Source organism: Copadichromis virginalis, linkage group LG8 (assembly GCF_057382275.1).
Source record: "Copadichromis virginalis isolate Kocher_CV1m ecotype Utaka linkage group LG8, C_Virginalis_male_GT1.1, whole genome shotgun sequence".
NCBI classification, from domain to species: domain Eukaryota; kingdom Metazoa; phylum Chordata; class Actinopteri; order Cichliformes; family Cichlidae; genus Copadichromis; species Copadichromis virginalis.
Genome location: NC_140625.1, coordinates 29,228,351 through 29,286,608, shown reverse-complemented (window position 1 = coordinate 29,286,608; position 58,258 = coordinate 29,228,351). Strand labels below are relative to the sequence as shown.

At 40.8% G+C, this 58,258-nt stretch overlaps 3 protein-coding genes across 6 annotated transcripts; all 3 read right to left on the bottom strand.

Annotated features, from left to right (window-relative positions):
• Positions 1–2,128: 2,128 nt before the first annotated feature.
• oxld1 (oxidoreductase-like domain containing 1) lies at positions 2,129–5,052 on the bottom strand. Of its 2 annotated transcripts, none has more exons than XM_085467009.1 (2): positions 4,803–5,052; positions 2,129–4,002 (listed from the first exon to the last, which is right to left on the bottom strand). In XM_085467009.1, exons 1-2 carry the CDS (start codon positions 4,851–4,853, stop codon positions 3,655–3,657), a joined length of 399 nt encoding a protein of 132 aa, XP_085323135.1. In that variant the 5' UTR covers positions 4,854–5,052; the 3' UTR covers positions 2,129–3,654. The 2 variants fall into 2 exon arrangements, with proteins under 2 accessions (XP_085323135.1, XP_085323136.1); XM_085467010.1 differs by having other exon boundaries at positions 2,129–3,999; positions 4,803–5,051.
• An 18,436-nt stretch (positions 5,053–23,488) lies between these two features.
• Positions 23,489–33,698, bottom strand: gprc5c (G protein-coupled receptor, class C, group 5, member C). 3 transcript variants are annotated; one of them, XM_085467006.1, is made up of 5 exons: positions 33,510–33,696; positions 29,916–30,923; positions 27,865–27,965; positions 26,050–26,176; positions 23,489–24,201 (listed from the first exon to the last, which is right to left on the bottom strand). In XM_085467006.1, exons 1-4 carry the CDS (start codon positions 33,670–33,672, stop codon positions 26,084–26,086), a joined length of 1,365 nt encoding a protein of 454 aa, XP_085323132.1. In that variant the 5' UTR covers positions 33,673–33,696; the 3' UTR covers positions 23,489–24,201; positions 26,050–26,083. The 3 variants fall into 3 exon arrangements, with proteins under 3 accessions (XP_085323132.1, XP_085323133.1, XP_085323134.1); XM_085467007.1 differs by having other exon boundaries at positions 26,050–26,173; XM_085467008.1 differs by lacking the exon at positions 26,050–26,176 and having other exon boundaries at positions 33,510–33,698.
• A 7,354-nt stretch (positions 33,699–41,052) lies between these two features.
• Positions 41,053–50,728, bottom strand: gpr142 (G protein-coupled receptor 142). Its single transcript, XM_085467005.1, has 3 exons — positions 50,583–50,728; positions 44,424–44,578; positions 41,053–42,533 (listed from the first exon to the last, which is right to left on the bottom strand). The coding sequence occupies exons 2-3, from the start codon at positions 44,560–44,562 to the stop codon at positions 41,575–41,577; spliced, it is 1,098 nt and encodes a 365-aa protein (XP_085323131.1). The 5' UTR covers positions 44,563–44,578; positions 50,583–50,728; the 3' UTR covers positions 41,053–41,574.
• Between the last annotated feature and the right edge of the window lie 7,530 nt (positions 50,729–58,258).

Below are 58,258 nucleotides of genomic sequence, written 5' to 3'. Positions count from 1 at the left end.
TCTCTCCCAGACCACAGACTGTCTGTGGTCTGGGAGAGAGTCTGTAACTCTCTGTCTGGAAAATACAGTATATAATGACCAATGTTGGGCAATTAATTATATAGTTACTTCTTCAAAAAAGTAACTGAGTTTTGCAAAGCCAAGGCGTTTTTTAAATAAACATTTCAAACTATTTACAGAACAATCAGCTGTTCAGCATCAAATTTGATGCCACACAAATTATTTGTGCCGCTCCAAAAAATAATTTCTGTCCACTATGAGATGAAGGACAACAACAGCCTGATACCTGCAGGCCTGACAGCAGCAGATGTGTCACTGCTGTAACACCTGTAACACTCAGCAGTCGCCTCATTGTTCTGACACACACAACAAAACTATTGACTACACTACACACTAACTACACACTATTTGCGCTAAACGTTGCGAATCTCTCACATGTCGGTCACTCCTAAAACTTCCCCCTACCTAAACAACTAAATGCCATGTTGCCATATCAATTTTTGATTGGTCGACATGGTACATTTTTCCACCAATAGAAAAGCAGGCTGGGGGGGGGTTTGCTCACAGGCGGAGAGGTTTTCCTTATTAATCGCCGTTTTTACCGTTTCTTCGCACAGTAAATATGAACAACGACAGTATTCAGGAAGAAAACCAAACATTGCAGATATTTTTATCATAACTCTGGTTTTACGTGGCCGATCAACACAATTTAAAAACTGGTATAAAGTCCACACTTTTCCCGTCAGTTGTTCCGTCTGTCCTGCTCACATCTCCAATGGTTGTACACGTTGTCATTAACGTGGCTTCACTCCACATCAGCCGCTTTGCTAGCTAAAACACCGATGTCGGCACATAAGGACGCTGTCATAGCCTGGCAACCACGTTGATTATATGTGAATCGCATCATTGGCTGGACTATGGGATAAGGCGGCATCGTTCTAATCCCATACGGGAGCAGCCAGTCACTTACTGACTAACACTGCAAAACAGAATTGTTAAAGTTTTAATTTTAATTTCAATTCAGGTTAGAATTTTTTGTGCGCAGCGCAGATTTTCTGTGCGCAGAGACTGTGCCAGCAATGCGCAATTGCGCGCGCGCGCGCAGCTTAGAGGGAACATTGATTTGAAGTCATCTGCAGTTAACATTTAATTCTTTCAAGTTATCAGTTTTATGACTGACAAGTTTAACTAGAATGTTTTCCACCCACACCCGTGAATCTGACTACGTTTGGTGCGTAAATCATTCTCGATGAGTTCTTGAGCTACAGGCAGTCTGCGTTTATTAAACTACAGAAAGGTCCAATTTTATGCCAGTTTGAAAGAAACTGAAACAAGAAAACTGTTTAGCGCTAACTCGTGACTTCTCGCAGCTTACTGTTCACAGAACGTTCCCCACTGCGATGATGCAAAGTGGCATGTTGCAGCCTTGGCATCAGCCAATAATCTGTCTTGAACGTTTTCCATCACGTCAGAGTCATTGCTCTACATATGATCAGTGAAACGTCTCATTCTTAATCCGCTGCATAACCTAGATCAAAGCATAACTCTGCACGCTGTATGGCTGGCTGCAGCACTGAACCTTGAGTAATCAGGACTTATAGTGCATCACTATTACTGGACTAATGCTGACTCAGTCAGATCAGGGTCACCTCAGATACTGGTCCAGAGGGACTGGGAGAAGGCTAACTAAAGACGTCATCAAGGTGGCAGGACCGAACGTGATCGGCTTCTTCTCTGACACAACCAGTCATTATTACCTAAGAAGGGATCTAAATCTCATTAACATCATGAGAACAATGCAGTGTTTTACATACTTACTGTAAATATCAATTAAGAACAAAGTTTAATTTCCTGAAGCCACAAAGATTTTGTGTTTATTAAATATTCGGACTATAATCACATCAGAATATAAACAACACTTGGAGCTGGTTGGATAAAAATATATGATGATGAAATAAACAAGTTAGGTCGTCATACATATCATTTTTGCAGTACAGCAGACAGTTTTATGCATATGTAGCTCCTCCTAGTGGCTACAGAGGCTATTAAAGTTTTTCAGGCTTGAACTTGCACGTGTGCTTGTGTGCACCAATTCTCGGCATAAAAATAAAGCACTCTGAATCTGACAGTAAATAAAAAATATTTATTTAACAAGCATTGGATTAAAACTAATTGCTAATATGATTTAAATAAAGTCAAATACAGAGAGGCAAAGTGTTGTTCGGATGCTTCAAATGTGCAAATGCTGCAAAGACACAATGCAAACCAATCAAACGCCAAACAGCACGTGACAACAATTCAGACATCCCTCAAGTTTAAAGCATTGCTCCTCTTGTCAGCTCATGATGCTGTGCACATTATAACTATTACTTGCAAACATCCACTAGAAAGGGACAAAAACTCATCACACCTTCAAAAAGCTGCAGTTCCAGACCCTGAAAGCTCGAGCTATTTATTTCTTCACTGGACTAGTTTGTTTTATGTTTATTCACAGTAACGATGGTCTTTCATGTAGAGAATCGTTGGACTGTGTTATGATGCAATGTTATGCTTTATAAGCAGACCACTGGCTGGACTGCAGTCTGTGCACAACTTTAACTGTTGGAAACTAAAGTTGTGGCAGCTTTTTATCTGAGTGAGACCTCAATAATCAGACCTCACTGAATTCTCCAAATACTAAGGAAATGTGCTTTAATACTTCATCACCTCCTTTAACAGAAGACACACTTTATTAAAAGAAATAATACCTTCCAACAACTCATATGACCCACATAAGAAAATCTTGCGCTGAGTATGAGTAGACAGCAGAGAGAATAACATTTCCTATTACAAATATTTGGTAATAAAGTGCTATTTTCACTGGATTGTCTTTGGTCAGCCTGCACGACCAGCAAAGAAATCTAAGAGGACCTGTTTGTAGTCCAGGTTCATGATTCTGTAGTTTTGCAACAGAACGCCCCCATCAGTAACATCTGAACTGGACCAACAAACAAGGTTCTAACAGAAAAAGAACATTTCACACTGTGACTTTCATGAACTACTTCCTTAAGAAAAAAAACAAACATGTCAAGATCTAAAAGGGTCCGACTGGCATCTGTTCTCTGCACACTGTGGAGCCTCAGAGGAAGCTGTAACCTTAGATAACTTAAAAACACTCGAAGTTTGGAGAAAGACTTCCTGACTCAACTCTTTTACAATGAGTTGCTTTCATTTTCAAATGAAGTAGTTTGATAATCCTAATAAGCTTCTGCAAATGTAAGTGTTTGTGTTTTTTCTTTCATGGTTGAGATTTCTTGACATCCTGACAGATCTGCACTGTCTAAATGAAATAAAGGCCAAAGCAGGTCTGAACAGATTCCAGTAAAAATCAAAGAGTATTTTTATTCTGAATATTTATGATTTCCAGCAACCTGCCAGATGGCGACTCTTCCCCCCTTGCTTTTTAGAAGCAAATATTAGTGCAACATAACAATGACCACCAAAGACCCAAAGTCTTATCTGTTAACGTCTGCCAGCTTTCTAAAATGAGACATATACTGTGGCCCCCACAGGATGAAGGAGGGGTGAAAATGTGGAGGTACACTGTGTGCTGTAAAACCTCAGCCTGTGAAGGGTTTCTGGCAGCACTGCGGTCAATGCCACTGGCTGCGACGGTCACGTCTTTTTTAAGAGTCTGATCTCCATCTTCAGGTAAGTTTTAAGGTTCTCATCGAGGACGTTCTCCTCAATAGCAGCGAGCGCCCGCTCGCTTCCATCGTTGTAGTACTCCAGCAGCTGCTCTGCGTGTTCGATCCACACGCAGTTATGACAGCCACTCATGCAGCAGTGCGTAGGAGGCGGCGGGGGACCCTGGGCGGGGGTCCAAGTGGAGATGGAGTCACGCTTTTGCTCTGTGTCGGCGGGCTCAGAACAGTCCGTCAGAACAGGAGGAGCAGCAGGCGAATCTGGTCCTGCAGGGAGGTGGTGAACAATCCCGCTGTGAAGATGACTCGTCCATAACTGCTGAGGACAGTGAGAGGACCAGTGAAAATCATGTGAAACATGGTGAGGACACATCAATCTGTCTTTACATTTTAGTCTCTTAAATACTAATGATAATAATAATAATAATAATACTATAAATATTAAGTATTAATAATCTCTTCATATTTCAGGTGTGTGTATGTAAAGATACTTAAATTAGAAATAGGGTTATAAAAGCCCCATCGTCCATTTTCTATAAGACACTGTAAAGATTTTAGTGAAACTGTGCATGGTGGTGGATTCAGTAAGTTAAAATCAAGCTATTCTGTGTACATGTACAGTAAGTACACTTTCATATATGAGTATAATTACTGAAGAAAGGGAAAAAAGCCTGACGATGCAAGCAGGACCAAACATTTGTTCCCGGGGCTGTAACTTCTTGATCCTAGTATGGTCTCAATAATAATGCAATAATATAATAATAATAATAATAATAATAATAATAATAATAAGGATGATGATAATAATAATAGTAGACTGAATTCTCAAGGCTCTCCATTTCCTATCTGCTCTTTACAGGGTTCAAAGGTTTGATCCTGGTCTGTAAATCCCTCCAGCCTCTCTGAATTCCTCTCTCCAGCCTCCCTCCAGTTTGTGTCGCTTATCTCGGTTCGGCAGTCTAAGGAGAGCTCCCTTTCTCAAGTAACGTCCTTCAGCTCTCCTGGGAGGGACACCGGGGCTTTCCCAACCCAAACGAGTGACCGTGTAAAGTTACTCCAGTGTTAAAAACACAACGGACATCATCAGCTGTTAAACGAACCGTTAGCTTAGCCACCAACCTTTCGTAATGACGCCGACGACCTCACGGCTTTAACACCCGCACACAGCATCGCAGAGTCGGGCAGGACGGGCGGTTATGCGTCTGTGTGGTTCATTTTCTAGAGTGAATGTTTAATTAAGCTGTTCCTTCCTGGAGTTTACAACTTCCACCATGTTAGCTGCTGTGACAGCTAAAGCTGCATTGCTTCCCATTTTTCAACTCTGACCTTTTGAGGCTGGTTGTAAACAACAGCGGTGATTGGCCAATATAAAGCATATCACCCAATTAAATGGGGGCTTTGTAAAATTTAAACCAATTGAAAGCATTGATTAGGTTTTTGGGCGGGACATAAAAATATTTCCCTCATCTGGCCAGCAGGTGTCAGTATTCTACAATACAAACAAAGCAGAAACGGCAGTAAAGCCAGACAAATATTAAAGACACACATTAAAAGTCAAAAATAATATTTGTCTTCACTAGACGGAATGATTACTATTAATACTACAGTATTCATTTTATAGTTATAGTGTTTGATCACTTACCGCACTAGAAATGCCATATTTGCCTTGAGAGTGTTGATGGAGAAGTATAAAGAAGGTCAGGAGCTTCACTGCATTTTGGTGAATCAGAGAAAGCCGTGGTACAGCAACTCAAGAGTGGCAGAAAAGTATGTGAGGGTGGGGCAGGACATATAGAGGGACAGTGGTAAGATGTGTGGTAGGAATGACAGATGGGTTCAAGGTGGGGGTGAGATTACATCAGTGATTGGCTATGAGTCTCTTCTTGTTTGCATTGGTGACAGGTTGAGAAATGACATCAGGCAGGAATTTCCGTGGACTGTGATACTTGTAGATGACACTGTGATCTATAGTGAGAGAAGGGACCAGGTGGAAGAGAGCCTGAAGAGGTGGAGGTATACTTTGAAAAGAGAAGCCAGAATACATATGTGTGAATGAGAAGGAGACAGGTGGAAGTGGATGAGTGAACAGTGTGCAAGAGAGGTGAAGAAGACAGTACAGGCAGGATGGAGTGATTGAGTTATGACAGAACAATAGCAACAAAAGTGAAAGTGAAGGTTTACAAGATAGTAGTGAGGCTTGCTATGGTGTACGGTTTGTGGCACTGACCAAACAACAGCTGGGGGCAGCAGAGCTGAAGATGACCAGAATGGATAAGATTAGACATGGATACATCAAAGGGACAGGTCAGGTTGAGCAGTTTGGAAACAAAGCTAGAGAGGCGAGGCTGAGATGGTCGACATCAGCAGAGGAGGGATAGTGGATACACATAGCGTTTCCTTTTTGGATGAATAAAGTTCTTATCTTGGTGAAATTCTGAATGCTGCAGAACATAATTATTTTTAATATATATATTTATCCTTAGTGGTGGAACATTATTATGGACATGCACTGAAATAAAACTAGTAAAAGTTACTGTCTTCAACAGCTACAGTGGTGAAATCACACACATTAATGTCACATATATTAAAATAATCAGTCACAGAGGAGCTTGTTTCTGCGATGAGTACTTCAGGTATACTTACCTTTATTTAAAAAACAAATCAGCTGTTTCTGACAGTAAGAAGAGATTAGATTTAGATTAGGTTTAGAAGTAGTCACTGTAACACTGGTTCATCTTTACTGGCTTTTACTGCCGTGCACCACTTTTACATACAAAGGTAAACACACTGAACCAACTGACCAGAAAGCATGTGGCCAATCAGGCCAGACAGCTTCTATTCAATGCACTGTGCACTTTACCCACACACAGTTATCTCTTTCCTTCTATGGATTAAGAGCGGGCCCATTTAAACAAACAAAGGAGGGGGAGATTTTCCATTTAACTTCACTTCTCCGTTTGGCCTTGTGTTTTAGTGGAGTTTAAGATCAAGGATCAGGAGGTTGAGATCCTCAGGCTAAAAACAGAAATTTGATTAAGAAGAAACTCCTAAAAATAAGAAGTGTGTAACTGGAAACTGGAGTCTAAAAATTTTTGCCTCAGTTGCTCCTGAGACAGACAAAATGATCTCAGTAGCTGGCCGTCTGTTAACTGCTAGGCTATACTGGAAGACATAAAACAATGCAGTATCCAAAATCTCTCCAGGGGATTCATGTGTAGATAAAAAGATTTTCATTTATGTTTAAATGGATAAACATGAGATTTTTCTTGATGTAAAACCCTTTTTGGGACCGTGTAGTGGGACCTCTAGTCCTCTGAAATGTATCCTTACATTTTGCATTATGTCACAGCTGTTGGTGATTTGTCTGGTATTTGATTCAGACTGATTGTATATTTTTCATTCTGAATGAAGTGGAGATGATCCACACTGATTTGTTTTTAACAAAATGCTTTAAGAATAAAGTCAAATGATCCTTTTACTTGAAGACAGGAGCAAAGTGTCTCGGTTGTCTTAAGAGCTTGAAAAAAGAGAACACCTGGACTCGGTGGTCCTGAGGGGTCGCTGACCTACTGCTGATCACATGACTCATATGAGCCAAGGTGTAAAAAAGGGATGGGTTATTTTCATCACAGGGGGTTAAGGGTGAAACCACCGTGGGACTTTACCACACCCTATCATGTGACCTATTGGCTCATCTGGGGCAAGGTGACCCTCAGGACAACCTTCAAAGGGGACAACCCTCACTAGGGGACTACCTGGGACTCTCCACCTTTTGTTTTGAATTGAACTGTGGATGCGAGGCAAAACATCTTTACAAGCTCAACGAAGTCCAGTTGCTTTCTTTTCTCAAGCTCTTAAGACTTCCATGACCTGGATGACTGAGAATCTACACAGACTAAGCACCTCGGTTGCTTTCCAGGGCGATATTTTGAAATCTCTGTTTGTCAAACACTTCATTCAGCTCTCTTACAGCCTTTGTGCTGTGCTCTGCCCTTTTGTGTCACACCTTTGTAGCATTAGCTCATTTGTCATTCCAGTATTTATTCCACCTGAGCAGCACTCTGCAAATATCAAGCTTTTAAACTGTTTTTGTGTTTTCCAGCACAATTCTTCTGTAAGATTTTCCTGTTTGTTGCTCATTTTTAGTTCCTGTTAGATTTTCTCATGCGTGGAAGTGACCCGTTTATGGACACTGCCCTTCGCCTGCCTCTTGTTTGGATTATTGGCCTTACTGACTGACTTTTTTTGTTACTGTACTAAAAGGCTCAAATGCTTTCTCCACAAAGTATTTTCAGTGACCCAGATTTAGGTGAATTATGGCTCAGTGGCCTGAAAGAGCTTTACAGCCACAGTAAAGCAGATTTGGTCGGTGAAACGTCTCCACACGTGAAGACAAACCTTCTGATGTCGTTGTTCTCTGCATGGCTGTGGTTTAACTGTTTGATCAGTTCCCTGATGCATGGAGGACATGTCTGTGTGTGTGTGTAGTGTGAGTGAGGTCCCCACAGACGTCAGTGTTTGCAGTCCACATCCATGGTAACGTGTGTGGAAACACAGCAGCTGCTCAGCCTGGCATGAGATACCAGGTGTGTGGTGGGGCATGTTATCTCAGCAGAAGTCCCCTCTGTGACTTATCCTGAGGAGAGGCTCAATGGTTCAGTTTTAGCATAACGGTTTTATGGTTTTCATAAAAAGAGTCCACCCCACAAAGGTTTTGTTATCAGGAAGTGTGCCCGACAGTTTGTGATCTTCCCAAAATAAAAGAAGATACTAATTAATGCAGTCACATCATAATGCACATAGAAATATGCCTTTTACATTACACGGGGTCATCTGATCAGCTGCTACTGTAATATAGAAATGCAGAAAGATAAGCAAAGAGGCAAAAACGATCACAAAGACAGTGACACACGTGATTACCACAGTGATACACAACAACCAAAAAGAGACAAATGAAACACCAAGACACAAAAAAGTAACAGCGACGGTTACTATGGCCACAGTGGCATAAAAGGTGACAAAAAGTGTAAAACAATCACAAAAAGACCCCAAATGACCACAAACAAACACAATCTCAAAAGAATGACAGACACAGTTCCCACAGTGATATAAAAACACAAGTAAAACACTCAAACTGTTGAAATTGAAACTATCAGACTCACCATAGTGACACAAAGTAACCACAAAGAAACAAAACAATCCCTTAATGACAACATATATAAAAATAGAGGTTACAAATTAATGATACAAAACAAACAAAGAGACACAATCACCAAGACATGGAAAACAACTGAAAATAGATCCAGTCACCAGTCAATTACAGGGCCAGTGCACAGAGTCAGACACCCACACATCCACACCCACAGCTGTATTAGCATCACCGTTTAAACGTGCATGTCTTTGGACTGTGGGGTGAAACAGGGGGACACACACAGGTTGCTAATCACTACACGTGCTGCCACAAAACTAAACACAAAAGCCTTTTAAACTGTGTTGACTGAATGCAGTCTGTGCACAGGAGTATACACACATGATAACAAATACTAATAAATATTACACAAAATGTTGCTTTTACATGAACTTAAACAAAAGTTTGATTCATTTGTGGAATGCAAAGTCATGGTTAAGATGATCAGGGAGCTTTGAGAACCTTTCAAGTATGCCAGGCATTTGAGTGCAGTGGAGGCCATGGGGTCGGTTTTCTCCAAGAGCTCCACCAGCTTCTTTCCTCAGGAGCAGCCTCACCCCTATTTTTGATTTAGGAAAAGTTTCACATGGCCCCAAAGTGCAGTCTCAGCACTCCTCTGGGCTTCCTGGGAATTCCCTGAGGTGCTGCAAAGATGAGTCTTGAGTTATTTTACTACAACAAAGTTTCTCTGTGTGTAGGACGTTTTCATTAGCAGGGATTCGATGTTTAATATCCAAACAGAAACAAAATATGCGTTCAGTTTTTGGATTAGGGGCCCAAAGGACCAAAAAACAAACCAGCAGTAAAACTGGTGTGCACATTTTTTGTTTGGGTTTATTTTATTGGGAGTTTCTTAATTTAACAGCTGACAAGTGTTCAGTGAAATTAAATAGGGTTAAAGGATAAAAGCCTCAAACTTTAGACATCGTTTTGACTTTTTAGAAACTGCTTTGACACAAACAACACGCAGCTTTGCAGTGGCTGCAGGCTTTCTGCAGGATTAGCTTTATCACAGATAATCCCAGTGAAAGCCTGGGTGCACAAAAGGTCTGGGAGTATTTCTAACAACTTGTTGCACATTCACCCGCGCGGTGGGAAATATTTTCCAGGCACACAACAACAACGATAAAAGTGCGAGAAATGTGATAAGACATAAAACAACCACAGACTAACTTCTAAGTGATAGCAAGGAGACGTAAAATAGCCATAAAAAAGCACAAAAACCCACAAAGAAGAATAAAATCAGCACAAGTTGAGTCTCAGAACAAGAACTAAGAGACTCAAAACGAAGGTAAAGGGATCAAAACAAGCACATGTCTTGAGTTTATGAACTTTTAGTTTGGTTTTCTGTAATTATCTTCTGGTATCTTCTTAGATTACGCTGTCTTTAGCTCCATGTTTTCCCTTTCCTCCATTCCTGGTCATAGTTTTTGATATATTTATCTTTATGTATTTTTCTTTTTGTTTACGGTTCACTTCCATTCTCCCATGCCAGCTCCTTTGTTTTGGGTTCTTTTGTGTCTGTTTTCCTGTTGAGTTATCACGTTTCACTTCCTGTATTATTTTGTCAGTTGTCTTTTGTGCCTTGTGTTTGGTTTTCTTCGGCGTCTCTGTTGTTCCCCACAGCTGCGATCACTTTCTTTTGTAGCTCCGTGTGAATAACAAGCTTAAGTTTTCCCATTTCTTTGCCAGTGCATTAGTTAACACTGCCTGTAATGTTTCTGGTTGTTCTGTGTTCCTGCTTCTATGGTTCCTCCTGGATTTTGTCATCTGCTGGATTCTGGATTCTGAAACTCAGACTGGCAGCAAAGTGTTGATTATCATTTCTGTCATGCTGTCTGACCTCAGATATGAGGCATGCATATTTTCCTCTCCTACGGGTTGGTGGTGCAAAATAGGTTTATTTGGTAATGCACCTCTAATAGGGCAGCACTGCATGACTGAGGAAACAGTTTCTTGCTGCTGGTGTGTTAACAGTCTGGGCAAACAGGGAAGAGTGGCACTGATAACTCCCGCTGTTTTGTGAGTCCGCGACGATGAGCTCAGTCTAACAGGTAGCATGGAGGTGTTTTGGTGCTCAGGTGTCCTTCCTCAAGGTCCTGATGGCTGACTCACAGCACCAGCTTTGTCCTGAGCGCACAAAGACCACACTGTTCACTCACTCGTGGAGCCGCTGCTTCCATAAAATCACAAGGAAGTGAACAGTGAATGGCCAGAAGTGGCAGAAAAATATTTGTGTGTGCGAGTCAGTTTACCAGGAAAACAAATAAAGTGTTGAATTGCATTTAAGCATATTTTTGAATAAGAAATCAGTGTAAATTATTTCTGTTGGTGATGGAAAAAACTACATCACAGCACAAACTGGTTGTTGACCTAATCCGATTACATCATCTTTATTGCACATTATCTTTCATTTATGACAAAACTATCTGAAAATGTCTGATAATCAGGATCCAGAATGGAAGTGTACAAATTGCAGTCATGACTACTAACATGTAACAGGCAGTTTAGGGTCATCTGTTATCTGAAATGTAAGCAAGGCTTGGTTTGCAGCACACAGTCCAGTCCAGTGTCTTTTCTTGGGTAGCTTGTATCCATGGCAACATTATTGTTTCTAAGTTATTTTAGAGGTTACTTCTGTGCAGATCAGAAAAGCATGTAAGCTTAACATTTTCCCAAATATTAGAGTTTCAAAGACCTAAACTAGCGTTGACAAGTCCATCCATCCTCCTGCTGCTCTTCATCCCATGAGGGCAACAGGGCAGAGACATCATTTCTCCAGTGCCTTGTGGATCTACCCTGGGCACTCCTTGCAGTAGAACATGCCTGAAACACCTCATCTATCAGGTGTCTGTGTGTTATGTTAGGCAGTAACTTAAAAAAGGTGATCTATGGAAAATATGATTGTAAAAACTGTCTTTGAAATCTGTAAATCAGCTGAAACAATCACATTTGCTTATATTGTTTATCCCCTCACACCACACAAACACACACCACACTGCACTTATGTTGTCTGAACTTTGTAGCACAATGAGGGGTTTTTCCCTCAGAGGACGAGGCAGTAACAAAGTAAACAAGAGCGAGGCGGCGGAGGAAGTGTCTAATTAAGCCCAAATGAGGAAGGAGCTCCTCCAGGTGAAAAGAGCTTTTCAGAAATGCAGTCAGAAGATAAACCTCAAGCATAATGAGCTGTTTTTGCTGCTACAGTTTCAGCAGGTGCACATCAGCTGCATCAACCCGGGTGATCGTATAATTTCATTATTGAAAACTTTGAACATGTGCAGTGCATACATGAGGAAGAGGAGTTTATATGTGTGGTAGAGGGTTGTGCACACTGTGTGTTACAATATAACAAGTGCTTTTTCCAAAAAGAGTCAGCTGCCGTGGTCACATTAATTTTATTACACTGCTGTGCTTTAAAGTGTGTTTACTGTATGCTTTTTGGACAATTGCAGCAGCTAAAAGTTAAAAAAAACCCCAAACCTTATTAATCTTATTCTGGGCCTTTGTGTAGCCCTTTCATTCATCCCCTGTATCCAACTTTAGATTTTGGCTTTTGGCTCATACTCTGACCTCAATATTTTAAACTTTGACCATTTGTAGCAGTTATGCCACTGTAAAACAAATGTATACGTAATCCTTTTAAAGCTTTCGGTATTTTACAATCTATTTCTTTTAAGAGAATATAAGACTGGTGTGTTCTGTGAAAGCCAATAGAGCCACATTAGTGGTGTGAGTTAATTTTTCTATTATGAGCAATCAAATGTTATCAGAAATCACTGTTTTGGTGCATTGACCCTTTAAGTTAGATTTCCTATAAATCACAGTCAAAATCCATTAGTAAAACAAGAAATTAACATCAGGACATGACATCATGTCCTGGTCCAGAGCATCACACAGTCAGTTCAGTGCCAGTCTGATCAGGGAAATCCAGAATCCTGCCTTTTATGAATTAGTTAGAAGAAGAATTTTACTCATTATGACCTCCAATTTTTTGTTTTTTTATTGTTCTATTTTTCTATCGTGTTATTGTAACATTTGTAACCAGGGTTATACATGTTTAATATGAACATACACCACTGTAGCACAATATAAATGCTAAAAAAGCTTCTTTGAAAAGTCTGTAGTTTTCTTTCCCAGGTGAACTTAAATAGTGTCGATGCTCATTCTTTGAATCTGACAGATTGGACTGAACTTCCAACCAGACTGTGGTATAACTCTGTGTTTTCACCTCAGGTGCGCCAGCTGGTAAATCATTCGCTGCCGCTGAGGTCACATGAAGGTCAGTGATGGTTGAGCAAAAGCAAACTGAATTCTTTTAGTGTTTGTCAGGGAAGCACAGGAACACTGACCAACCAGGTGCCTTAAATATTAACACTTGGGCCACCAGCACAGTTCACTGTCGCTAAAGGAGACGGCTATTAGCTCTGCACGTTTCAGCTGGTAGAGATGCCTTTCTTGATGCAACTATCTCGATAGGAACAGCAGTGAAAATGCTCATGAAAGACAGGCTTGGTTTAATCTTTTTTTATTATAGTGTTAACATAACAGTGTATTTGAACGCTGACGTGAGGCCACCAGGTGATGTCCTGCTCGGTTTGGTTTAGTGAGAGGAGCTGGAAGGCAGCAGAGCGGTGGGAGATATTTTGAAGGGACAGAGGTGCTTTGACTGGAGCTGTGAAGTGGCAGAGTATGGGTCTGGCTGCCAAGTACACCGAGCCGAGTCTATCAGTCATTCCTGGAACAAATGAAGGACAAAGTCAAATTACTTTTATGTTACATATTGACTATGTCTGGAAGGAAGCTGACCTTATTGTTGGTGTTTTGCATCATTACAGACATTATTTAATGTTGACAGAGAATTGCCTCATTGCTTTTATTACCAGTGACAGTTTAGCTGACGCAATTTATCAGACTGCACCTAAAACTGATTTTCATCATCTTAATATTACATATAATGGACTCTGGAGACTCTGATCAAGCTGTCCTTTTAAATGTATTAACTTTAACTTTTATTGCAGTCTAATTTTTTTTTTTAATTTAGTTTTATGTATTTGAAGTTGTTAATTAACTTTTGTGTCTACAAAGGTTGGTAAAAAAAGCCTTTATGTTTCAGGCCTGCTCCAGGTGGAATAAGTTCCCTTTAAAATAAGTGTTTCTTGTCATTTTTAATAATACGCTCACTCAAACAAATCCCAAAGATGCTTAGTGCTGCAACTTTTGCCTGTGTGCGAGTATCAGCTCTGGTAAACTGAATTTTGGTAAATGCTTGTTAGGGTGTTTGAATTGGTTATCTGCTAATGCACCCCTTGGAAAGTGTGCCTCACCTCATGACGCTGCCTTTCACACTGTGTACACAGTCCATTACTGTACGTCACATCCATGCCATAAAGTGGCATTTATGGATATTAAAGGCTCAGCTGCAGCGTCGTTTCTTGTTTGCCTCAGTTTATTTCCAGGCTCAATAACAAGCTGTGTTTGTGTTTGACTGATTGGACAGACTGCTCCGTCTCTCACATACCTGGTCTGCCAGTAGCTCACAGTCTGTTTCACTCCTGCCGTAGATGTTCTCACATTGTCGAATATTGTTATGTTTTATGCACCACTTTTTAATAAAAGAAGGAAAGACCAAACATGTCGAGTTGAGAGGGTAAATGATTCCATTACTCTTTAAGTAATCCTTGAAAACAGGTCTCACCCCTGGATGCTCCACAGGTGTTAAGAACTAGCTCTTAACCAGTCCTTAAGTGGTATTTATGCTCTGTCTGAATTGCATGTTGCATGCACCACAACAGTGATTTAATATTCAAGAGCTGCATTTCTGCTTCTAGTCCTTTTTTCCCCACCAAACAAGAAGGAGACTAAAATGATTAGATTAGATTAGATAGAACTTTATTAATCCCTCGGGTGGGTTCCTCTGGGAAATTCGATAAATGCAAACTCGAGCTATAAATAGAATGATTTTAAAACTGATTCAATTTTCAAAAATCCACAAAAAAATAACAAACAGTTTAAATGAGCAAAAATGGGAATGAAAAAACAGACACATTGAAGAAATACACAGAGTAAGGAAGGATGATATAAATATAGTATATAAAAGTGTATCCATTCAACATGAGAGCAGGCAGGCAAGGATTAAGGAGGGAAACAGACAAGGACAGGAAGTAAAACAACAAAGCTAACCAATTACCAAAATAAATCTCCCATTGTGCCAAACCACTGTCCATGTGGACTGAACACGTAACACAGCATTTGTCTTTGTATTTTGAACGTTAAACTGTTCTTCTGTCGTGAACCGAGGTTTGTGCAAGAAAGAATGGGAACAAAACAAGGATAAACAAGAGCGAAGCAGGAGCTGGTGGGAACGGGCACAGCTTATAGGGAAGGCGTCCCGAGAGGCTGCGATCGGGTCCACGGGAGCTCTGCAACAGGGCCAGACTGAGGAGTAACTGGAAAGTAACTGGGTGATGGTTTCCTTAATGAGAGCTGATGACGGAGGTGGAACGAGAAAGCCAGCACTGGAGGAAGCGAACAACAGGCGGTGAATCAAAGGTGAGATGGTGCAGAGACCTGTACACCAGGAAGCAGAGCTGCAGACAAAGACAGGGCGAGGGCAGGCGTGGCCGAGTTACCCCAGTAAGTGACTGAACGAACTGGCGATGAGTAGCAGGCAGCGCTGGCTTAAATAGTCCTCCAGTAATTGACAGCAGATGGGGCTCAGGTGTGATGCAGGAGGCGCCACCTTCAGACAGACACCTTCAGCTGTATAAATTTTGTCTCCAAGGGTTCCGCCCTTGCATGGGATTCTGCATGGGTTTTCTCCCATTTAGGTTAATCTGTGCTTCTAAACTGGTTTTAGGTATGACTGTGAGTGTATATGTTTATTGATACTAGGGTATCTATGTGAATGTTTGGTTTCTCTACCAAATTAAGCTCTCTAACCTGCTGGTGTATTTAAATAAAAACTGTGTTAGTATTACAAACTGCTGAAATCAATTATAAATACAAACTGCCCCCAATCAGCTGATGGGCTCTCGTCTCATTCCATTTTTTGGATTCAAATTTAAAATTTCCCCTTTGGTGACTCATCATGCCAACCTTCATTTTCAGTTTTTCTGTGAGACACAGAAAGTGCTTTTGTTATCAAAAAGAAGTTCATTTAATTCAAATGAAGAACTACACATCCTCTTGTGAGCCTGCAAACCTTGCATAAAATGTAAGTTCTGTTTTTAGTAATAACAAGTTGAGGTCAGCGCTTTATCATTTGACTCTTTCCAGAACATGTTCTCCTGTCCTGTCTTATCTGTTCAGCAGCTTCGACATTTTGAACAGAATTCTTATTACACCTTCCATCATATGGATGTGATAACCTCTGGTGAAAACACACGTGTGTTAGGCGGGACCTTTCAGCCTAAAATAGATCCACAGCGCAGCCTTGCATCACCGCCTCAGGACAGTTAGAGGTTATCAGGCCACAGCAGTTGGCTCGGTTATAAATCACAGCCGACAGCATCAAGTGGCCTGAGCTGGTTTAATAAAGACAAGTGAAATATGAGCAGGGGGGAAGGTAGTCGAGATCTGTGGGGATACAGTCAGTGGGAAGCAGGAAGAGGATCAAATAAAGCATTTAGCCTCTAATTATGTAAAAGCATTGAAAATGTGGTAAAATGTGCCTTTGAACTGTTGTTTTTATTGTACTAAATATGAAAAACTATACGGTTTAATAAATCATGATTCTTGGGTCTTGAGTGTATCCAGTCTGACTTTTTTCAGATCAGTGATGTAGGGAAGAGGTTTTACAGTCCAGGTGCTGCCTGCTGTTACTAACACCTCGATATCAACACTGTATTATTTCCAGCCTGGGTGAAACTCTGGATCTCTAGAAACTTCTGACCACAGTCTGTATATAAATGAGAGACTTACCCAACTGATCAGTAATAATTTAGACCAGGGGTGGGCAATCTCAGTCCACGAGGGCCGGTGTCCCTGCAGGTTTTAGATGTGTCCTTGAACCAACACAGCAGATTTAAATGGCTAAATTAGCTCTTGCAGTTCTCCAGAGGCCTGGTAACGAACTAATCATGTGATTCAGGTGTGTTGACCCAAGGTGAGATCTAAAACCTGCAGGACACCGGCCCTCGGGGCCTGGAATTGCCCACCCCTGCTCTAGATGATTTAGTATTTTTTTTATTTAGTATTTATTTATTTATTGTCATTGTCAAGAACAATGAAATTGCGTTTGGGGCTTCCATACAACCCCAAAAAAAGAAGAAAATAATAAATACCCCTTAAAACCCAAGTGTACATATTTAACCCAGTGTGACTCCAATGCAATAAGACAATCCTTAGCAATAATGTTCGTAGAAATTCAGACAAAGACCTGAGAAACATGACAAAATACAACAATGCAACCCATTCAATATTATTGTACTGTGAGATATGATATCAGATATGATAGTTATCTATTTAAGAAAGAGGGGGGGGGGGCAGGAGGGGGAAGAGAATAAAGATATGATGCACCAATGCAGACCAGTTCATTGCTATTAAGAAGTTGGATATGGTTATTGTCCGTGAGAGGGGGGCAGAGAGTTCAGGAGCCTCACAGCCTGTGGATACAGGCTGTTGGCCAGTCTGGATGTTCTGGCCTGTATAGACCTGTACCTTCTCCCTGAGGGCAGCAGATGGAAAAGGTGGCGCGCAGGGTGATGTTGGTCCCGCAGGATACTGTGCACCCTCCTCAGACAGCGAGTGGGGAAGATATTACTGATCTCTGGCAGACTTGTTCCAATAATTCTGGAGAATCATGTGCTAACAGCTGTCTAAATGACTCGGCTAAAGTTAGTAGCATGCTTGTTGTTTTGGTCTTTGCACTAGGATGATGTCGGTGTAAATGTGCAGTCATATTCGTTGTGTTCCCACTAGTGCTTTCAGGTTAATCTCGTTGAAATGACCTTAACGCCACAACACGGCAAATCTCCGTTAACGAGCTACCGCCGATCGCCCCGTGCATGGGGCTAGACGGCCAACACGTTAACGAGCTAACTGCGCTAACACACTAGCTCCCACCCATGTAATTGAGCATTGCACGGCACATCCAACATACTGTTTTACTTTAGTCCATGACTCGCTTACCTTCAGGGTCATACGTCACATGAAAACCAAAATAATTCCAAACGCCAGATCTGAATGGGGGAGGTCCATGTTGCAAGGAGAGCTTAACTTCTGTCTTGCTAGCTTGCCCTGCGCTCTTCCTTCTGACGATGCTGTCTGTGTTGAGTGCTCAGTGGATCTGCGCTCGACAGTGCAGCCTAGGCGGAGTAGTCGAACGCAGATTCACTGAGCGCTCAACACAGACAGCATCGTCAGAAGGAAAGTTGATAAAATAAATTACAAATGTTGTATTGTTCGATACATATGCGTACCGAACCGAAAGCACTGTATCGAACGGTTCAATATCGATACGAATATCGTTGCACCCCTAGTAAATATGTTTATCTCTTGTGATTTTAAGTCAAGTGTCGTATTGATGGAAATGTCAGAGGGAAAAATGAATGTGGGGACAGATCAGCAGGAAATTGGGAGCAGCGTGATCATCCCTGGGTCTGATATGAATCGTATCTAATCAGGAAGTGCACTCACATGTTTCTGTCAGAGGAACACAGCCTTTAAATGGCTGAGGGTTATGGAACCATAGCAGCACTGGTTATGCTTTCCTTTTAATGCATGAAGTTAAATATACAAATATTTAAGTATGGAAGGAAAGTCTTCTAAGAAAATAAACAAAAAAAGTAAGGCCAGTTAAAAATGCAAAGCTGTGTCTCGTGGGAAAGTAAATTTGCACAATAAACATTAACACTTGAAGCAAAGCGTTTGTTTTGTCAGTTTAACAGCCAAAAACAAAAGCACATGTAGTTTTAATGATAACCATATCTAATCTGTGCTTTCAGAGACGGCATGTGCAACACAGTCAGCAGGTCTGCCTTTGAAAGGCTCCGAGGTGTATCAGGAGAGCTGGCATTTGGCACCTAAATAACTGAGATGACTCACATGTGCTGGACTGTACTGAGTAAACAGACACCATGTGAGGCTGTTTGACATTGTCAACATCACACTGTTTTAGATTTCTGTGAACTTTCTCTGCACCTCCTTGAATCCTTCCAGATTTAATATTTAGAGGCTACTGGCTGATTGAAATATGTCACTCTGCTTTGTTTTTTTCTAAACAGAGAGTCATCTGATGGAATATAACTGAAACCAGAACCAATCATGTCTCTCCTTTGATGACCTTGATGAGTTCAGACTCCTCTGATGAAGCCAGCCGTCTGACGCTGGATCAATCAATCGGTTTGCAACAGTTGATGAACATGACTGAATTTGGCTCCTGCGGTTATGTCTCTCATGTAACATCCGCACAGCATGATAACAACTACATTCTCATGTTACTGGACAGCCAGTGGCTGCACTTTTATTCAAACAGATATGTTATTTGTATTGCTGCGATGGAAAAAAGTCAAACTTCAAGTAGAGGACATGTCCAACTGGCCATTTTATTCATCTTTTTTTCTTAGAAACTGTGTGTACATATGAGCAATTCATGTAATTAACATTACAAGATCATTTTATTTGCTGTACATTAGAAACTATCTGTGCTAGCAGACTGTAATCCCACATAGTAAAGGCAGTAAAGTCCACTTTCTCTTGCTTAAACTCGGTTAGACACGCTTTCCCCTGAAAACCTTTCTTTCATGTTTAATTGTGTTTCTGTGTCAATATTTAAACTGAATTTGCATAAGCTGTTGTAAACTGAAGACTTCCTTCAAACGAGGCATCAACTTCACACTGAAGTGACTGTAGTTAGTTACAGATTTCACTAGTTTGTTGACATCCATTGTAATTAGGACTGTCAAATCAAACTCTTCAGGCTTGATGCTAAATTGTACAGAGCTTGCAGCAAAAGGAAGAAAACATACTCATTAAGATGCCATCACTCTAACAAGTCAGTGCTGATGTTCCATACTCATATAACCCCCTATTCTGTGAATATATTGTAGATAGTTCTGGCACATTGTTCACATCATTAAATCTCACTGTTATTGTTACTGAACTTTGACCGTTGCATCAATGTAGCAGTTCTTCACACTAGTGGAATGTGGTGACTTTCATAGAAAGACAAGCAAAGACGATGACAAAATGACAATAAAATGTAGAAACTTTAAATCAAAAATCTATCCATCAATTTTCTAGCATGTATCTGAATTTCATCCAGGTGAACACCAAGGTGATCTCAGGCCATCCGGGAGATCTCCAGTATATCCTATCCTGGCGACTTTTCCTTCCAGGACATGCCTGGAACACCTCACCTAGGAGAAGTCCAAGAAGCATCCTGGTCAAATGGAAAATGATCTCAGCTGGCTTCTTTTGATGTTAAGGAGTAGTGGATCTACTCCAGGGGTCCCCAATCCCAGTCCACAAGGGCCGATGTCCCTGCAGGTTTTAGATGTGTCTCTCCACGTTGGTTGAGTGTTCTCCACGTTGGTTGAGTGTGGAATAAGTGCATATGAGAGCATGAGGGTGGGAATGGATGTTTGTATCTGTGTGTGCCTGTATTTCTGTGTCTATATGTCAGGTTGGGTGTCAGGCGCCACCTCTCTGGGGACATCTTAGGCCCTCCAAGGTATGGAGGCCTATCTCCCCCTACCACCACTTCCCCTGCCAGTGGCGGACTCCCTCAGACATCGGTGCGTTGGTGGTTCTTTGTGTCCGGGGATGGGCGTCCAGGTACACACCGGCTCACTCCTTGGCGGCCGCTTATCGGGGCCTGGAGCCTGGGGCTCGCTCGGGCCACTTCGGAGGTGGGGTGCCCCCGGCCTCTCGGCCTGGGGCTCGGTCACTCAGGCACGGCTGGCTGCCGGCAGAGCTCACGGGCACGTCACTGCAACTCCCCCTGGCTTCTGCTCCGCGGCTGCTGAGTGAGCCCTCATCTGGGACTCTCCTCAGTTCTTTCTGGGACAGTGGCGTGGCTGCCCCTCTGTTGGTCTTCCTTGGTCTCTTGTGTTCTGGGGGCCTCTGGATGTCTGGAGTTTTGATCTCCTCCATACCTGCTTCATGCCCTGGAGGACGGGGCTGTGCCCCCCCACACCCTCTAGCAGATCATTACATGAAGGAACCTTTTATAAATTTAAAAAAAAAACAAACAAGCGCGTCCATGCTCACAGGTGTACACACGGGTGATCAGACCCACAAACTACACCCTTTTTGGCTCCTACCTCAAAGCACACTGTGTTCTGTTGATCTTATGTGCTGCACAATAATGTTTAATATTTAGTATTTACTGTCATATTCCCATATATCATTGTGATGTTGTTTATTCTATTACTCTTGTTCTCTTCTGCTTGCTTTCTTTTTTCTTTCTCAGCAGGTGATCCAGGTGATTGATATATGCAATTTTTTCTTCTTCTTTTTTTTCTGCCCGTTCTGTTGGTTTTTGTCTTTTGCCCTTCTCCCCCGTCCCTCTTCTCAGCTGTTTCTCTTTCCCTCTTTCTTTCTCCCCTTCTTTCCCCCAGTCAAGTCTGTCCTGTATTCAGTAAGTGAAAATAAAATGAACAATAAAAGGTGAATCAAATGGACCATTACGGCAAGGCTGGGATGGTCAGTTTGGTAAAGTAAATCCGTTGGGCATCTTTCTTTGCCTTCAGACAACAATTCTGATGGCAAAAGAGCCAAACGGGACAGGCAAAAAAAAAAAAAAAAAAGAAAAAAAAAAGTTTTTAGATGTGTCCTTGATACAGCTGATTTAAATGGATAAATTACAGTCTCAACATGTCTTGAAGTTCTCCAGAGGCCTGGTAATGAGCTAATCATATGATTCAGGTGCGTTGATCCAGGGTGAGAGTTAAAACCTGCAGGGACACCGGCCCTCATGGACTGGGATTGGGGACCCCTGATCTACTCGGATCCCTCCCAAATGACTAAACTCCTCACCCTATAGCTAAGGGAGAGCCACCCTTCAGAGGAAGCCCATTTGTGCCATTACTATCCATGATCTCATTCTTTTCGTCACTACCTACAGCTCATGTAGGTGGTTTTTAACTTACAATATAAAGTTCCTCGAGGTAACTGTTGCTGTAATTTGACACGAAGTAAATACAATCGTACTGAATTAAACATGGGTTGCTTTTACGCTCAGCCTTCTCTTCACCACCATAGATCAGTGTCGCATCCACATCCAGGGATTAAAAATATTAGTGAAAAATAAAGGTGGTGTATTAGTAAAACAGCTAAACTTACTGCAATGAGTCAACCAAATTGTTTCTCATATATGCTAATGTTATAATGCTGATGCAGCCTCCACGGCTTCAACTTGGCTCGTTTATTCAGCCACACATTTTCTTGGTTAATGTTCCAAAGGAGTTCCTGATCCTGCACAATAATTCCTCCACATCACATGCTGGTCAAGGTGGTTAGTGTTAGGATGTTTTGAGTTTATTATATTATTTATCATTTCTAGTCTTTGGTTTCTTTGTTGGAGTTCTGTCTTATGGTTTATGTCTCTGTGTCATCCTTAGTTGCTGTCTCCCCTGTCTGCTCTGTGTCTGTAAGTTCAGTCTGTGTTATGTTTCCTGTTTTACTTTGAAAGTCCATCTCTCATGTAAATGCGTCTGGTTTTGCTTCCTTTGTCTCGTTAGGCCTGATTTGCCCAGCTGTGTTTCCCTCCTGTTGCCCATTCCCTGATTGCTCCTCTGTGTATTTAAGCCCCGTGTTTCAGTTTGTTGGTGTTGTGATCTACCCTCGTCTTGCTGTGTTTCGTCTGCGTAAGCTTATTTTGTATTCCTAGTTTTGTTACCCTTCTGAGTTCAGCATTAAAGCTGTTTTGAGTTCACGTTTTGTTTCCGTGAGTCTACATTTTGGGTCCACCATGCCTGCCTGCACACAGCCGTCACATGACAGTTAGTGAGAGAAAACGTATGCGTTAAGATGATAAATCATTGAAGATTATCCACTTGTTAATGTGAGCTGCAAAAACAACCAAAAAAAGCAGCTGGACTGCTTGAGCTCAAGCTTTTGTGAAAGGGATATGGGAACACTCACCAAAACAACAGGCACTACAGATTTCAGTGGAGTAGAGTTCACTTTATGGTATATGACATTTTATAGGACGACTACTGTACAACAAAGAATGCATAAGACTATTAGTAAAGGTAACTGAAAGCTAAATTGTAAAAGATATAATGGCAGATTCTGGTCATTAACACCCACATAGTTAAATAACGTCCCCTCTCTGCTGGCAGTACCAATTTTGCTCATACAATAGCAGTTCTTATAGTTACATTTACAACATTCAACTCTATGATAAACTTCCTTCAAGAATTAAAAAAAAAATTATATATATATATATATATATATATATATATATATATATATATATATATATATATATATATATATATATATAAATTTTTTTTCAGTTTTTGCTCAAATGAATTAGATTTTTTTTTAATTTTATCCAAAGAAATACTGACAGAAAAGTTGATTTTTCAGATATGAAAAAAAGTCTTCTATGAGGAAATATACTGATTAATAATAAGCTAGCAAAACAGGCTAACCACAGGCAGGTCTCTCCAGTGTAACATGTATTGAACATAATTAAATGGCACAGCAGTGCTTTAGACAGTATTACATATATACATTTATCCAGTACATTCGTGCATCATGACTCACTGAGAGCATTGTACATTTAAATTAATTCAAAAACTTCATTTCATGTGTTAACTTTGTGGTTATCAACAATAATCACAACCCGGGCTCAAAAACATGACTTCAATAATTACATTTAACTGTGCAAAATATCCTTCTAATCTAAGTGAATGCAATCTAACTTTAATGCGTAAATTGAAAATAATGTTGAGTCAAAGACACTTGAAACATTTCCCAGTTTTTGTGGCATCAGTTACGTGACTTTCATCTGTGTGTTTGAGCTCGCGCTTCCCTGTCAGAAAAAGCCGAGCACTGCACAAGTTTTTGTTCTGCAGCAAAGCCGCAGCTTCATTCCGTGCTTTGACTTTCAAATGAAGCTCTTGACTGTCTGATACCCAGGGGAACATAATAAATCAGTCAATGGGAGGTTTATCTGTTCCTCAGTGGGATGACCTCCCATTCATCTCCATGTACTGGGGATGAAGGTTCCTCTTAGGACCAGCTTAGGGAACCACAAACAATAGAAAACAAAAGGTCAGCAAGTATAACCGAGAAAATGTGAACCGAAGTTACTCTGATGGGGTCTGGCGAGCTGAGGCACGTTCACCACTGGGATGTCCTCTGCAGACCATGCCCCTGCAAAAATAAGAAAGAAATTACTTGTTTTTTGGTGTTATATACCCTCTGAAGGATTCAAAAGTGTTCAGCTTGCTCACTAATGGAGGATATCATCAGCATGAGTTACATGATCACTGGCAGCCACTCCCTAGTTTCCCTTTTGCACCCTTTGTGGGTTTATTACTGTTTTGTTTGCTTATTCTTTTACATAATGTAAGAGTATTAGTCAGTGGAACCGACAACCATTTCCTTTTGCATTGACATTTGCACACCTCCTATATTGCTCTGCCACCATCGCTGAAACCGAGCTCGTCCTAAAGCTAATAAAAATTGAACAACAGCTACATTTGTGTGTCTCAAAGTTTCACAGGACTGTTTTGTGTTTACCTTTGCTTTTCACACACTGTCTTGTAGGGTTTATTTACCTATCCCATTTGGTGTAAAATAACTGTCTGAATTATTATAATACTACTACTACTACTACTACTACTACTACTACTACTACTACTACTACTAATAATAATAATAATAATAATAATAATAATAATAATACATTTTATTTATAGGCACCTCTAAGACCCTCAAGGTCACCTTACAATAACACAAGAAAAATAGTAGCAATAAAATCTAATACACATGGCAAAATAAAATTTAGACATAAGGTAACCCCCCCCCCCCCCCCCAAAAAAAAACCCCTCCACAACAACAAACAAATAAACAAACAAAAAATCCCCACAAGTATAAAAGCTGAGCATGATAAAAACGAACTTAGACATTACTCTCATAACAAGAGCTTTTTTATGTTTATCACTACATTAAGAGTTATTACTTCTATAAAAATGATCACTTTTTATAGCCACGCTGACAGAACTGCATCTTATCTGTTTTGCATTTATTGAATCTGTTTTGTTCTTTCGTTTGTCGTCACACTTTGTAAAGAACAGAAACTTATTCAAGTTACATTTTTAGGGTTACTTGTAGAACTTGCAAATAAAACAACTTTTATAAAGGTCTAAAAAAAACCTACGGATACAAACTAACCTGAACCTGACTGGATGTTGAAAAACTAAAGAAATATTTATAGAAACTTAAAAATAACAAACTGACTGGAAACCACTCACATGCTCATGTTTTACTTAAAACATGGCAGCACGTGCGTGGCTGTTTTTCTTTGCAAATCTAAAAACCAAAACAAACCAGCAACACTTCTAATGACACGCTCACAGTCCCACCTGCATATAGATATCATGACTTCCTGCAAAGAAATCCTAAGCACTCCTGAAAAAGTCTAAATGCATATTTTAGCATCTTTAAGTCAATCTCTACATTAACTAATGCAATTATATTAAATAAAGGTGACAACGAAAAGTCTAATTTTGCGTTTTTGTAGCCCATGAACATAGAAACATTAGCTGCCTTCCTCCATGAATGAGAGAGCTGCACACATTTCAGAGACACCTTTAAAGCCTTTAGGCAAGAATTTCACTTTTTTTTTAAGATAAATGACAAGCAGTGAAAACCAGTCCCCCAAATCAAGCACTACCTTTTTCATCAACATCTTTTTCTTTGATTATTTCCCAGAGGAATGACACAAGAAGTACAGAGTGCGCTCAGTCCAGGAGCATATGCACAGAAGAGGCAGACACAAGGCCTATAGAGAGTGAACGGCGCAAGATAAGAAAAAAAAATCCAGACAAAGAAGTGATTCATAGTCAACCTGTAGAAGAAGTTGCTATGGATACAGCAGGACCTGAGAGGTCGGAAATGAGCAGAGGCCACGAAGAGAAAAGCATCTGGAGTCAAGCAGGTGATAAAGAGGAGAACTGCAGAGTGACGAAGGAGGCGAGTCAGCTGCTTTCGACCTACACTTGTGTGTGCGTGCTGTGTTCCCGGTCTCCTTTTATGTTGACGGTGTGCTGCTCCCGCTGTTGGCCGCAGAGCCAATGGAAGCTCTGGGAATGAAGATGTCAAAGGACGGGTCTGGTAGCTGCTGCTGTGTGAAGTCATAACAAAGCCGTGACAAAAACATCCAAGAATAGGGACGAAGTGTGTTCACAACTGCCTGCTTGAATTCAAATGACTTCATAAAGCTTTTACATGAAACATAACCGTCATGCCTTTGGTGGTTCACTGCATTTAAAAACATTTTTAAAAAACTTTTCACAGAAATCGCATACTAACTCTTGAGATATTTCCGCAGCAGGTACCGGACATTTGAAAAAGTATGACAGAGCTGACTTGCTTGCAAAGGAAGCGGCACAGAAAGGAAAAATATACTAAAACCTTTCAGGATATGATTTCTGCATGTACAACTGTAGCATTAACTAATTAGATAGCTGCCAGGATTTTGAGTTAACTGGGAACTCTGTGTTTTCCACTAAATAAACCCTGACTGCACTGATACTACACTCAAAATGCATTTGAATGGTGACCTTGTATACAAAGTCATTAAGGGAGTATAATAAATATTTCATCAAGTTAGATTTGCTGTTAGCCAAATTGATATTAGTCATGTTAGAAAGTTTTTAACAGTTAACTTCTTTGCTAATGCTAACTGCTCAGCCAATGTGATTGGTCAGTTGCAACGTTGATCCTGGACCAAAACTGTTATGATGACATAGGAACAGCACCAGCGTGGGGAAATCTGATTGTGCCCATGCAAACAGGCAAACAGGCCTACAGACCGATCCACGACCATCTAGTAACCAAAGGTAGTAGGAAAAATGAGCATTCCATGAGATTGTTGTGATTGGTTGCTGGGGACTGAGAGCAGAAAATGATTGCCTAGAAAAACTACTGGCAACAAAATCAGTCTCAAGGAGGTTTCTGGTGCAACAGATTTCATCCACTGACAGCCAGAAACCTCCAACTACTGCCAACCAGCCGGCGAATAAACATTTCACTAGCAACCGGGGGTTATATCACATGCAATATGGTGGACAACGTTAGCTCGTTCAGTTACTTTAATCTGTGACCTCATTGCACCATTTTTAAAGAGTTTGTGATATTAGTCAGTAGTTTCAGGCCTCACAAGCTGACTGGATGTTTATTTTGTGTCCTTATTACTACAGTTTAGTTTAAGGTGGGTCTAAATTATTACTGAGTTGGGTAAATCTCTCATTTATATACAGACTGTGGTCAGAAGTTGAAAATCTTCCCATGTGACCTCTGCGCTTTTGCTTTTCTAAGAAGAACAAGTGCTCTTTAGTCACAAGGTTGGCTCAACCCTAAAGCGTACCTGGTGTTGTGGTTTTTACAGACACTAACGGTGCGCATAATTTACAAAATACATGCCATTATATAATGCACTTTTTTCTAGAACCCGAGGAAACGCCTCCAGCTGGATGTTTAACCCCTGGCATCTGTGACATTAGAATTAAAGCTGTGATTTAGGCCACACGTGCTCCTGACAACTTTTAAATGTCCACCTGCTTTATTCATTCTCCCATTTTCCTTTGCCTGTTGTTAATTAAAATGCAAATATGGACTAAAGTACCTTGGAAGTGATGGTTGCTGGTGTTATGTGTATATGGTGTTGATGAGGTTTTCACGCTCTGTAAAAGGTTACTGTCACCACTTATTTCCATAAAAATTTGCCTAGTGCAGGGGACAGGTATGTGTGCGAGTGGAGTGGTCATATTCAAATGTGTTTTTCTGTGAATGTATCACTTTTATACTCACATTTCCAACTCCTTTGCTGATGAGAGCCAGCTCAGTGGGCTGGTACACCGAGTTACGCATCTGACCGGTGTAGCCGCTGTATGGAGACACGGGCTTGGAATCTGTGATGAACAGATATAAGAAAATAAATCTTTTAATCACCCAACAATCAGTGTGTGATATCTGTGGCCCTCTTAAGTGCTACCTGGCAATAATCCCCTTCATCTTCATATTACAACCTGCCTGCCCTCCATCTTTTACAAAGTGCCCTGCAGAGATGGCACTATATAACTAACCCCCATATTAAACAGTTGCCACACCTTTGTCGCCGTGGAGACAGCGCAAACAGATGGCGTAATGATTCTAGTGGGAGTGATACAGCATTCACAGATGCAGTCAGACACTTATTAACAAGAATGATTCAGAAGGTAAAATTTTAGGTGGGAATGATGATATTCAGTTAATGGCAGTTTAGTCATACTGTAAGACTTAATGTAAGTTAATGATTACAGTCAAATGTGCTCAAAGCAAATTCTGAGACTTTTTATGACACACATTAGTCTGTGCTAATCAGGAAAAATGTAAGAGGCAGAACCTCCTCTGCATTCTTACACATTGTGCTTATCTGTATAGTAACATATTTTCCTTACAATAGAATAGCACAAAGCCAAAGCTACTCTTTCTACCTCTACATCACAGCTACCTAATAATACAAAAAAGTCCCTTACAGCTTATAAGCAGAGGCACATCACCATCCTTGCTACAAAGAACCATCTTCCATTAGCGATCCGTGATAACTATCAGACTTACTGCTCTGATCCTTTGGACTGAGCTCAGATCAGCAGATCAGATTCTGTGGTGTCATCATGTGGACAGAAAACAACCTTTCAGGACATTTTGCTGCATATTTTGTTTGTTCTTGTGTTTTCGAGGGCTAGAAAACATTCATTCATCAGCGCAAGGTCATCGTGAGAGGCAGAGTTTGTAATAACACTAAAGCGAACCTCATAAGGATGGCTATTGTCTGAAAACGTGTCAGGGTGAATGCACTGAAGAGCTCAGACACCGTTCGGTTTGCAGACAAATAGATGACCGGGGAAATGTTTGCCTTTAGGAAACAAACCGAGCGTAGCTGCTCTGAAGAACTTTTATTTCACGGTCATATTGTATATGGCTGCTGCAGGAAAATCAGGAATATTTGATTTGGTTTTATTGCTGCTATGTAAATGTTATTGCATCATATTCAAGGAAATAAAAGACGGAGCTAAACTACCACCAGAAACATCAGCTCCACTTTGCTTTGATGAAACAAATAACACTGAATACCTCGAGGCAACACAACATTTCTTCTTGGAAATTACAAGGACAAAATCACCCCAGCTTATAGTCTTTATCTCTTTCACAAAGGAGAGAAGATGAATCGATGAATTCATGTATTGCCCAAATCCAAATGATTTTTAGTGTTTTTCTTGTTTGCCTTAAACTGGCCTTGATGTGAGATCCACAGGTTTACCCAATCATAGCTTATAAATTCCAAAACATGATTTTTAAACTTTAGACTAGCTTTAAGTTTGAGAATTGTAAGTTTGTAAAAATGTGACATTGAGTCATTCATGAATTCATCTATTCAGTAAAAAATCACCGAAACATCCATAAAAAAATCTGTAAACTGTATTTTAAACAGTCTTAAGCACTTGGAGAACTGATCTCACGTGTTGGTTTTAACATTTATGTACTCATTTTTTATACTCTTATAATCCCCCTTGTCAAAATTATGCTCAGTCTTGTGTTCATCATCTAATTTTAGGTCCTTTGACTGGTTGTCATTTTGACCACTGTAATCAGCTTTGGGTCTATTTGTCCTGGGACCCTTTTAAATGATGCCTTTGCGGATTCAGGCGTCCTATCTGAAGGTCTATTTTGGACAAGGTGCAAAATTGTGAAGCCATAAAGACTCATGACGATGTTACAATCCCTTTATAACAGTTGAAAAAACCCTTCAAAGTTAAGCGTACTTGTGAAGTTGCTTGTTTGAAGGTTTTCTACAGCAGCTCCAAGGCTAAGCTACATACCTTGGTTGGACTCGTCCATGGAGAAAGCCTTATTTTCCACATACACATTCTGGGAGGATTGTCCCTTCAGGATCGTCTCGTATCCGACTCCTTGGTTTTGGCAAAGATCTTCTGTGTAGTCTTGTTGACTCTCATCGTCACTGTTCAGACAGCAGACGTCAGGAATGGTGTACATGATAATGAAGACCCAGGCGTTTGCTACCAAAGCGATGGCTAAGGTTGGGTCATCCCACGTTGGACCCCCGGTTTTCCCATTCCCATACACGTACATGACGATCCACGCCACCCAAATACCCACTGAAAAGAGGCTTGTCACAAGGATGCAAGCGCCTTCCTTCTTCCACTGTGCGTGTTTGCCCATCATGATGGTCAGACTCGCCACCACCACAGCCAGGATCAGCACCATCACGTAGATGAGCGCCATGACAAAGTCCTCGTTAGCAATGTCACAAGGCACGGCTATAGCTTTGCTAGTTTGAGCTGTGGTGTTGGAAGGCACAATTGTAATTATCAGCCATTCTGTGTTGATGATCACCTCCACCAGCCACAGCCCCAACGCCCCAAGACACAAGACCCAAACTCGAGGCCCGCTGTTTCGTCTGGCCAGGATGTTCAGCCTCACACACTGCATCAGCTGGGAGGCGAAGCAGCCGCTGAACAGCACCCCAAAGAGGAACCTCCGTGAAGCACATGTGGAGAAGTTCTCTCCCACGATGAAGGCAAAGGTTAGGCAGAAGAGACCAGCAGTGCAGATCAGGAAGAAGGCGTGAAGAGCTACCGAGCTCTTGCGGTTGTAGTCTTTATGGAAGGGCAGGCTGGCCAGCAGCGAGATGAAGAGCACGAAGGAGAAGACGATGCCAGCTGCCGCTAAGGCCTCCAGCACGATGCCCCATGCAGCTTCAGTGCTACACAGATTGTAATAAATGGAATCCACGTTTGGGCCGCAGCCCTTAGGAGTACTGTTGCTGGCCATGGAGCCTGGGAGTTGCTCTGGGACTCTAGCAGCACCTGTTCAGATGGACAAACAGGGAATGTCTGGGAGAGACACGATAGGGACAGATTTGAACAAAGAGCTAAACCACGTCACCAAAGCTACATTAGGATACAGTTGTCTACACCCAGCTGAGCAAATATCACACTTGCATGAGTCAACGTCGTCATGTTATCCTGGAAAACGTTCTATAAAAAGGTGCTTTGCTTTTATTTAGAGCTTCAGAGAATCAGGGATCTGCAGTCACACTCCAAAAATGTGGGAGGAATGTCACTGCTGGGCTTTTTCCCAACTCTAATGTTAATGATTAACACATCTGTCAACAGACATTGTTTCTGCACATTTACACAACAGTGAGGAAAAAGTGCGTTGAACCTGAGGCTCACCTGCTAAAACTCTGGTCAACTCAAATCCAAAGGTTTTGCTTTTTAGTGTTTTCTGCTGAATTACATAAAATCTGAGCATCTGTTTTGTGAATAAACATCTCTGCAATCCTGGTTTTGTCTTTCTGCCTCGTCTGGCTGTTTCTTTTCGTCCCTATCAGATCCAATTACACCAAACTGAGGACGGTCTCTGAGTCAAATCGATAGATGCGGCGTGCGGACATTCGGTCTTTCTGACCTTCTGTTACTCAATCAGGAAGACGGATCTTTCTGGAACAAAGAGGCAAATATATTCTTTTTCTACATGTCCTCCACTCTGTCACTCCTCAAACAGACAGAATTAACTAATACATTTACTCCCAGTTTCAGGGCGTGACCACCGATCAAACAAAGTTCTTAGACCGTTCATTTTAATATTTGTTGAGTTGTTTTTTGTAACTGTTGCCAGGGGAAATATTATAAGCATATTTAAGGCACATCTTCAATTTCAATACTTTGGTTTTCTAAACTTTTTAGGCCTTTTTTGAGGATTTTTGTGCCGGTGAAACTTTAGAGAATGTCAAATGATGTCTTGCCAGAGTCGGCCTGGCAAAGACTCCAACACAGTCTGATGGCTATCTTTGGAAAATGTGAAGAGGGGCATACATTTTGGGATTTTACCTTTATTTTCATAAATGTGACATCTTTTTCATACTACAGCAATAAAGTAAAAACAATCAAATAACAAAGAAGTTCCTGTTTTTTGACTATATACTAAAGAAATATCTATTTTTTTCTATTTTTCTGTGAATTAGAAAAATTGTCCAACTTTATACTAACAGGCCATTCTGGACAATGAGATACCAGACTTTTTGTAATTCTGGACATTAACTGCTTTAATTTTAAGAATTTAAGTCATGCTGACAGGTTTCTTTCATTTCTTTCAGCAGCATTTCTTTATCATGTGGACAAACTGAGACGTACTGTTGACATTGCACTTATTTTTCTTATATTGAGATATCCCAGGGTTTAAATGTGAAGTTAAGTTCCTTCACACTCACAGAAAGTGGATTTTCACCCGTTCGACCCACTTAGGATCAAAGTGGGGTATATGCGGCCTACATCCCTGAATTAATACAAGACATTGAATCTGATTGTTGCAATAACTGGAAATGTAACCACAGAAATGTAATCTGTAAAGTGGATTTTCAAGAGTCAAAAGGTTCTTCAGTTTTCTCTAACTTATGATATATGTTTAGCTACTTTACCACAAACTCGCACAGGTAAAACCTACTTTGTGCGCCTCCAGATGACTCAATAGGGCTTCTACACTTTGACCAGCACAGACAAAACATACACTCCAGGTACAAAATCTAGCATCCAAACTCATACTCCTCTACTCCTTTAACCTTGTGTTGTCCTCGGGATTCCCATATACTTGTTTGCCATTCACCTAGGGGTCATTTTTGACCCGAGGACAACACAAGGGTTAAACTCTTATATGGCCTTTTTAATGAAGTCTACTAATCCTATTCACTGTAGCTTTAAAAAACGTCTATATGAAGAAAGAAGCCACTTATAACAGTAAGAATAACTCAGTGAGTCAAAATTAAGAGGTGACACTAAAATGGGACGACAAGTTTACCATTACTATGACTACAAGCCAAGTGCCAGACACAATACTGCGGCTGAAGGTAATACATATTGCACCCTGCACTTTAATCTATTTGCTGTGGTCCTGTCCTCAGGTCTAGGTATAACTCTGTCGTGTATTTCTCGTACTGATATCTAACCTTATCGTGAGCCCATGGGATCACAGGAGTGGGTTTTCCATCAGGAAAATGAACTGAAGAGTATGCTGCAATTCGGGATGAACTCTACTTAAATCTGATTTTCTACATTATGCAACTGAATCTTTCTTATATTCTCTACCCCTCCTTTTCAGCTGTACAATCAAACACAACAATGTATAACTTAAGTATTTGAAAGCACGAGCTAACGTGTCTAACTGTTGATTTCTCCCTAAACACAGCTATTTAAAATCTATTTTAATAGAATTGTTTTCAGTGAATAACTTTTCTTTAGTTGTTAATTTAGTGGCACAAACGGTCTTCCATAAACGATCCCCTGCTCTCTCTGTCTAAATACACAGAAATCAATCTGACGCAAAGCTCAGAAACAGGCAGTAAAGCTTCAGTGAGCGTGAATAAAGGCTGTGATGGCTGTGAGGAGTTTAACTACCTGGCTGTTCTCGGCAGATTTCTGCTGGGCGCGGCTCGTTGGTTTTCACCTGCTGCGAACGCGCCGCTATAGTTGGGCAGCAAACTGCGGCACAGCTGATCCGACCGCTCCCAAGTTTAGGAATCCTTTCACGAGCTTTTCCTCTCGGTGTGACTACAGTCATCCCCTCTCCACCTCTCCCCTCTTCGTCTCTCCGAGCACGCACGGAGACGCACACGCGCGCACTGCTGTTCATCACTTCAAAGGACACTACAGCGACCTACCCGCACTTCCGGGAGACTTATAACCCACGAATGATTTTCTTAAAGCGTTTATGGCCCGGCAGTATCTGATTTGTATCAAATATTCTAGGATATTATGTATCATGTTACACAGCTTGAAGCACAGATATCCGTAAAACCAGGTCACAAACAGTCTTTAAAATATTGTTTAATATTAATGAATCACATCCTAACACACTGGATGTTATTGACTCCTGTTGTAGCGTCAAGGCTACAGCTGCCCTGTAAATCAAGCACATTTTAAAAACTTTAAAAAACGGCAGAAGTCGGGCCTCGGTGTTAGAAATGCGTGCAGATTAGTGCAGGGCACACTGGGCATGTGCAGCAGCAGCTACAGGCGAAAAAAGGAGTAAATACTGTTTTGTATAAATAACTCATTTGCAAAGAAATTTAGACTCTTGATAGAAGTCATTATCATACTCTGCAAAAGTTTTTAACAACAAAATACAGCTAAAATAAAAGTATTTTCTCACTTGTGGCCCCCTTCACAGTAATGACCATGTTTTTCTCCAGTGAAAGGCTACTCAGTTCTGTATGAGTACCTCACACCTTAAATGACACCGTTTCTATTTGTTTCCTCTGAAAGGCTTCCACACAGAAGCTGTGAGCTCAGCCAATTTCAGCGTCAGCCTTCAGTCATGGGAACAGTTTCTGTTTTATTGCTTTATGGTGGTAGCTTCCAGGACACTGCCACATTTTCCCCACTGAAAGCGTCCCTGTAAGGGTCACACACAGAGGCTCAGTATAGGCCATTTTATGTGGCTCTGCTCACAACCAGCTCTTAAGTCACTCTTCCACTGATAATGATAAACAGACATTTTGAGTGAACAGCTGGGCTACCTGAACGTGTGAGTGGTGTGTAGAGACATCTAGTGGAGGATTCGAAGAATTCAGCAGCAGGTGAAGGACGCCAACACCTGCAAGTGTTTATTTCTACAAATCATCTTTAAGAATCTCTCCTCCAATCTCCTTTGCAGAAAATCTGAATGCAGTCCTGTGAAAAAAAGATTTTTTTTTGCGTTTTTCATGGGAAAAATGTACTTCTAATCAATTGATTAACAGTTCATTATCAAGTGTTAGCACCTCTGTAGAGGTTTTGGCAGTTTGTTAGTCTGAAGCATTCAGGTGTGTGTTAACACACCCAGGAGTGGACATCCCAGCAAATTCACCCGAAGGTTATACTGTGCAATGCTCAGAGATACTTCAAAAAGATAAGATGCTATATACAATATGAGTATAATACAACGATGCCAGAAAGAGTATTGCACTTAGTCTTATTGCACATGTGTGGATGTGTGTGTTTGATCAGTTGACGTCTTTGTTGTGGAGTCTGACAGCAGTGGGGAGGAAAGACCTGCAAAATCTCTCCGTCCCACACCGTGGGTGCAGCTACCACTGAAGGAGCTGCTCAGTGCTGTCACAGTCTCCTGCATGGGGTGGGAGATGTTGTCCAACAGGGATGACAGCTTAGCCTCCATTCTCCTGTCACTCAAAACCTCCACTGGGGCCGGAGGGCATCCTAGAACAGAGCTGGCCCCGCGGATCAGCCTGTTCAGTCTCTTCCTGTCCCCGGCAGAGTGGTTGCCGCCCCAGCAGACCACACCATAAAAGATGGCTGAGGCCACCACATTTCTTTTCTTCATTATTCATTCGTCATTTCATTTTTAGTTTCTTGACCATCAAATGAAAATAAAAAACAGTAAATCCAGGTAAAGCTAATAAATAAAAGTAAATCAGAATTCAATAAAGACGAAGCACAATTTCATATTAAATGGTGGATGTGATAAGCTGCCAGTTTGCCCAAATTTTGACAATTCAAGAAAAGCTTTTATTTTATTTTGCTGTCTGGCAATACCTCTGTTAGCCCAGAGAGGGCAGCAAGCTCCTTTTCTGCTCATTCTCAATCATTTTAATGCAGCTTCACAGATAAAAAGAGCTGCTGTGGTTAGCACTGCGGCCTCACAGTAAGAAGCTCCAGCTTCCTCATGCAGTCCAAAGACATGTATATTAGGTCCATTACCGGTTCTAAATCACCCGTGGATGTGAGAGTATGAGGCAGCCTGCCTCTTTGCGATGCCCTGTGACCAGTGGAGCCGGTGACCTGTCCTGGGTCAGGCTACAGCCCACCTGGAACAACGAGCTCGCTCTATAGTTCAGAAAAAGGATGGACTCTGATAATATAATACATTCTGACTGTTACATTGTTGCAACTGCAGCCAAAATGTCAACACTTTTATTATTTAAAGCCTCAACATTTAAAGACATAAGCTAGAAATTCTTAAAAGCTCTTCCCCAGTAACAGAATGTTTTGATGCTCGCTGCAGGTGAAAAATGTGCATTTATGTGCTATAATCAACCCTCTGTGACTCTCATGGAGTAAAAAAACAAAAAACAACCTCTTTTGAAATCGATGTGTAAGCGCTGACAGTACAGGTGAAGAATTAGGTGCATGTGAGGTTTTGGGGGAATGATTAAAAGACCAGTCCACACAGACCCTCATGCTTATAAATCACCTTCTGATGCTTCCTGCCTCATTTACCCTTAGTGAGGCTGCTGGCTTCTTTATTCACGATTCTCATTCTCACTTTTTAGCTCCTCCATCTGGCTATCACTGATAAGAATTATGCTTTCAGTTTTCCATTCTCTAAAATTAGGTCCATCACCTGGCCTTGGAACCAAACAGTTTTTCTTTGAGAACTAAACATCTCCTTGCTTCCTTCCAGCAGAGCCCTGGTGTCCATCAGTTGTCTGTTTCCAGATAAAGATCAGACATATTTTGTTAAAGCGAATCCCTGCAGAGGTAGTGATGCATTATTCTTTGTTCTGGCAAACCCCATTTCATCACTCTGATTTCTTTCTCTTATTTCAACAGGATATTAAATCTGAAACCGAAGAAAAAGTCAGAGTGCAGACAGATAAAGTAAAGACAGATTAAAATAATTATTCAGATTCACTGTGCTGGACTAAAAAGTGCCCATGAAACCTATTTTATCAGCTGGCATCTTCCTTTATTACTAATATGATCAAAAGCTATTATTATTATTATTATTATTATTATTATTATTATTATTATTATTATTATTATTATTATTATTATTATTATTATTATTATTATTATTATTATTACTATTATTATGACAAGGCCAGATTTCAAACAAGTTCTTTTCGTCTGAATGTCCAGATTGAAATTAACACCTGAAACTACACAATGGAAATTAAACTGCACTGATCCTTTGTTAAACCTTTATTTTCCCTTCATATGAAACTACCCCAGTGTTTACATGCAGGATCAAACCAACATGCACTCATTGTCTTTAGATTCAAAGTCACGGACATTTAAAAAGTCGTTTTTTTTCTTGAGTGGATGTTGTGTGGCAGAAACTCCTATCATCAAAGCATAAAATTATTAATGATGAAAGGCTGAAATCAAGCTGAATGCAAGTCTTTGCAACAGCTTAGCATTTTTTAGCACCAGCAACCTCAGGGAAAAGTGAATGAAATGTCTTTTGGCCAGTGTTACTTCCTGCATTGCTACTGAAACTACATAAAATCTGAACTTTTCTTTAAGTAAGTAAATTGGGCAAACTTCCTCCCTTTGTTGTGTAGTGTAAACTTCCTGTGTTTATTGCATAAGTGCATCTGATAGGACGCCATCACTCTCTGCTGTGCTCTGTCTTTTCATTTGATTCCTTGTGACACCTGCTAAGCAACAGGAAGGGCTCAATAGGAGCAGAGTGGGGGGCCATCAGCAGGTGTTTGAACAGGCACAAAGGACAGGTGTCAGGCAGACGGGGGCCGTGTGGCTGCCGGGGTTTACCTCCTCTACAGTGCCCTTCCCCCAGCGTCACCGCTCTGCTGCCTAATACGATCAGCAGCAGCTCTGTTCGAGTAAATCAAAGCCTGCTTGGACATCTTTGCGCTGTGTTATGTTTGATCATTCATCTCTGACTCCCACTCTCATCACCACCGTAAGGTTGCTGCCACCACACGCTCTCTCTCACCCCCCTCTGCTGTTGTGAGGCAGCAGGAGTCATCTTCAAAGAAACCGTTTGTATCTGCATCTCCGTACGAACTCTCAGAACTCAGCGTGAGCCGACAGCAGGGCCACATGAGCCTGCTGGTTACCGTTACAGTAAACACGGTGAAGACTCAGGATGGACGAGGGTCAGCAGGGGGCTTGGATTAGAAACTTTTAACCTGAAAGGATGGCCAGATGTACAAACCCAGTATGCACATCTGGGATTTTGTATTAAGTGTAAATAAAAACAGAATCCTGTGAGTCACAAATCTCATAAACCCATATTTTATTCACAATAGAGCACAGAACACACATCAAATGTTTGAAAGAAGAAAATGTTCCATTCCCAGAAAAGTATTTACTCAATTTTTAATTGGATGGTAGCAAAAAAGGTGGGATGGGGAAATAAAAAGCTGGAAAAGAGCTGGAGGAACATTTTGCAGCCAATGGTGTTAATTGGCAGCAGGTCATTAGCATGACTGGGTATAAAAGGAACGTGTTAGAGAGGAAAACTGCATCTACGACTTGTAGAACAATTTAAGAAATAATGTTTTTTTTGATGTAAAATTGCAAAGACTTTAAATGTCTGTGGTAGACAGTATCAGCCACAGTACATCTGTCTGTGAACAAGAGACAAGGCCAGAACTAAACCGTAGATGTCCATGATCTTCAAGCCCTCGAGCAGCACTGCACAAAAAACAAACACGCACGGGCTCAGAAACACAGCTGACCGTGTCGTCCACAAATGCAGGTTAAAGCTCCATCATGCCACTAATAAGTGAACATGAACGTTCCAGAAACACCGTCATCTTCTCGGAACCAAAGCTAATTTAAAACGAACTGAGGCAACATGATCCATGCTGTCCAGCCTAAAGAACAGGGTGACCATCCAGCTTGTTTTCAGCACTCGGTTCAAAGGTACAGAGGTGCATTAATTCCTACGCACATCTGGAAAGGCACCATCATGGCTGAAGTGTATATACAGGTTGTGTCACTGCCATCAATTCAAAATATTTCGGAATATTTTTCCTAAAAAATGAACTTTTTTAGGAAAAACATTTGATGTTTGTGTCTGGCACTGTGAGCATATTTGGGTTTGCAAATCACACACTCTGTTTTCCTTATGGTCAATGTAAACTTGGCCATTACTTTAGTGCTTTTCTTTATAGAAAAACACTGAACCACGAAGAAGAAGAATGTAACGAATGAATAAATTGTCATCTATATGTTGGTATTATTTGATAGTTATTGATATTTAGAGAGGTTACATTATTTATGTAGCCCACACACGTTCACTAATAATGTTGTCACAGTCACTACTGCAGATACTGATGTCAGTGTGTCTTTGACTGTTTCCTGCTCTCTCAGATCTGCCACTCATCTTGTTGTTCCCTCTGCTCGTCTCATCACTGTGGGGCACAGAGCTTTCAGTCGCTCTGCTCCTCGGCTCTGGAGCTCACTTCCTTCAGTCTTAAGAAATATAGATTCTCTTCTCTTATTTAAGTCACAGCTCAAAACCTACTTGTGTAAAGAGGCTCACTCGCTTTAATACAGATCTTACTTACTTTTCAAAACTTGTTTATTTGGTTTTTTTGTGTTTTTCTCATTTTTATTTGTTGTTTTTAGCATTTAAATTTATTTGAATCTACAGTTGTAGTGATATCTTTTAGGTTTTAGAAAGGCACCCTCAAATAAAATGTATTATTATATTATTATTATTACATCTAGGCTCATCCATGACAGCTACCTCTGTAAACAAACTAAAAATGAATTGACAAATATGTGAGAGGACACAAAATGCATAAAATCACCAGCCTGTCTCCGGCAAAGTACAAGCAGCCACGTGGAACCTAAAAACTCTTAACATCCACACGGTCACCAGTGACCTGTTCATGAATCCCCAAATGAGGATTTATAAAAGAAGTCTGAGGTTAAAATTAATGTAAGGAATTTGAAAAGTAAAGTCTTTTAGTTCTTGAAACTGTTTGTTTATCATGTGGCTAAAATGCAACTGAAATCTATGTGAAGAGGTAAAAATAAAGAATGTGTGGGACATTGTTCTTTGCTCCACTGCTCAGTAGAATAAGACAGAAGCAGACCGCTCCGTCACCTCACAGCTGAATCTCATACACCAAACATGATGCCAAGTTTCCCTGATAGAAGCGGGAAGTGTTCCCACAATTACAGTTATTTGAATTTTCAACCAATTTTCAATTAGAGTATTCTGATTTCCCACAGACCCCTCCCCTCTGACCGGGTTCCCCTCTGTCACTCAATTTCAAAAGTCACACGAGTCAAGACTTCTTAACAGTTTAAATACATTTTCGATTTTTATTGAATGCAAACAGTTTTTGACCATCAAAGAAAATCCAACCACAAGAAAAAACAATTCACCAATACAAATAAAAAAACTGACAAATGCATTAAGTTACACTAGTTGTTCTCATCTCTGAGCTCGTTCATGGAAACTGATCATTTACGTGCAATTCTTGGACACTAGGATGAAATGAGGCTCCAGTGTTGTTTGATGTTGAAAGCAGTGCGGAGGAAGAAAATGATTTGTTCTTTTATATCATAGTTTGTATATAAAGGCGGGAACTTCTAAGACTGCAAGTAGAAATGTGCCCTTTTGGCAACTTACATGCTAAAATGTTGCTGCCTTCACTATTCTGCAAGAGAAATACGAGCCCATTAAGCTAATTAATCATATTTAATTATTATTCAGTACCAATTTAGCTGTTTCTAATCAGTGCCGTCTTGCAGTAGGTTTACTTTAACCGGTTATACGACAGCTGTGTCAGAGTGAACTGGTATGACTGGAGCTGTGTGTGTGCAGGGAGCGAAGGCTGCTGTCGTGCACAGTGTGCAGTCCACAGACTCTCACCATCGAGGAACGAGATTCAAATACGTCCTAAATACACTTGAAATATTAGTACATAAAATATTTAACCATGTCCATAAAATTTTACACAATTTAAACCGTTTGCTGATTTTTTATTTCAGAACAGTAACTACTCTGATTTGTTTCTTTTTTCTACCATTTAAATGATTAATAAATGATTTTCCAGGAACATCCGACTGAAAATGAGGCCTCTGGTTGTAAAAACACATCTGTTTATATAAATGTCCAGGGGAAAACCTCCCTCGGCTCCCTCGTGATAGGACTTCAGTAAATAGTTTTGTGATGAGTGCATTGACTCAATCACGTATTTGAAGTCTTAATGAACACAACATAAAGCTCAACTGCAGAAAAAAACTGTTTATTCAACATTATCACTCTTATTCTGACATCTTTGCAGCTTCCAGAGTGAATATCACACCACGTTACATGACCGAAGGAACAGCAACGATCACTGATTGCACTTAATATGCAAAAAGTCTTTAATATTAACATGAATCTACATCTGAGCTTACATTATTGTTCAAAAAGGGATTTTGTCCTTCTGTTTTGTTTTGTAAAAATATAAACAAATCAGTCACATTACTACATCTATGGAAAAAAAATCTACTTTTATTTCCTCAGATTCTTCTCAAGAAAAATAAATAGGCTGTCACGTTATCTGATTTACATGGACAAACAACACGAGGTCAAACACTGTAAGACGAAAATCATGCTAAGCCGCTATCAGGCCCTCTGAGAGCGCCCCAGGGCCGACCGGTCGCTGCCCACAGTCGTAGCTGGAACACAGTATGCGTCCCTGGGGTGAGGAGTGCACCGGGACCGTGGGATGATGGGTGTTTTGGATTAAGAGGACAAGTCACAGGGTCATGAGGGCTTTCTGGCCCCATGAGGTGACAAGGGGGTGAAGTCCCGCTGAAACCGCTTGCTGTTCCCACTGTACAGAGAGGAAATGGAGGCGTTGGTGGGGACCTGCTGCTGGGGCAGAGCGCGGCGAGAGTAGAGCGGCGACCCCCTGAGCAGTATGACATCCCGCACGGCGCTGCGGAAAGGCTTACTGACGAAGCAGTAGAGGAAGAAGTTGACTGCGGTGTTGAGCATGGCCAGCATGTTGGAGAGGTCATAGGCCAGGTGGATGCGCCAGTCTCGATGAACAGTGGACACGTACAGGTGGTAGATGACCACGATGGTTCTGGGCGCCCACAGGATTGAGAACACTGAGGTGATGGCCAGCAGCATGGCCGTGGTTTTCCCGAGTCTTTGCAGTGGCGCCGACTTTGTCCCCTGCTCCTCCTGACAGCGCTGCTCTCTCTGCCTCACCCTCAGTGTGTGGATTATCAGAGAGTTCAGCACTAAGAAGATGCTGCACGGCAGGAAGTAGATGATAGTCACATGTGTCCATATGAGGACGGCGTCCAGCGCTGTGGGTGGATGGCTGTTCCTCCACATGTCTGACCACCAGAAGAAAGGCACGCCCGATGCGATCGATGTTGCCAGGACCACCCCGATAATCTTCCTGGCTCGTGCCGGGTAGCTGATCTGCCGGTGGAGGAGGGGGTGGCACAGCGCCACGTAGCGGTCCACAGAGAGCGGTACGGTGGACCATATGGAAGCGTGGTTGGCTGCAAACTCGGCGACGCTGACAGAGTGCAGCAGGAGAGCGGGGACATCCCGGTGAAAAACTGCCGTCTCCAGCAGGAAGCCGACGAAGATGATGAAGAGCTGGGAGAGAATATCTGAGGCTGTCACTGCCAAGAGGTAGTAGTACAGAGCCTTCTTAGTGCGGGACGCCAGTCTGCACAAGGCCACTACTGTGAGGATGTTTACTGGGACAAAGAAAGAAGCAGAAATGAGATTAAAAGGATAAAAGTCATGAAAATAAAAGCTCTTTAAATCTGTATTTTGGAGTAGATTAATAAACCTTTTAAGAGGTTTTTATTCGATCTGACTGTTGACACTGGTGATCACTTTTATGTCCCAGTGAATACTGAAATAAAGCAACCTAAGGATAACGGCCCAAATAATAACCCCCCCCAAGATTTTCTGGCAAGACTAGATCCTACAAGGATTTTGGTTTAGCTGCATAAAGAAATCTGTGAAATGGGAACGGTTCACTTCATCTTTTTCTTAAAAGGCAGAGAGAACAAGCGCCGCACTGTGCTGCATGTCTGCACAACTTTCAGGGAATTTCAGGGGAAATTAAATCAATATTTGGGCCATCATCCCGAGTTTAAGTCCGAGACTTAAACCCAGGGGCTTTTAGGTTTTGGACCTTGTAATTCTGTTTATTATTAAATATTTTCTTTTTGATTCTTAGTTTGCGTGTTGTTTACATTTGTGGCAGGGGCTTCTTTGTGTATTTTCTCAGTCTTCTGAGTCTTTAGTTCTTAGTTCCAGTTACTGTTTATATGAATTAATTCCCTCAGTTTTCCCCGGTGTGTTTTGGTTTCATCAAGCTAAGTTTACTTTTGTGTATGCATTCTGCTGCTTACTTTCTTCATGTTTTACTTGCTGTACTGCTATTTCTGTGTTTTAAAATGATCAGTTTTATTCTCTAAGATAGTGTGCAGGGCCCTCAACCTGAAGGACAAACCAACACTGCGGGTGGAGATTTATTTTTTATATCAGCTGTTTGCTTTCATTTTTCGTTAGACTTTTATCTGCTGAAATGAAATGTTGCCTTTTGTTACTTCATTTCGCTAACAGCCTGCATGTGGTCGCTCATCTTGTAATTCATGACAATATCGTTGTTTAGTATTTTATGGATATTCGTAATGACAGCAAACTTAGCAAAGAAAAATACATTATGGCATGGCAGCGTCTTTGTGAAGGATAAATACAACCAAGTTAAGGCCTCACACAGGCCTAAAGAACAGTTGGTGATGCCAATGAAAGGTCAGTGGCAAAAGCACAGTATCTAAAGCTGTGTAGCATTTGACTGTGAGTGTTTTTCATTAGTATAAAATCACATAGGAAACATTAAATCAGCCCAAAAGTTAATTAAATCAATTTGGCATTGCAGTTTACTTGAGAGACTAAATTACTGAGATGGAGCACATTAATATTTAGACGTTACAGTTAATAATAAAGCATTAAATGTTTCTGTTTAAATCCTTGTTTTCCAAACTCAGAGTTTCTGCTTCTGCTTTTTAGAGTATGTTAAAAAAAGACGCTGTTTTTATTGTCTCTCTGCACGCTGTCAGACACACAATCTCCTCTGTACTATTTCATCTCAGATGTCTTGTCAGCAGTAAGATATTTCCACTGCAGCTATTTGGATCATAGTTTTTGACCCTCCAGGATTGCAGACGTTGGCTCTTCGGCCCTGAGAGTTTTTTCCCTTTGGGAGCAGTTATTTGAAACAGCAAAGAGGACATCTGAATGCCTCAATTTCACGTCATCACTGACTTGTAAAAGTGAAACATGATAATGAAGACGTAGCTGGTGTGAGTGCTGTCTGATATGCAAGTTGATCCTAACATGGTTGGCTGGAGTGAGGGATAATAATTGGGTAAATTCCCACACAACCTCATTATCAGCTAATGAAATTAACATAAACTGTGAAAACAGACATCCCCGAGTGTATTATCCACTATCCAGTCCCCATTATAGAAGCATTAATGTACCTCTAACTCACATTTATATTGATCTCTTGAGTCATGTGCGATTCCCTGTTTTCTGATTGGTTTATGTGCTGGCTCGGTTCAAAAGTGTACCTGGTACTCCGATGGAGAGCAGAATGCTGTAGTAGATGACGGGAATGAAACCCAGGACACATTTGGACTTCTGCAGCTCCTCGGGTTTCAGGCCCAGCTCCTGGTTGCCGGACGCCGTCACATTGGGCCAGTCGATCATGACCTTGGCGGCTCCCCTGGCGAAGTTAAAAAGAGAGAATTATGTTTGCAATTGATTAGCAAGGAGAGCTTTACAAACATCGGGTCACTCAACACAAAAAACAAGTTCAGTCCACTTTTTCAGCACATCTGGGGTTGATGCACTTCATACGCAGACCTTATTTCCCCCTCAAATACACCGAAAAGCTCAGTTTTGAAGTGCATTCAGTCACAGATTTTGGAAGACGTATGCAGACCACTGTGAACATGTGTAAACCAATTCCCTCCTGGAGCTCTTTGTGCCAGAACCAGACTAAACTGGTTATTAAAATGTAACCCACCCACCCACCCACCCCTCATGTTATTGAAGATCACATAGCCATTGCTTCTAAAATGAAAATACATCTTTATGTTCGCTGTTTTTTTTGTACAACGTTTGATTGACTAAAATGGTCATGACTGAGTTACACAAGCTAGACTATTTTAAGAAGGAAGAGTGTCTTTTTATTTTCAACCAAATGCAGATTTAAAGACACATCTCTGTCCAAATATGTCTCCCCAGGCTCCACTTGGTGATCTGTTCCTTCATATCCATTAACCAACATTAACTAAGTTAACTTAGTTTATTTTCAAATACTCACTAGAGCAACAACTCTTGATTCATCCACTGCTCAGAATTAGTCCTCAACACACACTCCATTTACTGGCACAAGTTACTGTTCTGTAATTGGAAAATATGTGGAATTGTTTTTCTTAAAGATTTACCAACTTTCTGTGAGAGCCAAAGGCAGTTTGCTGTCAGGCAATCTGCAGACCAACATCCAAAACCAACATACGTTGTTGGCTTTAGTCTTTTTCTGTGTTTTAAACCTGCCATCTGTGATACTGAGCAGAAGTGGCTCCACAGTGCAGTGGTTTGCACAATCACCCAACAAGTGAAAGATCCTCAGTTTGATCCTGGGAGGAGATACAAATTCCTTGGGGGTGGTTTCAGGAAGGGCATCCGGTGTAAAAATCTGCCATATGAAATATGTGGAGCTGCCCCCTAAAATGCATAAAGGAGCATCTAAAGTAACTTTTATCTATAACACTGAGCAGGACTGAAGTTTTAGTTGGATGTTTCTGAATTCTCTGTATTTCATGTTTTCAAGTTATTTTTTAACAAATTGAGTGTCTGAGACTAAAAACCTGTTTTTGTAACAGAGTTGACAAACTTCAGATTGTTTTTTTTAGTTGATAACACAACTGAAAACGGTAGAACCCAAGCTAATGAGATTAAATGTCTTATATGAAGGCAGACATTGATGTTTGCAATATGGATGTCCCTGAAACTCCTCAGTATGGATCCCTGATTCTAGAAACCAAGAAATTGTATTCATCTTATTTTTGTCTGTGAAGGTTCTCAGTCATCCAGGTCATCGTAGTCAAAGTCAAAGTCATCTTATTTTTCTAACACTAACCAGGCATCTTTCTGCCTCACACTGACTGTACAAAAATCCCCAGGTGAGAATGAAAAAACAGGGCGGTGAGCTGAAAATAGCCAGACAACAATGTTAAATAATCAAAAGGTGTTCATTGTCGAATATTGAATATTTGTTAAGAAAGCACAATTTAAACTATAGTGGAATATTTCTTTAATATGATCTGGTTTACATGGATGTGGTTCGGAGGAACAAGATGATGACAGATCTTCTTTTGCAGACGATGCACCGCTCTCTCTGAGTTGCTCGGTGACGTCTGATAAACGATGTTTGCTCAGCCAAACTGTTTCAGAAATAAACCGTGGAAACAAAAATATGCTAAATCCACTTAGTTTGGACTCAGTCAATTAAACTGCAGGTTCACAACAACAGCAGATGGGCTGACAGCAATGACCCTTCCACTCTCCCACCACCACAGGTCATTATCTTCCCGTCCCCAATTTAACCTTTTCACCTGGGCGCCAGCCATCCTGTTTTTCTCCATCTGCCTGCTTTCCTTATTTACTTCCCTCATCCATGAGGCAATATTTGGACTGCGTTATCTCTCGAGCTTTCAGTGACAAACCATTTGTAGTTGCTCAACCAACATACACATTATCACAGAGCCACAATCACCCCATTTGTCGGTGTTTTCATGATGTAAGCGGGACAATCACTATCACTAACGTGTAGTCATTTTTAAATTACTGCCCTTCCAAATGCTATTTATGTGCCAAAGCCCTGCATATAAACTATATGACTGGCACATTTTATGGCCCGTAGCAGGAATATGATCGTAAACTCGAGGAGCATCGAATAGCTTAGTGCACGACAGCTTTAATTCACCACAGCCCGATAAACCAGCAGGAGAGAAATGCAATCATGAAGATCAATGATGTACAAAGGAGAGAGGTCGACATGAAGGAGGCTGCCTGCTGCCCTTTTTCTCAATAGAGTCTTAATTTAGTCCCGTGGGAAATTCACCACAAGTCCTCCAAACCTCACTGATATGATATGAAGCGTTTTCTGAATTAGTGTCTTAGTTTAGACAGAAGAAGAAGTATACTAGACCCCACTCCACAAACTACTGTGGACTACTACTGTCTGATGTTACCTTTAGCTGTGGTGGATGCTGTTACACCCAAGCCGTAATCTAACTCGATGAAAGTATTAGCGTGTGAAAATTAAACCAGATGAGACTTGGGTGCAAAGTAATCCGTATTTAACTCCAGATGCTTTGTAATAATTCTGTTTTAGGATAGGTTATGTAGCTTGTTTCCAGATATTATGATATTTTTTAGAGCACCCCTTCTTTCACCAACTCTTTGGTCACTAGAAGTTGAGGTGGCATCTGCCCTTTTTATTTCTTCTGTCAAGTAAGTAACAGCTGGTTGGTACATCACCACACGCAGCTTTTTGTATGAGATGTTTTCATTAAGCAGCCAAACAGCAAGCATTAGCTAATACTTGTGTTTTAAAGGCGATGTTCCTGGAAAATAATCAAAAATGATATTAGTGTATTTTTAGTTCAGTACTGATATATGTAATTAATACTAAATATGGGATTTTTATTAGGACAGCATTTAATTCTTTCAGTCTCATCAGCCCCCTCTAGGTGAACTGCAGTTATTTTTTAAAACAATGGCATTAATGTAAAGTGGACAGGCTCTGTGACGGGCTCTGGCTGCTGTCACAACCATTTCTAATTGAAGGACAGTCTGAAAAGATATTCTTAGCTTTATATATCAGAGAGCTGTCCGTGATATAATCTGTACTTTGTGAATGAGATTGGGATCAGGCAGGATGCTGTTTAGTGATCGTCTCATGGTGGAAATCAGTAACTGGAGATTGTCCAGGTCCCTGTGCGATCCACTGAGTTTTTATTTTATTTTTTCATTTGGAAGTTTCTGGTTTCCTTCCAGTGCCATGTGTGCTTTTGTTTTACGTCTTCCTCATCTTCTCAGTGACTTCCTGTATTATTTGGGTAATAACATTTGTGCTTCCTTTTTATCCCTTCTTTATGACACCCTGTGTGTGTAAATACGATCTTGCTTGCTCGTGTCACTCGTCAGTTTGTCCTTCTGTTGTTTGTCCTGCTACTCCTTCCCCTTTTCCCCTGTTTTGTTTCACTAGCGTACTGGACTTTGTGCATCTTTATTATTATTTTTTCTATCAGCCGTTAGAGGCATGTTCTTTTGTTTGTTTAACCTACTTCAGTGCATTTGGGTCTTCTCTCCAGTGAATTACTCACAGAGATACGCACATTTCATCCACGACCTATAACATTATATTCTAACATCACCCGAGAGTCTTTCACTCACCTGCTAAAAAGATATCTGAGAATCTTTTAAGTTAAAACTTAGGGTTAAATTAAATTTATTTACACTTAAACAATAAAACAGGTGTTTTACAAATATATTAAAACCCTCAACTCTGAAGCTTCTGTAATTTCATAGCAAAAGAGTAAAGAAAAGAAATACGTATGAGGATTTATGTGTTGTACTTATATGACCAAAGGCTCCAGAGTGTTTGTGTTTAAGAATTACATTTAAGTAGACTTAAGTCCAGGCTATAAATTAAAAGCTGCGTCCTTTGACTTTTCCCAGATTCTGAAGTAACAAAATAGAACCATTACAACCCTTTTTTTGTTTATAATTAGAAATATTCTCTTATCTCATTGCTTATTATGGAACAGCTTCCCACGTGCTCAGATAGGATGTCTTATTTAGTATTAATAGATGCTCAGCTCCCATAGGAGGTGTAAGGTGTATGCAGAGATGCATTCAGTGTTTGACCTCAGACAAAATGACGCATGTTTGCTGCGCTGAAGATGAATAATGAGATGTTTTTATGGCTAACTTCAAATATAGTATAAACTTATTAAGTCCTTCAAACTGTTTGTGCTGTCTGAATAATACGGTGGCTGTAAAAACAAGAAAAACAGCAACAAAATGACACTTTTTACTTTTATTCCTCTTTTTGATCTTATTGTTTTGTGTTTAAATGATGGGTTTGGCTTTGTTGCCTCAGGGCCACCGTATCATAGTTCAAAAATTTAGTGTTACTGGAAGAAGAATCTAGTTTCTCTATTTTGTTTTGGTTAATTTTATGTGTAAAGAATGACTCAAGTTATGAACACTATCACTAAATCAACTTTGTTTTGTAATGCACACCATTGTATTGACATTGTGTAATTATTTCTATAAAAGCCCTGACATTGTATCTATTTACTTACTGATAGCAGGTGGAACTGTTCACCATCAAAGACATGCACAGAAGACTGTGCAGCAGGTACAGTTTTACACTTCATCATATTTCCACATCAGAGCTGCATTCTGACAAAACGTTAATGTTTGCATTTGCAGAAATTCTCTTCCTAGATCAAATGGAAACTACAGTGTAATGTCACAGATTAAGCCGAATAAGCTGCATGTGAAAAAAGGTGAAATATCCACTGTGGACCCATGAGACTCACTCGGTCTTATCTGCTACGACACCTGATCTGTTTCCTCGTGAGCTGCCTGCAGCAGCCGCAGTGAGAAAGATGATCGTCATGAAAGTCGAGAGGTTGCCAGAAAAACGTGGCACAGGGGACCGTAATTACTCCCGGCAGTCAGTAACCCAGCAGACGTGTTACACGCCAGCCAAGGACCTCTTAAATCCTGAAGCTTGGAGAGTTCTGTGTCTCCACTAGCTGAGAAATTTCTCGTGCAGACATTCACATCTACGCCTCGTGTCCCGTGGGTGCTATTGATTCTGGAGGTGGGAATGCAGCTCAGAGCTTTAGAGGTGTTTTATTACATCCTAAAATTTACAGTCTTTTCAGTACGTCAGCAGCACAGACGGGACAGTAGAGTCAGTGCACATCAGCCTTAATCAGAAACACACCTCTATCTTTTTGAAGGGACACAGTTTTCCCAGGATCCAAATGCAGCTGGAGCTATCGGAGCTCTGCAGGGGGGTCAGTGTCCACGAAGCTGAAATGAACTCTATCTGTACTCCACTTAATTATTCATCAAGAGATGCTGCACCTGAAAGAGCAGCGCGTGGAGATAAAGGGTGCTGGCAGCATAACTGTACTGCAAACATATCAGGGTTTCGCGTGGCAGCAAGTCTGAAGACGTTTGGTGTTTAAAATCAGGAAAATAATTTTCTGTGAAAATCAAAACTTGACAGGAAGCAGTGGAGAGAAATCTCCCAGCTGTTCTGATCAGGAGCGCAGATGCTGCAAGATCCTGAGCCACGGTCACCGCTGTGGCTGTTAAGAAGATAGAATCCAGAAGAGCATTTTGGCAGAAAGTAACAGGCACGTATGATGAGAAACGCCTGCTTCGTAGCAGATTAAAGGGTGAAATAACAAGAAAAACACTTCAGGTCAAAGCAAAGCCAATTATGAAACATTTGGAGGCAACACAATCCAGACCCGCTTCTCCAAATGACTTCATAATAACTGTACTTTGATCCATCATCTGAAGTTGGAACAAGTCTAATTGCAGGACAAACAGAAACCTTTATCCTGTTACAACATACTCTGCACAAACAGGGGTTTTCTTTGGCTTAGTCTCATCGCCAGCAGACTTACCTTCACATCCAGTTTTCAATGTGGATTCTCCACCTGGGGTACAGCCGGTCCTCTGCACTGTCACTCCCCCCAGAGGCTCCTACAGAGTCCCTGCTGGACAATCCGGTTAGGAGACGAGGAGGAGGAGAAGAATCCAGGCAGCCGGTACATTACTGCTATGAGTGAACAGAATGAGAGGGGAGTAATGAGGAAGAGGGGAGTGAAAGTAAAGGGGAGGGTGAGGGAGGGAACTGATGTGTGAAGGAGGCAGGAAATGGATCAGAATAAATTGAGAGGGTGTGGGGAAAAAAGATGGAAAACCACAGTGAGTTCGAGTGGGAACAAAAAGTGATCACTTCTCATGTTGAAGCTTCTCGTCAGGATTTCGGTGTGAAGTGTGTTCACACTGGAAATGTGACAAACGAAATAACCTGTCAAAGCAGTCGGATTGATCCACATTCCAAAGTATATACGAACAACATGAGGGACGACACGTAAAGCAGGCTGTGGGAATGTGAAACATTTCCAAGCAGCAGCTACGTCATAAACACTAAATACTGATGACAAATGTGACAGGTCTCCAACGGAAGTGTCTCCATCACCCCGTAGATACAGCAAAATATGGGCCATCCTAGGAATTGTTTTCAATGAGGTTAGAATAATAATAATTATTATTACCATCTTATTAAAATGCAGAGATTGAAATGCAGAAACACAGTCGCACTGACACAAACATTTGTACAATTTTAATTCACAGCATTTTTTTTCATTTAAAATGTGAATATTAGTGAGAATTAGTAAAGGGAGATTATTTGCATCAGTAATATTTCCATTTTCATGTCAGCAAATGGAATATGAATCAAAAATACATTTGTCAGGACAGGACAGGAGCACATCCACACAGCGAGAGGCAAGGCCGTACACTTTTATACCATATATATAGCTAACCAGCCACTTTATTAGGTACACCTTATTGGTATTGAATTGGTCACTCTTGTTTTCAGAGCTGCTTTAAGTTTTGGTCCATGTTGACATGACAGTTGCTGCAGATTTGTGAGCTGCACATCCATTAAATGAATCTTTTGTTGGACTACATCCCAGAGGTGCTTTGGTGACTATGGAAGCAGTTTGAGTACAGTGAATTCACTGCCATGCTCAAGAAACCTGTCACAGGCTGGGTCTCTGACCCGGCGCTCTGAGTTCATTTTGTATTTGTCTCATTTTAGATTTGTGATTAGTTTATGTGTCATTCCTATTTAGCTTTAGTTAAGGAAAGGCAGTTATTATTTATTGTTTCCTTGGTTTCTATGTTTGAGTTCTTGTATCGTTCATCACGTGTTAGGTCTGTTAAGCTTGTGTTGTCATGTCTAGTTTCAGTGTTTCCTGTTTTATTTTGAAGGAGTCGTGTGTTCTTTGTTCATTGTATTTAGTTTCACTTCCCCTGTCCTGTCATTAGGCTCATGTCAGTCAGCTGTTCCTTCATGTGTTCCCACTTCCCCTAATCACCTCCTGTGTATTTAAGTCCTCTGTTTTCAGTGTGTCATTGTCAGATCGTCTGCTTTGTTTGCAAGCCAAGAAGTAGTTTCAAGTTTCCTCATGTCAAGTCCATGTTCCTGTTGTAGGTTTTTAGTTCATTTAGCTCACCCAGTTTAGTTTGTTAGCATTTTGCCTTTTGTTTACAGTTATTTTGCCAGCCTCAATAAACGGCTCGTTTTCTGTTATTCAAGTCATGTTTCACATTTTGTTTTCGTCTGCATTTGGGTCCACCCTTCACGCTACACACAGTCAGCCCTGCTGATTGTGACAAAACCAGTCTGAGATGATTTCAGCTGGTGTGGTATCCTGCTGGAAGCAGCCATGAGGAGATGGGGTGGACATGGTCAGCAACAACATTCTTGACTTAAAGAGTGGTTATTTGAGTTACTGTTGCCTTCCCATCAGCTCGAAGCAGTCTGGCCATTTATTTTTTGAGCTCTGACATCACCAAGGTATTTTCTCCCACATGTCTGTCACCACATTTTCTCCTTTTTGGAACATTCTCTGTAAACCCTGGAGATGGTTGTGTGGGGAAATCCAAGGATGGCTTGAGTGTGTACGGTTTTTAAAAGATGGCCATAGTTTAGTTTTCAGGACGGGAAAATAAAGTGGAAGTACTATAAATCTACTCGCTTTCTAATGATGAGTAGATGGCGACTCTTCTGGATGCCAAAAAGATTGGATTGTATGCAAGTCTACTAGAAAATGACCCTCATCTCCATTTCTCTTTGACCTCAATAATCATTTTCCTGATGAGTTTATGGCTTTGAAGTCAAACTGAATAAAAAATTAAATTAATTTTGTGATTCATTTTCATTATTAGAGACAGAAAGGTCGCGGGGACAACTCATTTTTTGATAACACCCTCTGGTCACAAACACATCGAGAGCACAAGAACGCTGCTGGTGCTGTGTGGCTAACAAGGCTAAATGAATTATACTATAACATATCAGCATGGAGGATAAACACTGAGTTTATCCTCCATGCTGACAAACCACCGAGTCCCACTGCTGGAAAGTAAATAGAGGAAAATCTCAAAGTTTACAAAAATCAAAACAATTTCTGAGTGAAGGTTTGACGGCTAAAGAGAGATCCTGTTCAGGGTTTATCTGTTTATGTCTTCATTTCGATTCATGTTATTAAAGTTACTACATTATATGTGGTATACAGTATGGAAATACCCCAAAGCTAAGGACAAACAAGCCATGCCAGAACATCCAGCCACGCACTCCAGGACCAACAGTCGGAGGAGTGTTGGGGAGGGTGAACCCCTCCCTCCATAACCATGTCCCATAGGCACCAAGGCTCAGCAAGCCCCAGCCATGCACACACACTGACTATAGTAGGTTTTTAGGCCACTGATGGGGGGGCAGGAGATGCTAGGGTTAAGGTTTTTATCCTGTGACACATTTAAAGTCATGCTTACTAAAAAGGGAAAATATGATTTAGTTTTTACTGTTTTATTAGATTAAATTGGACGATGATGTCGATGGATGCTGGTGGCCCATATTTCAGTGCACAATAAAAACATAAACTCCACCTACAGCAAGAAAAGATGGAGAATCCAAACATGTTGCTGTCGGCGATGTAACAAAAATCAAATGTTGGAAGAAATAACCGAACTAGTAACTTTAACATCAGGATTGATTTCTAAATCTCCAAACCAGCATCTGATGCACAAAACACAATCTTAAGCACATAAAGAAGAAACAATTACATTCTAATAAACATATACTAACAAAGAGTCTTTATTAGGATGTATGCTGCCTTTTGTCTCATTACTAGAAAGAATAATGGCTCTGAGCTGCAACAGCTTTCTAATTTCCTCTATTTATTCTCAGCAGCAGTTGAAAGTAGCATGATTATGAGTGAGGAAATCACTGACATCAGGGGATCTGGGAGCTGACTTGTTGTTTCGTACATGACAAATGCGCCCTTAATTTAGCTAAACCCTTTGAGAAAGCCCGTCTCACGTCTGCAAATTGTTGACGATAGCAAAGCTCCAAAGTAAACAGCGCGTTAAACGAGCGGATCTCAAGAACTAATTCATCCAAAGCCTGCTGACAAACCATCTGCAAACCTGATCCCTACGTGAGCTCGCTCTGACCCAGCATGGCTGCCCTCGCCCTGCAGCTGCATGTCATTGTGTGTTTAGTTCACATAGCGTGTTATAGCTCGGACGCCGCCGTGGCCCCGAGGGTCACTCGAGCAAATAATGAGCCTTCATGCACAGACGCGGCTTGTCGTTGGTCAGTCCTGCTGGACGATGCACAGAGAACACATTTCTGCTGATTTTGGTGAAGCGAGCCGAGGTGCAGCTCCTTTTATGGGCAGGATACGTCCACATTTTATCACTTAAGCAACAGCCTGTACTAATACAAAGGTACATTCATGGTAGCAGTAATATAGAGGTACTCATAAATGGGATAATGGCCACTAAATTTCCTTCCTATATCTGCTTAATATGACTGGGTACAGCAGTTTACTTCTGGGAGTGACCTGCTTCTTTCTAAAATGAGAATGACATGCTCCATTATATAACCTTCCACATGCTTTGTATTGATTCTACGAATCGGAGGAGATAGAAAAGCATTCCTCAAAGGATATTCTTCAAGTTGGTGAAACGTGCTAGTTCAAAATGTTCAACAGATGTTCATCTGGGTTGAAATCTGGTGACTTTTATCCTAATCAAGCATGTCCCTCTGTTCCCAACGACTTTGTAATCCCAGAAGAGACTGCTCTCATCAGATCAGAAATATTTGGTCACTGGACAGAAGTAATCACCCAGAACAACTTTGGATTGATTTGCAGTGACCCTTCAACCTCAAAGGACAAGCGGACCTAGATCATGGCAGCAAAATGCCACAGTTTTTAAGTTTTGTGATTTCTTTTGGGTTTTGTAAAGTCATTTATATCACACCGCTTGTGCATGCTCTTCGGTTCATGTTCTGTTTTATTTTATATTCCTCTGTGCTTTTTGTCATTTGTGCCTTTAGTTATTGGCTTTACATGGTTAAAGGTTTGTGAATTCCCATTCTGCTCCTCCAGTCTCGTCCTTGTAGGTGTTTCCATGTGACGTTTGGATATTTGAGTCTTTATCTTGGCGTAAGTTGTTTCCTGCTTTATTTTGTCTCATGTGCATCGTACTTCCATCGTCTCCTTATCCCTGATTTGCTACCTCTGTGTCTTAATCAGACATTATTGTATTTTTTATTAATGGTTATTGTCTTTAATAGCTCCTTGTTACTCATGAAACGATAACCCTTCAGATGTTTTTCTAGAAGATGCTCTTATTTCTTGTATGTGTTTACACACCAGGCGGTTGTATTCAATTATTTAGTCACCTTATCTGTGGAGGATGTATAACTCACCGAGCTGATTTCATGCTTGTAGAGTCAGCTGTGATTTATAGTCAGCCTTTGTTTGCATGCTGTAGATCAACCGGTGGAAAACAACAGCAGCTGTAGGACGACCAAAAAGAAAGCAGAAGCAGAAGTGATGCGGAGGCTGGGCCCGTTTCACAGGTCACCTCCACCAGGATGCTGCCTCAGCTTCCCGCACTGTCACTCTGTGCAGCTTTCAGACAGTAAGACTCTCAAAGGCTGAAACATGAGACAAACACGACCACCTTATCACCGCTCAGGCACACACTCATGACTTCACACTCTCCTTTTGGCTGGAATTCATTAGCGTGTTTTCATACTACATTATTTTTCATGCTTGCATATGTGCATATGAGGCGAAATGAAATAAAATAATTGGTGTGTTTGCCATACGTGCAGCAGTAATCAGTAGTTGCCCCTGCCATGACTGATGTTACATTTCTGTGTTATTTGTTCAAGTCATACCAAAGCACTGAGTCTATCTGGCACCGATTCTCTGTTATTTATTTAAGAACGACCTCTGTGTGACATTTTGCAGTAAAGCAAACAAGCACATCATGATAACATCATTATTTAATCTGATTACACGGTTAGATTTAAACACATCGGTGTGGACAACACAACCAGGCCTGAGTATATCATTAATAATAAGACAGGACTTTATAACAGTGGAAGGCATGTGAGCCAAATTTGGCCCTCTGGAAAAACTATTTCGCTCTGAATTTGAACTTCATTATATTTGCCTTTCGTCCCAAATCTATGGCAGTTTAGAAATGTAAACACGACTCTGACTTAATGTCCGTAAATATGAATTTACAACTCGCTGCTTTTGGTTTTATAAATCACATGTTTTACAGCCCTCTCAAACATGCCTGCATCCATGGAAAACTGGGTCCCCCATCCAGCCACACTGACCTGGAATCATAAATCAGTTTCTGACCGTGCTGTAAAAAAATGTGGGAATATTAAAATGCTCTTCATCTAGTTTCCTTCAAAGAAGATCTTTTCCTTTCCTTTCTTTTCCTTTAAAAAAAAAAAGCTTGGTTAGGTTATGATAAGTGTATTTGGGGTTCAAAACACAAACACTAAAAACACTTAACGCTGCGTTATTAACTCAGTAGAAACTAAAACCTCCCAAATGCACCCATTTAAAAAACATTTTTAACCTTTTATGCAGAAAAATGATCTTATAGGGGCCCTGCCTCACTTTTCTGTGCTGTTAAGTGATGGATGCTCATATTAAAAATGAACTAACAATATCAAGCAGTTTTTTCTTTTTTAGATTACTTTATGCTTTTTATTTGACATTCACACGCTGATGGATGCATCGAAGAGCATCTTGGGGTTCGTGTCTTGGCCGAGGATATTGGGCGTTCAGACGTAGATGACCTGCTTTCCTTTATGAGCCACAGGAAGTAGAACAGGTTGGTTTGAGATCAGCAACAACGGACAGATTTTGATTTCACTTTGACTAAACTGCATATTCGACACAGAGGGAAAGTCAACGAATCCATAATCTGTGTGTAAATATCAAACTGTAATAGTAACTGCCTCTTATCAGCTTTGCTACAGTGCATACATGTAAAGTAAATTATAAAGTCACCGCCCTGTGTGAATAACAGAGCAGTCAAAGGTAGCTTCAATTAGTGTATCTTAATAATTTATTACACAACATAAATATACATTACTAATCATTAGTACACATAATTATAATTTTATTGATTTTTAACAGTAAAAAAAAACCTAATTAATTATGCATGAGAAGTAAAGCAGCTGCTGCACTTTAATGTTAAGGAATCAATAATGACAGTTCATAGTTTTGTCCTTGTTAGTTTGAAAAGGGGACACAGGACTCAGACAATACCAGTAACCAAAATAAAGCAGAGCAGTGTTTGTGATCCAAACCACAAAGAGAAACTGACATAAGATATGACAACACAAAGGAAGAATATTCATCAAATACACAAAACAGAAAGCCGACACCATCACAGTCTGTTGATACGGGATTAAAACCTTTGCATCTTTCCCTCTTACCTTTTTTCACTATTTTTTTCACCTTGACAGCTTTTTTCTACTTCTCTTTCTTTTTTCTTCCCTTTTTAATTTCACATGGCCATAATTAACTTTAAATGAATATAGATGCATATGATTACCTGACTTTTCAACAGTTAGTATTTATGTTCTTCCTGTTCTTATGATGAGGTCCTGTTGAATTTCTGCTGTGTGAGAATTTCACACTGCATAAGCATCTGTATCCTTTTAGGTTTGGCTTTATTTGTAGTGTTATTTATAACTGGCAGGGATCCTCACCAGGCTGACCTCAGGTCTGAAGCGTTTGGAGCAGATAGTGTCTCAGCAAATCAGAGATCTCTTCCCCCCTCACCTGAGCCCCACCAGTTTGTTTACAGAGCAAATTGGTCCACGGAGGATGCCATCACCATCACCATCATCCTTCATAGAGCACTGAGCCATCTGGAGAACAGGAAGCGCTACATGAGGATGCTCTTCGTGGACTATAGCTCAACATTCAGCATCATAATACCAAACATCCTCACCACCAAACTAGAACACCTTCAGGGCACCCACATCTCACATGTCACCTGGACCCATGACACCAATCTGAGCCATGGTCTGAGTGGCCCTCATCACTCTGTCCACTCACATATGGTCTCTGTACTCAGACCAAGTTCTTTTGCACTTCCAAGGAGTTTGTCCTCCAATGTGTGCCTTTGTCTTGTTTTATACATATTCCTCTGGTTTGTATATATTTCTTCGGTT

Coding starts and splice junctions, on each gene's coding strand:
- oxld1 (XM_085467009.1), bottom strand. CDS start 4,853: ATGCTGTGTGCGGGTGTTAAAGCCGTGAGGTCGTCGGCGTCATTACGA. Junction 4,003..4,802: donor CGTCGGCGTCATTACGAAAG/GTTGGTGGCTAA, acceptor CACTGTCCTCAG/CAGTTATGGACGAGTCATCT.
- gprc5c (XM_085467006.1), bottom strand. CDS start 33,672: ATGACTGTAGTCACACCGAGAGGAAAAGCTCGTGAAAGGATTCCTAAA. Junction 27,966..29,915: donor CATGGACGAGTCCAACCAAG/GTATGTAGCTTA, acceptor TGTTCATCACAG/ATTCCAAGCCCGTGTCTCCA. Junction 26,177..27,864: donor TCAGCAAAGGAGTTGGAAAT/GTGAGTATAAAA, acceptor GACTTCACACAG/CAGCAGCTACCAGACCCGTC.
- gpr142 (XM_085467005.1), bottom strand. CDS start 44,562: ATGATCGACTGGCCCAATGTGACGGCGTCCGGCAACCAGGAGCTGGGC. Junction 42,534..44,423: donor GCTCTCCATCGGAGTACCAG/GTACACTTTTGA, acceptor TCTTTGTCCCAG/TAAACATCCTCACAGTAGTG.